This window comes from Nicotiana sylvestris, chromosome 6 (assembly GCF_000393655.2).
Source record: "Nicotiana sylvestris chromosome 6, ASM39365v2, whole genome shotgun sequence".
Taxonomy (NCBI): domain Eukaryota; kingdom Viridiplantae; phylum Streptophyta; class Magnoliopsida; order Solanales; family Solanaceae; genus Nicotiana; species Nicotiana sylvestris.
Window position 1 is genome coordinate 136,259,089 of NC_091062.1, and position 72,089 is coordinate 136,331,177.

The 72,089-nt window shown below is 37.0% G+C and overlaps 3 protein-coding genes, 1 long non-coding RNA gene and 1 other non-coding gene across 7 annotated transcripts; 3 read left to right on the top strand and 2 right to left on the bottom strand.

Annotated features, from left to right (window-relative positions):
* Positions 1-24,860: 24,860 nt before the first annotated feature.
* Positions 24,861-26,306, top strand: LOC138871342 (uncharacterized). Its single transcript, XM_070149215.1, has 3 exons — positions 24,861-25,045; positions 25,362-25,503; positions 25,668-26,306. Exons 1-3 carry the CDS (start codon positions 24,861-24,863, stop codon positions 26,304-26,306), a joined length of 966 nt encoding a protein of 321 aa, XP_070005316.1.
* A 4,883-nt stretch (positions 26,307-31,189) lies between these two features.
* On the bottom strand, positions 31,190-38,128 carry LOC138870044 (uncharacterized). Of its 3 annotated transcripts, none has more exons than XR_011400247.1 (4): positions 37,961-38,128; positions 37,664-37,788; positions 37,411-37,469; positions 31,190-31,480 (listed from the first exon to the last, which is right to left on the bottom strand). It is a non-coding gene; the product is annotated as an uncharacterized lncRNA (long non-coding RNA). The 3 variants fall into 3 exon arrangements; XR_011400245.1 differs by lacking the exon at positions 31,190-31,480 and adding an exon at positions 32,770-34,408; XR_011400246.1 differs by lacking the exon at positions 31,190-31,480 and having other exon boundaries at positions 37,166-37,469.
* On the top strand, positions 34,398-36,793 carry LOC104244991 (F-box protein CPR1-like). Its single transcript, XM_009800524.2, has 2 exons — positions 34,398-35,638; positions 36,503-36,793. The coding sequence occupies exon 1, from the start codon at positions 34,420-34,422 to the stop codon at positions 35,581-35,583; it is 1,164 nt and encodes a 387-aa protein (XP_009798826.1). The 5' UTR covers positions 34,398-34,419; the 3' UTR covers positions 35,584-35,638; positions 36,503-36,793.
* Positions 38,129-49,527: 11,399 nt separating the features above from the next.
* On the top strand, positions 49,528-52,587 carry LOC104244993 (ETHYLENE INSENSITIVE 3-like 1 protein). Its single transcript, XM_009800525.2, has 2 exons — positions 49,528-49,693; positions 50,318-52,587. The coding sequence occupies exon 2, from the start codon at positions 50,400-50,402 to the stop codon at positions 52,245-52,247; it is 1,848 nt and encodes a 615-aa protein (XP_009798827.1). The 5' UTR covers positions 49,528-49,693; positions 50,318-50,399; the 3' UTR covers positions 52,248-52,587.
* Positions 52,588-55,028: 2,441 nt separating this feature from the next.
* On the bottom strand, positions 55,029-55,100 carry TRNAC-GCA (transfer RNA cysteine (anticodon GCA)). Its single transcript has one exon. It is a non-coding gene; the product is annotated as a tRNA-Cys (tRNA).
* Positions 55,101-72,089: the final 16,989 nt, after the last annotated feature.

Consider the following 72,089-nt stretch of genomic DNA (forward strand, 5'->3'; position numbering starts at 1 on the left):
TCCCCATGTAACACAATTTCTTGTCTGTCCCACTCGAATTTGATCATTTGGTGCAGTGTGGAGGGCACGGCTTTTGCCGCATGAATCCACGGTCGACCCAACAAAAGATTATAGGATACTGCAGCATCCAACACCTGAAATTCCATCGTGAACTCGACTGGGCCAATAGTCAATTCGAGTACAATATCCCCTACTGTGTTTGTTCCCCCTCCATCGAACCCTCGAACACAAATGCTATTTTTGCGGATTCTATCCTCATCAATCTTTAACTTGTTCAATGTGGATAACGTGCAAATATTAGCGCTCGACCCGTTATCGATTAGTGCCCGAGTAACCATTGAACCTTCACATTTGACCGTCAAATAGAGAGCCTTGTTGTGTTCTGTGCCTTCCATAGGCAATTCATCATCAGAAAATGCTATCCTGTTCACTTCAAAGATCTTGTTGGCAATTGTCTCTAAATGGTTTACTGAGATTTTGTCAGGCACATGAGCCTCATTCAATATCTTCATTAAAGCTCGGCAATGCTCATCAGAGTGAATTAATAATGACAACAACGAGATTTGGGCCGGTGTTTTTCTCAGTTGCTCAACAATGGAATAATCTTGTCCTTTCATCTTTTTCAGAAACTCTTCTGCTTCCTCTTCCGTTACAGCTTTTTTAACTGGCACTGGATTGTCTTTTGCACCCTTAGCTTTTCTCAACTCTTCAGGGGCGAAACAACGTCCTGACCGGGTCAGTCCCTGTGCTTCACAACTTTCTTCCTCAATTGCATTTCCTTTGTATGTCACCACTACTTTGTTATATTTCCAGGGTACGGCTTTGCTATCAACCATGGGTAACTGGACTACCGGTTTTATGACAACCGGCTCTACATAGACTCCCTTCACAACCACCACGGGCGTGGATACTGACCTTGGTACCACTATCTTGACTGGCTCCTGCTTTTTCTCGGCCACAAACGGTCCCTTTCCCATTACTAGCACTGGCTTGTCTTCTACTGCTTTTAACTGAACCACTGGCCTTGCACTCACTGTCTTTTCTTTGGTTTCCGTAGAACGAATCACCATAACCACCTGCGAAGGTTTCTTAGGCTCTGCCCCCTTATGTATCAGTTCGATCATGTTGGCCTCATAATGCGCTGGTAACGGATTTTGATTGATGTTCGGGGCCTCTGGAGCCTGTACCTCAATACGACGATTATCAATGAGCTCTTGGATTGAGTTTTTCAACTTCCAACATTTTTCAGTATCGTGCCCCGGCATCCCTGAGCAATACTCGCAGCTAACAGAGTGGTCCAGGTTTCTGGGAAGAGGATTTGGTGCTTTGGATTCAACTGGGGTCAGCATCCCCAACTGTTTCAATCTGTGGAAAAGAGAAGTGTAAGATTCTCCCAGCGGAGTAAATGTTTTTTTGTTTGGGGCCTTCTCATTTCTAAAAGCTTGGTTTGGGCGGAAGCTGGTTCCTGGTCTGTTAGCCCTGGGAGGTGGATAGGTGTTTTGTGGGTGTGGCTGTGTATTTTGGGGACTTGGTGTACGCCATTGCGAGTGCACTGGGGGTTGAGTGTAGGTCTGGGCGTGGTGAATAGAAAATTGTGGTTCTGGTGGTGGATAATAGTGTTGCGGTGGACCATATGAGGTATATTGATAGTTTGGGTGATGGGGTCTGGGTTGGTTGTAGTAGAGTGGACGGTTATTGTGCCTGGACCAAACATTAGCTTCAACTGCAGCAACTTCTTCTTTCTTCTTCTTTCCCAGCACACCACCAGTACCGCTTTGGATGGCCTGGGTGGTTGCTTTCAAAGCCGAGTAGCTCAAGATCTTGTTAGATTTCAATCCTTCTTCAATCATGGCTCCCATCTTTACCACTTCATTAAACGACTTCCCGACAGATGTCACTAGATGACCAAAATAGGTAGGTTCCAATGTTTGCAAGAAGTAATCTACCATCTCACTTTCCCGCATGGGAGGATCAACCCTTGCAGCTTGTTCCCTCCAGCGGAAACCAAACTCTCTAAAACTTTCCCCAGGCTTCTTTTCTAGTTTCAACAATGACAGACGATCAGGGACTATTTCGAGGTTATATTGAAAATGGCCGATGAATGCCTGGGCCAAATCATCCCATGTATACCATCGGCCGGGGTCTTGCCTCGTGTACCATTCTAGCGCTGACCCGCTCAGGCTTTGCCCGAAATATGCTATCAACAACTCATCTTTTCCCCCAGCCCCTCTCATTTTGCTACAAAAACCACGCAGATGGGCTACTGGGTCACCGTGCCCCTCATATAAGTCAAACTTCGGCATTTTAAACCCCGCAGGCAACTGTACATCAGGAAAAGGGCACAAATCTTTGTATGCGACACTAACTTGGTTTCCTAAACCATGCATGTTCCTGAAGGATTGCTCCAGGCTTTTGACTTTACGAATCACCTCCTCTTGTTCTGCATTCTTAACCGGTTTATCAACTTCTCCCGGGATTTCAAAATGGGGAGAGGAGGTATATGGCTCAGGCGCTTTGAAAGTGGGTTCGGGAGGGTAATATTGGGTGTCGTGAGCTTGGAATAGCGGCTCACTGGATGATCTATGTAGTGGAGCTGGGGGAGGTGCCACAAAGACGGGAACATTTGGTGGAGGAGGGTTTTGAGTGGGAGGTGGAGCTTGGGAATCATAAGCCTCTCTTCCCTGATAATAGTGATGGCTTGGGAAACTTGTTGAAGGACCGGGAGAGGGGTATTCCGGCGTGTGTACTGGTTGGAGGGTAGGAGTAACGGGTAGTTCTTGCCCCTTCTGGGCTCTAGCTAAGGCTATCTGCATTTCATTCATTTCTAGCCTCATTTTTTCCATTTTCTCCAGGGCTTCCTTCAGCATCTGATTGGCCGTTTTTTCTGACTCAACGTTGTTGTCTGACCCAGTCATGCTTTCTGGTATAGGACCTTTTGATCTTGTTTGATAATGGTACGGTGCCAGTACGCTCTAACAACTAACTGATATTAGAAAAACAACAAACTTGTCAGTGTTAGAGTCTTAACAGATATTGTAATTGCACGTTAGGGGGATGCAATGCTCCTAGGCATTAAATCATTTCTAACATGCTTTTGCTCTGACCTCATGCATCATCCCAGCTTATTTTTTGCTCTGACAAATATATATTTTTCTTTTTTTTTTAATTACGGTCGAATCCTATAGAGATTGCCTACGTATCGTGACCCCGCACGAATCAGACCAAGCGTAGTTCGTGCAGATAAATGTAAAAATATGGGTGGAAATAAAATGCTCAACTTTCATTAATAAACAGACTCTTACAAACTCGACATCTTTTGTTTTGGAAAGAAACTAACAAACGCAATCTGAAAGCAAACAAAAACTCTAAGCTGCAAACATACTCAATCCGGACGTACAAAAGACTGACTCGACATGGTAGACACTCAAAGACACGGACTATGCATATTCTAGTGCTTCAAACTTAGGTATCCGCGGGGCGTCGTTCGGCCTCGCCGCGGGTCTAGGATCCAAATCCCTTTCAAGCTGCTCTAACTCATTCATGGTTCGCTTCACATAGATCATCACTGCTGAGATAAAAGTAGTACGGGTCATGTCTTCACAAACCCGGCATCTCCTGACAATAGCATGAGCAATGGCTCTAATCCTGTCTTTTGTTTGCTTCTTTTCTATGAGCAAGCGTCTTATCTGATCGCTGCACGTCTTTAAAGCTCGGGAGTCTTGCAAGTGCTGGTCTTGCAGCTGTTGCACTTCTGCCTCCATTTGGGCTAACAAGTTGTAACAATGTCCGCTCTCAGTTTCGAAGTCTCTAGCCTGCCTAACCGCTCTACCTTCAAGGGCAACTACTTTTCTCTTTAAATTGGCAACAATTTTCTCATGGTCCCTTTTCAACTGATTCAAGTATTGGCGACGCTCTTCGGTTCTTGTCGCCCATTGTGCTTTGAGTTCTGCCATGACATTTTCAGCTTTTCCTAGCTCATCCCGCCATTCTCTGACTTCGCTTTCCAATCTTTTTACCAATTGTTCATCGGATCGGCTCCTCGGTTGCTTATCGATGGTTATCTTCAACTGTCGGACTTGGGCTTTAAGAGCGTCATTTTCTCTGGCTAGTCTATTCTTTTCACCTTGATCCTCGGCAACCTGTACACTGCTCTCGAATTTCAGACTCTCGACTTGTTGCTTTAATTTACCAATCTCAACCCGATAGCTTTCTTCCTTTGCTAACCAATCCCACTGCTCTTGGGACGACTTGGCGAAATCTTCGAGATGAGGTCTTTTAGCCGGTCTTCCATATGCCACGTCACCTCTGAACCATTCGTGATACCCTGGAGCAATTTCCCCTCTGACCCTATCAGACACACAAGTGTTTGCCATCAGATATTGACACTCACTCCAAATTTGACGAACCTCTTCCTCGGGGAATCGACCGTCAGGACTAATTTCGATCACTTGGGTACTTAAATCTTCATCTCTCGGTATTACTTGATATCTACCGAGTTGCCTCAGAACCCGATATGGTGCATAAGGTTGTATGCTTTTGAGTCCCATTAACAAAAAATGCGGTCGGGCTGCTGGCATATATATGACTTCCTCGACAGACAACCATCCAAGCACCCACTGTATCTGGCTAGCCTCGAGGTTCCGAAATAATAATGCCCAAGCTGTGACTCCTTCAGGTAGACCAACCCCTTTGATTCTCGTACAAAATTCCCCTATACAAGTTTTCTCAGCCGAGCCATAACTCAATAACTGAGAGCGCGGGCACAAATGCTCAATCATCCACATTTGTAACAATAAGTTACATCCCTCAAAAAATTTGCCCCCAGCTTTGCACGCAGTGAGAGCTCTGAAGATATCAGCCACAATCATAGGTGCTAAAGTGCTTTTCCCCATGGTTTGCAAAGTACTGACGACGCCTGCTATTTTCAAATCAATATTACCATCTTTCCTTGGGAATATTACGAGACCCAAAAAAGCTACCATAAATGCCACTCGCCTGTGTTTCTCCCATTTTTGTCGGCTATTTCTGCTGCAAAGCTTAAAGTCTGGATTATTGAACCCGCCCACATGTCCATATCTATCATACACGAAGCGGAAACTGCAGAAACCCTTTGCAAAATCTGGGTGATGAACTGTCCGGGGTACTTTCAAGGAATCCAGGAATCGATGTATGGTAATGGCTCTAGGAGCAATCAAGTATTTGAATCTCAATGGAGCTTGGTCACTTCCAATGTACCCCGCTATTTCTTCTATTGTTGGGGTGAGTTCAAAGTCTGAAAAATGAAACACATTATGTGCCGAATCCCAATGGGCGACCAATGCCCTGATGATATCCCCCCGAGGCTGAATGTCTAATAAATCCGGAAGGTCTTTCAAATATTTTCTCACTTCGTCTTGCCCTTCTTTGCCCAAATCATTCCACCACAATTGCAGCTCAAAAGGGATTTTGGTCATTATTGAAAAAGGCTCATTTATTGTTGTGCTCATCCTGCACATTTATTAAAGCGTTTAAGCAAAAGAAAACTTTTATTTAACTCCAAAAACTACTATCTATATTATCGACTCAAAATTAACCCTATATTTTAAATGAAGAACTCAATTCTTAATTCTAATATTTTTAGATAAAAGACCCGATATTGCGACACGGCCTTCCTGCGCCTCAGGGGCAAAAATTTTAAGGCTGTGAAGGTCAAAAATCAAAATACGACCAAAGGTGGTTGTTTATGCAAAGTCAGCCCTTCGGTGCCCCGTTTGGGAATATTTGGCTATTTATGACATAACAACATCACCTTACTTATTTATGACTCTTTTTTTTTATCGTTTTTCAAATTAGGAAACTCACTATTGCAAACACGGCCTTTCAACGTCTCGGGGACGAAGATTTTTAAGGCTGTGTGGGTCAACTGGACCAAATCTTAAATATGACCCAAATGTGGCTGTTTATGCAAAGTCAGCCTTCCGCCGTCCCCTTCGGGAACATTCGGCTATGTCTTCATAAAACAGCGTCACCCGACTTCTTAGAAATTTGACATATGTATTTTGCTATTATTATTATATATTTTTTTAAAAAAAAAAAAAGAAATTTGGACATCACCCGACTTATTTAAGACAAAATTAAAAATCTTGACATTTTTTTTATTTGTTTTTTGGATTTTTTAGCAAAAGGGGGGTTGGACCCGATGAGGGTTGCCTACGTATCTCACATCCGGTGAGAATCAAACCCGCGTAGTTCGGGCAAATTAACCGAACTATTTTAAAACATGACTCTTTTTCATTTTTATTTTTTTCCTGGCAAGACAATCTATTTTCCTTTTCTATTTTTTGAAAAAGACAAAATAACGATTTTTTTTTTCATTTTCAACAAACAATAAAACAATCTATTTTTCCGGAAAAAAAATAATAATAAAAGACTCTTTTTTTCTATATTTTTTAGTAAAACAAAATAAAATATTTTCCTCTTTTTTTTTTCAAAATTTCGGCAGAGCTTCGCCAATAATTGGTCATTGATTTTTTTTTCTAAAATAATCAATTAACTCCTTAACTGATATATTCTTTTTCCCTTTTTTTTTTTCAATTTTCCAACATTCCCGAGATTCAGAAACCGGTCAACATGCAAGTTCGAAACAAATATATGTACAGAGCAAGTAGGATGCATCAGAATGGTCTTTTCATTTCAGGTTGCTAGTCCTAGACGGACCCAACCCCTGTGTTGAGTCCCCTAAGTCAAATGCAACGTGATGCAAATAAGCGTTCCTACTAGGGATCCGGCATGAAGTCACGTTATTCTATATTCAAAACCTGGGTCAGTGTACTAGACTGTGTACCCGAGCGGACAACTCGAGTCGAGGAGGGGGCAACTTACCGGGAACCAAAAGGCCATCCGGCTTCGTAACTTGTCCGACCTCTTTCTTATTTCAGGGTATAACACTAACAGAATAGGGAGTCTCAACCAGTAAGCACATCCCCGGAGGTGAAGAGAGAAGGGTTCGGCACAGTTTATATATACAGTCAAATAATATCAAAGCGGTAAAAGCAGCATTTAACACATTAGGCTCAAACATGTAAAAATCAGATAAAGCCAAATATAACAATTTATCTAAGCTCGAATTTCTAACCCTGAACCAGTGGTTCTGGGTTTAAAGCAGTATGTCCCCAGCAGAGTCGCCAGAGCTGTCACACCTCCTTTTTCCGCCCTCGCGGGGGTACAGGAGTTTTTTCCAATTAAAGGACAGTCGAAACGGGATTTATTTCTTTATTTCAGAGTCGCCACTTGGGAGATTTAGGGTGTCCCAAGTCACCTATTTTAATCCCGAATCGAGGAAAAGAATGACTCTGTATTACAGTCTGCGCACCAGAAATCCGGATAAGGAATTCTGTTAACCCGGGAGAAGGTGTTAGGCATTCCCGAGTTCCGTGGTTCTAGCACGGTCGCTTAACTGTTATATTCGGCTTGATTATCTAATATAATACGTATTATAAACTTATGTGCAAATTTTATCCCTTAGCCGCTTTTATTATTCTTTTTATTTATTGTTATTATTTTACGAAAAATTGCAACATTGTGAAAACGTATTTCAAATCACGTCGCAATCAATTGCACCCGTGGTTATCGACACATTTCGACTCCGTTGAGATTTAGATTTGGGTTACATAAATGCACACCCGTATTTAAGGAAATAACATTATTAAATACGCGCCTAGAGCGACTAGCGTGTCATTATTTTGGGTAGGGCCGTGAAATTTGCTAAAACGGCTCCTCCCTAATTCTAAGCAATTAACTGTACATTTATTGAGGGCCCCGAAATCTATACATTTCATTAAGCGAGGCTCATCTCATTTATTTTAAATGGACAAATCTTAAAGCGACTACATTTTTTCTATAAAAATTAGTCTCTAAAATAAAGAAAGAAAAATCCTAATTAATTACTAGCTTTTATAATTTTAAGAAAACATGACATGCTAATTGCTTGGTTAATACAAATATTGATGAAAAAAAAGGAATTTTACTCTTAATTTCGAAATTTTAAATAAAATAAAAATTCAACAACTAATATTCAAAATAAAAAAATATAGCTAGATTAAAACTCAGCATTGTTATTATTTTTTTTTATTTTTTTTTAAAAAAAATATTATTAAGATTAATTATTCACAATCATTTGAAACTAGATTTAACCATAATTACTAAAGCTTATTAGAAAGATTATTAGACTTAAACGTTCTTCTAATCTTGCTTAAACTCAAGTCATGCCTTAATGCCTAATTTACGATGTTTAATTTAAATTCATGTTTTAACTAAATTTAGCTACTTGTTCATGATCAACCTACAATCTTGAAGCCTTCATAGCTAGTGAATTAACCTGTTTTGCCGAACTGATTTATTACAGACTAACTTATGATATTATTTTCTTATTCCAGCTATTATTTAGTAATTCATGAAATAGCTTAAATACAATCAACAAAAGAAACAAAGAAAAAAAAACGAAATTAAAACTTCAAATTTTCATTCTTCATATGTATTCATGCTTCATATTTCGGATTACAATAACCAGCTTTTCAGTTGTGTACCTGATATTGGAAGCAAAAGAAAATGAATATGAGAATCAGCAGCAGCAGTAAAATCAGTACAACACAGCAACAATAGCCCAGCAACAGTAACAAACCAGTGGAGTAGTAATCCAAAAAAAACAAAATCTTCCAGCTTTGATGAAACAACAATTAATTCTGATTTCAAACAACAAAAGAAAGCAGAATATTTTTTTAGTTTTTTTTTTATTTGAAAGCTTAAATATTTTTCGGAATTTTCTATCTCTTAAATGTTCAGCCTTTTTCTCTCTCTTATTTTCAGATTTGTTTCTCTCTCTCGTATCTGTGTATTTTTTTTCTCTATCTCTCTCTATATCTTTCTTTTGATTTCAAGACTTCACATATATAACTCATCCCATAAACCTTTCAATTAATTAAAATCCATACTTTTCTCTACCCAACCCATTATCTTTCCACTCATCCCCATTACATTAAATAAACATATCACACCACCCCATTTCATTTTGTCCCCCATGCTTCATTTAAAATAATGCAAGATTCCCCTTTAAATTAAATCTTGTCCCCCCTTTATATTAAATAATCATATCACAACCCACCCCATTTCATTTTGTCCCCCATGCTTCAAATAAACAATTACAAAATGTACAATTCCTAAACTACCCCTTCCGACCTTACTGAAATTACCAAACTACCCCTGAACGTATTACAAATTTACCAAACTACCCATCAGCTATAACACATCAATTAATCAAACTTAACCAAAATATAGACAATATGATCAATTTCTAACAATGTTCAAACAACAATATGAACACGGATGAACATCATAACAACAATATCACATGAACATGATTTTAACAATATTTCAACAACAAATCACATGAACACAAATTGAACAACCAAGAACAACTAAAATTTGATTGAACAATATTTTTAGCAACAACAAACCTATTTTTCGGATTTAAACAACAACAACAATCAAACAAGTATATTTAGATTCCTAAATTCAATAATATTGAACTTAAAATCAACTCTAACAACATTACAACAAACAATTCTTATATTAAACTTTAAACAAGATTATGAGAACAATTCAAGAAATAATCATAAATGATAAACAAGAAATCAAACTATACAAAATTCGGATTCAAGATCATCCAAACAAAGTATGAACATGAATGAATCTATTTTAACACAACAAACATGACGGATTAAACGATTAAATCAATATATTCCTTTAACACAACTAAATTCTTTAAACAAATAACAAGATCGACGAAGAAACAATTATGAACTTAAACTTGAACTTAACAATACTAACAATTTCTAACAATACATAAACACATGAAACAAATTGAAGAAATAGTTAATTAAATTTCAATTTGAATCTAACAAACATCAAACTAACAAATATTCACTTAAACAATAATACAAACATGAAATGAATATGAAAACAACTAATTAAACTTCTATTTTGAAATCTGAAAATTAATTTAACAAAACATATGAACAAACTAGAAAATTATTTCAACGAAGAACAAACCAAACAAGAATTGAATCATTTATCGGTTTTGGATCCGAAAAACAACGAACAAAATTACGGACAATAAATGAGATTCAAAAACCAACTAACCGGAAATGAAACGACGAACAACGATTGTAAACAAATCTGTCCGGGCCTCGACTCAACGAAAAAAAACCTTCGAACTTTTGACGATTCGAAGAAGATGAAGCAACAGCAAAAGCAGGAACACGAAGCAGACGAGAAAGCTGAAGCGGAAGCATGAGCAGCTGGCCATGGCAGCAACAGTGGCGCAGAACTGAGGAAGAAGACAGCAGTCGCGCAGCGGCGCATCAGCGACAACTGAAATAGCTCGACGCAGCTGGAAGGAAGCAGCAGCGATATGGCTGAAGAAGAAGCAACGTGAAGCAGCAGCACGAAGAGAAAAGACGCAGCAACAGCTGCTCGGCAACGCCGTAATGCCGCAGCAAACGCAGCCATGGGTGGTCGGAGAAGATGGAGTTCGTTGGAGCTTCTGGTCGTCGACTTTAGAGCTGGATGTCGACGAAAACTGGTGGTCGTCTGGCTGTGTTGACGACAAGGAATGCAGCAGCAGTGGTGGAGCGACGTTTGGTCGGGGAATATAAAGCAAAAGCAACGTCCGCCATGGATGAGCTTGATGAAGAAGATGAGACAGCATCCATGGCTGCTCGGAGGCGACGACGAGGTGTGCATGTGTGTGCGTGGTGAAGGCATGAGAGAGGGGCAGCCATGGTTGGAAGGTTTGAAGCTTTGGGGAAGATGAAGAGAAAGGAGGGGGGCGGATTGGTTAGTATAGTTTTAGGGTTTTCTCCTTCTTCTTTTTTTTGTTTTGTTTTTGTTTTGTAAAATGTAAGATAATAGGATGTTGGGTTATGGACTGGGTCGACCCAGTTCGAAATGGACTGGGTCGTTTGGGAAGATTGGGTATTTTTTGGGCCTATGGCTTGAAATCGAAGAAGAGGCCAAATTCCGACTTTCTTTACATTTTCGCTCTTTTTTTTTTCTTCTTTTATTTTTCTAAAACTAAATTATAATAATACTTAAACTATTATTAAGAACTAAATTAAGTTATAAAAGCGCAAATTAACTCCCAATAACAATTAACGCACAATTAAGTATTAATTAAGCATAAAATCGTATATTTGGACATTAAATGCTAGAAATGCAAACGATGCCTATTTTGTAATTTTTAATTTTTGTAAAACAAATTTAATTACTAACAATTGTAGAATTAAATCCTACATGCAAAATGCGACATATTTTTGTATTTTTTGTTAATTTAACAAATAAACACGCACAGACAAATGCCAATAATTATTCAAAATATAACAAAATATCACAAAATTGCACACCAAAGAAAAATCATTTTATTTTTGAATTTTTTGGGAGTAATTCTCATATAGGGCAAAAATCACGTGCTTACAGAAGATACTCAAGCTCCAAAAGAAAATAGGTGTATAAAAAAATAGAGTCTTGAGAAAATTAGAGAGGTACTTTAAGGTGGTTCTATATTGGTAAAATAGATGTCAATAAGGATTACGTGGTTTAAAAAGAAGCAAAGTGCAAAAATAAAAACAAATGTGAGTAGTGTTCAAGAAGGGTATAGTCACTTGTATCCCAAATGCCTATCCTACCCTTCCTTAAGCCTAAATTACAAGCTTAAAAAGTCCTTATGGAATCTCCAACCGGATGTTCTTGAATAGGCGGCAAATTAAAATAAGGGCAAGCTTATAGCATGATATTTTGTAACATTTAAAATTCTTTGTTGAGAGTGAGCGTCTTTGCGCATTTGTCCAGTGTGTTGTTATTGTAAATATGGTGATTTTGGGACTTTCTTTTTTGTGAGGGCACATGGATTATGATAGATTGGTGACATTGATAGATTCTGAATTGTGAAAATTGAGCATATGTAGTAGACTAGTGCTTTTGAGTCACTTCTTGAGGCTTGGTTGTTGTCACTTGATTATTTCAAAACTCCATTGCATTCTTGAAGTTGTTTTTAAATGAGGGAGTTATTTGGTTGATATTCACATGATTGAGCCTAATAATTAGTACCAACCAAATTCATAAGTGTTATGCTTAAGTGGAGAATGTGATTTGAAAATGATAGCGACGCAAATTGAGCTTTAAATGGCAAAACCTCATTGAATATTTAGTTTCGATTTGCTTGAGGACAAGCAAAAGCTTTAAGTTGGGGGGGTTGATGAGTGGTTTCTTTACCATTTATTTTAGTCTCTTTTATTTAAATTTTGTGTTCTTTAATTATGATCTGAGGTTGTTTATGATGTGATTGCTAGATTTTCAGGGAAATGAAGTCTTGAACAGAATTGAAATCAAATGAAGCGGAATTAAGAAAAAGAGAGTTGAAATAGTGCAAAATCCCCCAGTATTTTCGCATCTTCGAAACATTGTTCGCTTATGCAATATCGCATCTGCGAGAGAAGGCACGCATCTGCGGAAGAAGACATGGAAGGCAGAAACCGCATCTGCGGTCGCGCTTGATGTCTGCATCTGCGGTCGCGCTTGATGTCTGCATCTGCGATCGCATTTCTACGTGTGAAAGTCTGCTTCTGCGGAGCAAATATTTTCCACCAACTATCACTTCTGCAAGCAGGCATCCATATCTGCAGAACCGCACCTGTAAGGATTGTCTGCAAGTGTGATCAATGGGCTTCAGCTATGGACAGTTTTGGCATTTTCCATTTTCTCGATTCCAAACCCACAAAACAACTTAGCTTTTTGGAAACACATATTTGACATCTTTGGTTTAATTTTTGAGTCTCTTTAGTAGAGAACACAAGTTTTTTGGAATTAGGATTCTTGCACACATACTTGTGTCTTGAAGATCTGAAGCTCTTGGTTGAGAATTTCTTACACATTTATGGTCATTTCTTCATTTTCTTCCTTTGTGTTGTATATCTAAGTGTGTAGTATTTTTTTCAACACTTTAGTCTTGTTTATGAAAATATTCATATTTAGAGTGTGGATTAAATGTCTTGTTGTACTTATGTATTGAATGATTTTTAGTTATTATGAAGTGAGTTATTATTTTTTAAATTATTCTTGTTCTTTAATGTTTGCAAAGGGATTAGCTTACCCTAGGACTCGTCCATTTACTGCAAATTAATTTTTGGAAAGATAATTTGGTGTTGAAAAAGATTAATTGACAAGAACTTGAGGCTTTAACCCTCACTTTATAGATTCTACCTAGGGATAAGATTGAATTATTTGTAGCGATATTGGGGTGTGCTTAATCTCGTAAATGTTTTAGGGATAATTCAATTAGGAATTCTTGTTAGTCTTCGGAAGAAGCTAACATAGAATTATTACCCGAGGCAAATTAACATAAACTCGCTCATATTTGTAAAATCGTGAAATACATTGGATCGTTACTTGAGTATAGTTCCCGTTGCATTCGTGCTTGTCGCCATTGATCATTTTACTTGCTTTCTAGGTTAATTTGTATTTTCGCATTTAGACATAAATATTTTCTCAAAACTTTTTTAAGTGTTTGGCTAAGCATAATAAGTGATAATTTTGTTACACGCCTAATTGACTACATATTGTTGTCTGTGGGATTCGACCCCGATTCATAGTTGGGTAAATTATATTGCATGCGACTATGTCCATTTACTTTTTAGTAGTGGATTTGAATGACATAAATGACCCTAGAAGTGTGTTTCTATGTCTTCGATAGCTTCAAATTGTGATTTCGGACTTAGGCGTATGCCCAGAATTAATTTTGGAGGTTTGTAGGATGATTTATGTTGATTGCCGAAATTTGGCAATTTGAAGTTAAAAGGTTTCACCATAGGTTGACTTTTAGCTATCAAGCTCGGAATTTAATTTTGGAACTTGGAATATATCTGTTATAGTATTTAGAACTTGTCTGCAAAATTTGATGTCGTTTGGAGTTGATTTGATAGGATTCAGACATTTAGTTATAACTTTAGAAATTCTTGAACTTTACTTTGAAATTCATGCGTTTTAGATATTATTTATGTGCTTTGATCGCATGAGTGAGTTCATATGATGCTTTTAGACTTGTGTAGAAGTTTGGTTTGGAGCCCCCGAGGGCTCGGATAAGATTCGGACATGTTCCGGAGTGGTTTGCACTGAAATTGCAAAAAATTGGTGTCTGGTGCGCAATTGTGAACACCAGGGTCGCATTTGTGAAGGTGACAGAAGGGTGACAGTTGTCGCAAATGCGACCTCCTCTTCGCATTTGCGAAGGCATCAGGCTTATAACATAGTTTGGTTTTGCAAACAATTGTTCGCTTCTGCAATGACCCTCCAGTTTGTAGTTGCGAAGCCTTTATCGCAATTGCAATAAATGTTGAGGCTCTCAGGGTTTGCGAATGCGAGCCTTGGCCCGCAATTGCGAGGGTTCGCATTTGTGTCGCAAATCTGACATCAACAGCTGGTTAAGGGGCTGGGAGACATGATTTTTGAACTCATTCTCTCATTTTTGAACCCTAGACTTGGTAGGAGGCGATTTGGAGAGGGGATTTTCACCTACAAAACTTGGGTAAGTGATTCTAATCTATTTCTGATCATATTTCATCAACATATATTAGATTTTTGAACATCAAAATTATGTGAATCAAAGTAGAAAAATTGTGAAACTTTGTCAAGTTTTTGAAAAATAAGAAATTGAGTTTTGAGAGTCGATTTGGACTCGGATTTTTAAACTAATCACATATATGAACTCGTGGGGTCATGGGTAGTCGAAATCTACCATTGGACCTGGCTATTGATAGGGCGAGCACCGATTGACCTTTGTTGACTTTTTGGAAAAGGTGTAAAGATCTTAGCTTTATCTATTGCAATTGAATTCTCTAGCATCATTTATTTATATTAAGTCGATTTTGGTTATATTTGGGCTGTGTGGAGGCGTATTTTAAGGGAAAAGCTATTTTCGAGTTTTGAATTGGCCTAGTTAAGGTAAGTGTCTTGCCTAACTTTGTGTGGGAGAACTACCCCTTAGGATTGGTATTGTTTGATTCAATTGTACTAAGTGAAATCCGCGTACGCAAGGTGACGAGTGTGTACACGAGTTGTACGTAGTATTTGACCGGTTTAGGCTACTTAGACTATTTCCATGCTTGAATTAAAATGTCATATCATGTTCTAAATTCTCCTAGTTAATCTATTCTTACTTGTGTTAGTCTATCCTTACATGTCTTAAATGATTTCGTTAACACTTGTTCTACCTCCTAATTGATAAATTGTTCTCATGCTTAAGTTGAACTTGTTGCCTCTTTTATTGTTACATGCTATTTCTTCATTGTTGATTATCATTATTTGAAGTCATTATACATGTTATCTCTTTTATTATTGATTATCAATAATTGAAGTTATTGTTCATGTTACCTCTTTCATTGTTGATTACCATTATTTGAAGTTATTGTTCATGTTATCTCTTTCATTGTTGATTTTCATTATTTAAAGTCATTGCTACATGTTATCTATTCCATTGTGAGTTATTCTTATTTAACATCATGTTTATACATGTTTATACAATGAGAGATCATTGTTGAGTTATCGATATTGATGTTGTGAAAGACGTTATCATATTGACGCGAAATTGTTATTGTTGAAACATCTTTCTTTTTGAGCATTTTACATTCATTGTTGTTGTCGACATTCTTGTACCCATTGTGGTAGAGCCGTGGGCTATTGTTGTTGAAATATTGATAATGTGGATAGTTGGAAAATTATGATATATTAGCAATTGTGGTGCGAGTTATTATTGTAATATGATATTGACGCACATGCGACGGTATAAGGCTTGGGGTTGATGTGCATGCGGCAGTATAATGTGGGACTTATATGTGAGGTTCTTGTAGGGGAACTACTTGAAGCCACGCGGTATCATAAAGTGGGCTAAAATTCATGTAGCTATTTCGGGAAACTGTTTTTCAAAACTAATTTTAAATGTAAGGCTCAGGCGGCGGTATAAGGAAAGATTGTGGTTGAGATTATGTATTTTGAATGTGAGGCGGTACCTCGATTGTGATTCTTGATTTATATGAGGCGGTACCTCGGTGGTGATTCTTATTGTACATGAGGCGGTACTTCGTTGTGTTATTTTATTGTTTATCTCATGTTGCAAAGAGCTTTTGGCAAAAATATTCTTGTTGTTTTGTTCTTCTTTGTTCTAGCAGTTGTTATCTACATATGATCAAGTTGGTTCTCTTTAGATGATTCTTTTATGTTACTTCCATATTTAATTTCCGGTATCAGTTCATGCTATTATCTTGTTTCGTATCAGTTACTTCTCCGCTTTCTGTTAATATTCATTCATATGGTTCCATTCTGTTTATTTACATCCTCGTCACTGCTCTATCGAGGTTAAGCTTAATACTCACTGGGTACCGTTGTGGGGTACTTATACTACACTTCTGCATATTTTTATGCAGATCTAGGTACATCTGCTCGTGCTGGTCATTAGAGATCATTTATAGCTGCCTTACAGAGACTTCAAAATATGCTTGATCCAGGCATTTATGAATTTGATGAACCGGGTGTTCAAGCCCTATTTGGATTCCTTTGTGATTGTGTTTATTAATGATATCTTGATCTACTCCCACAATCGAGAGGATCATGAGCAGCATCTTCGGATCGTACTTCAGACTTTGAGAGACAACCAGATATATGCTAAGTTTTCAAAATGTGAGTTTTGGTTGGACTTAGTCACTTTCTTGGGGCACGTTGTATCAGCAGAGAGTATTCAGGTGGATCCTAAGAAGATTTGAGGTAGTTCAAAACTGGCCTAGGCCTATTTTAGCTACAAAGATCCAGAGTTTCTTGGGATTGGTGGGTTATTATGATTGGTTAGTGGAGGGGTTCTCATATATAGCAGCCCCGCTGACCAGGTTGACCCAGAAGGGTGCCCCGTTTAGATGGTCAGACGAGTGTGAGGCGAGCTTTCAGAAGCTCAAAACTGCTTTGTCTACAATGCCAATATTGGTGTGGTATTGATGCAGGATGGCAGGGTGATTGCACATGTGTCGCAGTAATTGAAAGTTCATGAGAAGAATTACCTGTTCATGATTTAGAGTTGGCAGCCATCGTTCATGCGCTGAAAATTTGGAGGCACTATCCTTACGGCATGTCGTGTGAGGTATTCACGGAGCATCGGAGCTTGCAATACTTGTTCAAACAAAATGAGCTCAATTTGAGACAGAGGAGGTGGTTGGAGCTATTGAAACACTATGATATCACCATCATGTATCATCCCGAGAAGGCCAATGTGGTGGTCGATGTCTTGAGTAGAAAGACAATGAGTATGGGCAGCCTTGTGTACATTCCATTCGGTGAGAGACCGTTTGCATTAGATGTTTAGGCCTTGTCCAATCAGTTCGTGAGGTTGGATGTTTTAGAGCTCAGTCATGTTCTAGCTTGTACAGTCGCTCGGTCTTCCTTGTTTGAGCGCATTAGGGAGTGACAGTATGATGACCCTCATTTGCTTGTCCTTAGGGACACAGTGCGGCATGGTGATACCAAGCAAGTTACTGTTGGAGATGATGGAGTTTTGAGGATTCAAGGTCATGTTTGTGTGCCTAATGTGGATGGACTTCATGAGTTGATTCTTCAGGAGGTACACAGTTCCCGGTATTCTATTCATCTGGGTGCCGCCAAGATGTATCAGGACTTACGGCATCATTATTGGTAGAGGAGGATGAAGAAGGATATAGTTGTATATGTAGCTTAGTGTCTAAATTGTTAGCAAGTGAAGTATGAGAATAAGAGACTTGGTGGTTTGCTTCGGAAGTTAGAGATTCCAGAGTAGAAGTGGGAGCGTATCACTATGATTTTGTTGTTGGACTCTCACAGACTTAGAGGAAGTTCGATGCAGTTTGGGTTATTATGGACAGGCTGACCAAGTCAGCGCATTTCATTCACGTGGCAGTTACCTATTCTTTAGAGCGGTTGGCTGAGATCTACATGCGCGAGATCATCCGTCTTCACGGTGTGCCCGTGTCTATCATTTCTAATCAAGGTACGCAGTTCACCTCGCATTTCTGGAGAGTACAGTGTGAGTTGGGCACGTAAGTTGAGTTGAGCACAATATTTCATCCTCAGACGGACGGACAGTCCGAGCACACTATTCAGATATTGGAGGATATGCTTTGTGTTATAGACTTTAGAGGTTCTTGGGATCAGTTCTTGCCACTTGCGGAGTTTGCCTACAACAATAGCTATCAGTTGAGCATTCAGATGGCTCCCTATGAGGCAGTATACGAGAGGCGGTTCCATTCGCCAGTTGGATGGTTTGATCTGGGGGAGGCTCGGTTGTTGGGTACAGATTTGGTACAGGATGCCTTGGATAAGGTCAAGATTATCCAGGATCGACTTCGCACAGCTCAGTCAAGGTAGAAGAGTTATGCCGACCATAGAGTTTGTGATGTTGCATTCATGGTCGGGCAGAGGGTATTGCTCCGGGTTTCACCCATGAAGGGTGTGATGAGGTTCGGAAAGAAGGGCAAGTTGAGCCCTAGGTACATCGAACCTTTTGAGATTCTTCAAAGAGTGGGCGAGGTGGCTTACAAGATCATATTGCCACCTACTTTATCAGTAGTCCATCTGGTTTTCCATGTGTCTATGCTCCGAAAGTATCACGGTGATCCGTCCCACGCGTTAGATTTCAACCTGTCCATTTGGAAAAGGATTTGACTTATGAGGAGAAACCGGTGGCTATTCTAGCCCGGCAGGTTCGTCAGTTGAGGTCAAAGAGTTATCCTTCAGTTCGAGAGCAATAGAGAGGTCGGTCCATAGAGGTAGCTACTTGGGAGTCCGAGTCGGACATACAGAGTAGATATCCACACCTTTTCATCAGTCCAAGTACTTTTCTATGTCCGTTCGAAGACGAATAGTTGTCTTAGAGGTGGAGAATGTGATGACCCGAAAAGTCATCTAGTGTTCCAAAACCTGATTCTATGTTTCTAAGCATTAAATATCTTAGTTTATTCTTCCTCGTTTGTGTACACAATCCGGGTATTTTTCCGGAAAGCCTTTATGTTAAAAACTGATAAAATATAAAAGTTTTGCCTTAAAAAATTCATTTGAGTTGACTTCAGTCAACATTTTGAGTAAACGGACTTGGATCTGTGTTATGACCGTCCCGGTGGGTCCGTATCATGATTTGGGATGCCCGAAATCGAATTCGGAGGTCTCTAGCTCGAGTTATCGTTTTTTGTTGAAATTGAAAAGTTTAAAGGTTTAATGACTTTGAAAGTTTGACCAATATTTGACTTTATTGATATCGCATTTGTATTTTGATTTCGAAACCCGGTGTAGGTCTATTATTATATTTATGACCTGACTGTCAAATTTGGTGAGAAACGGAGTTGGTTTGACGTGATTCGGATGTCCGGTTGTTAAAATAGAAGTTTATGAGTTTTCTTGAAAATTTTCTTTGATTTGTTGCTCAATTCATAGTTCTAGGTGTTCTTTTGGCGATTTTATCGTGCGAGCAAGTTCGTATGATATTTTTAGACTTATGTGCATGTTTGGTTTGGATAGGCCACGGAGTGAATTTTGGACTTAGGAAAGTGCTGGTGTGTTTCAGTTCTTGTGCAGGCCTCAGACTTCGCAATTGCGAGGCCAGACTTTGCATTTGCGACCTCTGTTAGGTTCGTATTTGTGAGTAACTCCTCGCATTTGCGAAGAGTAGCCAGGGCACCTCAGGTTCGCATTTGCAAACAAGACTTCGCTTTTGAAAAGTGGGACTGGGGCAGGCTTGGTCGCAATTGCGACATCTACAACTGATCAAATAGCTGAAGGACGGGTTTTTGTTCATTCTTCAAATTTTCAAAACTAGAAAAACCTAGAGGCAATTTTTCAAAGAACTCTTCTTCCCCAATCCATTGGTAAGTGATTCTAACCTATTTTCTTTCAATCTTTCATTATATTTCATAAGTTTTCAGCCTAAAATCTAGTGTTTTCATGGTGGAAATTGGGGGTTTGGGTAGAATTAAGAATTTTTGTAAAATTGGGATTTAGACCTCAAATTGAGGTCGGATTTCAGAACAAATTACATAATCGGGCTCGGGGGTGAATGGGTAATCGGGTTTTGATTCGAATTTTGGGTTTGGACCAAGCGGGCCCGGGAGTTGACTTTAATTGACCTTTTCAATAATGACCTAAATTGAATCTTTTACAATCGTGGGTAGTTCTTAAGACTTAATTTGAATCGTTTGGTTGCTAATTTGCTAGACTCTATTGGTTCGGAGTTTTGTATGAAAGGCAAAGTTATGGTTGAGCTTTGAGTTGATCTTTGGAGCGAGGTAAGTGTCATGGTTAACCTTGACTTGAAGGATTAGGAATTGTTTGTCAATTTGCTACATGTTTATATGTTGGGTACAACGTATATGTGAGGTGACGAGTACTTATGCGTTGTTGTTGGGTTAAAGCATGCTGGTAGGACTTGTTCTTTATAAATTATTGCGTACTTCGATCATGTTATCCATGCTTAGACTAGTTACTTATTACATTGATCGTTCTTACTGCGTTTACGGGCTTTCATGATAATTGAGTATTGTTTCTAAGGTTGAGGCTGGTATTGTGGAACCATTATTGACGCAAGGCTTGTTCTGTTTATTCTATAACCCTGTTGTTATTTGTTCATTGGTAAGGGAGAGTGTTAATGCACGAAGGGTGATGTCGTGCCGTATTGTGAGAGTTAATGCACGAAGGGTGACATCGTGCCATATTGTGAGAGTTTATGCACGAAGGATGATGTCGCGCCATATTTTGAGAGTTAATGCACGAAGAGTGATGCCGCACCATATCTATTGATTTATACTGAAAGTGAGAGTAGAAGTACGAAGGGTAATGCCATGCAGTATTATTGTTTCATTGTGAGGTTGAAAGTAAAAGCACGAAGGGTGATGTCGTGCAATTTTCTTCATTTTGCTTATTCGTTTTTACTGGTTAAAGGCTTATTGACTGTCCTGGTTATCATTTCCTGCTGTATTTCTTGTATCTTGTACCCCCTTCAGTATGTCCCCTTCCCAATAGTAGATGTTAGCCTTTATTTGTTGTTATCTTGCATGTATATTGTTATCTGCACAGGTTTATTACGTGGGTGTCTTGTCATAGCCTCGTCACTACCTCGTTGAGGTTAAGCTCGACACTTACAGAGTACATGGGGTCGGTTGTACTCATAATATACTCTGCACTTCTTGTGCATACTCTAATACTGGCCCCAGCTATTCATGAGGTGTAGCAGCTTGGATTTGCTCATTGGAGACTCGAGGTAGATCTGCTGGCATCCGTAGACCTTGAAGTCCCCTTCTATTTCCTCTATTTTACTGTTTCTTTCGTTCAAGACACTTGCATTTCTTTCAAACTCTGTTTGTAGAAAATTCTAGAAGCTCGTGAATTGTGAATCCAGATCCGGATTGTAATATTATGGGTTTATATGTTATTCCGCACTCAATTTTAGTTTTATTTCAGCTTAAGTGATCTTGCTATTGAAATTGATTAAAATTAGCTTAAAGATCCTCTAATATTGGCTTGCCTAGCAAGTGAATGTTAGGCGCCATCACGATCTCGAAAGTGGAAATTTCGGGTCGTGACAGTAGCTGCTTTATGGAGACTTCAAGATATGGTTGATCCAGGTACGTCTGCTCGTGATGGTCGTTAGAGATCATTTGTAGCTGCCTTACGGAGACTTCAAAGTATGCTTGTTCGGCGTCCGCAGGTCTCGGAGTCACCTTTCTTTTGTTTTTTACTATTGTTGTGCTCCTTTTCTTTCAGACAGTGATGTATTAGATATTCTAGTTTTATTCTATAGAGCTTATTACTTAGTTCAATCGATTTTGAGAAAGTATTTGTTAAGATTCTATTTCGGGAGTTTATATTAGTTATTCGCCCTCGTTTCAGTATTTTGGTTGATTATTTCGGTCAAGTTATTATTAACTGTTAGGCTTATCTAGTGGTAGAGTAATTGTGCCATCACGATATCCTACATAGGAAAATTGGGATCGTGACAACGAGAAACTTACTCCATTTAAAGTCATGTTCTGTTCTCTTCTTTGGATTATTATTTTTTCAAAGTATTTTCTTAATTGTTGGCTTCAAAATTTTCTGAATCGTTTTCTCAAAATAAAAAAATCAAGCTTTTAAATTAAAGAGTTGGATGAGTTGTAAAGTGCTGATGTTTATTAAAGATAAATATTGAAACTTGAAACTTCATATTAGTTCTAATAATTACGTATGAAAATCTGGTTTTAATGATTGAGACAAGATATCATTTGATAGTGGTATTATGGTAAAATAGATATGTCAATCATTATTTTTTAAGGAATGTAAAAAATATTTAGTGGACAGTTAAAAGTAAAGGGAGGGAGTAATGGTGTTCTATAAATTTTCTTTGGACGAATTAGATTTTGACTTAAATCCACGAGGAAATCAAGTAAAGAATTTTGGTGAATAGATACTAATGGGGTATTTTCACATATACTCACTTTTAGGGCGGCCATTAAATTTATACTTGCTTTGCACAAAATTTTGAAAAGTGTATTCGCTCGGATCTGAAATAGTTAAATCTCTTTAATGCAATTTCATAAATCAATGAAGTTCTTCTATCTTTTAAATGCAACTTCAATAAATCGAATCTCAAGTAGTTCAATCTCTTCAATGCAACTTTAGAAATCAAATCTGAAGTTCTTCTATCTTTGAAATGCAACTTCAAAAATTCGAATCTTAAGTAGTTCAATCTATTGAATGCAACTTTAGATTTCAGATCTTGAATTCTGAAATATAAACTTGTTTTTCGAATTCCAACAATCCAATACATGATTCAATATCCAAATCTACTCCAAATGAGCTCAAATTTAAAATATAACTTTCAATTATCATAAGAGCACATCTCAATCATCAAAATAACAACAAATTTAACAAACCCATTTTGCAACTAAGAAGAGAAAGAAACTCTAAGCACAAAGAAAAAGAAAATAACAGTAAAGATAAAGAGAAAAGTGTATGTACTTGAAGTTATCCAAAAATTTGGTATCAAATATTTTTTTTTTTAAAAAAGTAGGTACAAATTTAATGAGTGGCACAAAACTGGGCACAACATGAAAATTTTACGATATTAACGCACAACCACAATAATTAGGTTCAATTGAAGCTAATAATTTTGACACAACATACAGATTTATATTTGAGAAATTATTAAAATTTCAGCAAATATTTAATTATGAACTTATAATTTCAAAAGTATAATGTGTTTAAGTGATAAAAATCCTATATGTTGATGAACACAAAGCATCAGAAGTTAAACAGAACAAATTTAAGCAAGATTTTCGTGCATATTATTTTTTGGTGATCCATAACAATATAATATTATTTTGTAAGTTACACCCCCAACTGTGTAGGAAGCATTCTCTAACTATATATCCTGGTTTATATCCATCATGAAGAATTTGAATGTGTGAATGTATCTTAGAATATCTTTTTCCCTCAAAATCAAGTAGGTTTTATTTGTTTTTTTGTTCTCTTTTGGTAAATATATTCAAGTAGGAAACATTAAGATAGTCATTACATTGTGCATGCAAGTCGTTATGATTATAGGGATTTAGAATAGGAAAGATATCGTGCACAATCTCTGGACCAAAAATCTCTCTCCCCTACTTCTTCATCCCAACATATGTGAGATTTGCTCGGGAAAAAGTCAAAAAATACTTTTTGAAATCGACGATAATAGCTTTATGTTTTATAGGCTTATTATATTCAGCCGAAAAAGTTTAGTTAATACTTAAAAATAATCCTCTATCTCTTACCCACAAGATGAAAAATATGGGCAACTGACAAAGAATAATTATATATCTACTAGTTAGGTGCAAGAGGAAGGCCATTAGCTCTTAGAAAGATTATTAATGAGTCCGCATGTGTGAACTCAACATTCATCTCACTAAAGGCATGACAAGGAATAAACAGTTACAACAATATATTCATTTTTTTTATAGTTTTAGATTGTGGTCAAGGACGATAAGGTTTTATTGAGTATGGTTATTAGTTATTAGTAGTTATTAGTCTTCACTTGTATTTGCACATTCTTTATTATTGTGTATACTTCTTATCTAGCAGTTTAGTTGTTTAGTTAGAAGCTGATAATAAGTTTAGTCAATGTATATATATTTTGTACAGTTGAAGGAATGAGGTGTGGGTTCACATTTACACAAAACATTTCCCGGTTTATCTCTTCTCTACTTCTTCTCTCTTCTTAGAACCTTCCAGAAGACTCCATGGGAGCTCTGCAAATCTGAGCTTGCTTGCTTAGTTTGTTATGGTATCAGAGCAACGGGTGTCAATTCAAGCTCTTCTCAGTGTTTCAAAATCTAATTCTGAAGTTTAGTTAAGCTTCGTCGGTCTCCAAAATTTCGATCGCTGTATTTCAACCTAATTCTGAAATTTGTCTCAAAAGTGACGATCTCTGGTTCGATTAAGGATTTTACATCTCACGATTTCATCAAATTGAAACCTCACACATGGCTATCGATCAAGGTGAAGAAACGAGCCCTAGCACGAGCAGAAACGACCAATCCATCATCGATACTGGTAATCCTCTTTACATTCATCCTTCTTACAGTCCAGGAATAACTCTAGTACCAATTCCGTTTGACGGAATTGGATATCGCTCATGGAGAAGGAGCGTGTTGTGAGCCTTGTCAGTTAAAAATAAATTAGGTTTTATAAACGGGGAATCTACAAGACCTAGACCCGATTCACCTCAATTCCGCCAGTGGAAGAGGTGTGATGATATGGTAACCTCGTGGATCCTCAATTCCCTCGCTAAGGAGATTTCTGACAGTGTGGAATATGTAAGTGACTCAGCTGAGTTGTGGAGGGAGTTAGAAGATCGTTATGATCAAACGAATGGAGCGAAATTGTATCAGATTCAGAAAGAAATCAATGACCTTACACAGGGTTCGTTAGATATTACTGCGTACTATACACGAATGAAGAGACTATGGGAAGAACTGAACACCTTGAGCGCTAAGTCTTAGTGTAGCTGCAACTGCACATGCGGAGCAAATGAGACCATGCACAAGGCAGAACAAGATTGAAGACTTATTCAATTTCTGATGGGACTAAACGAAGTCTACACAATAGTGCGATGGAGTATCCTCATGATGAAGCCCTTGTCTTCTATGGCTCAAGCCTTTTCTCTCTTGGTACAAGAAGAAAAACAAAGGGAATTCAAGCCCAATAGTCAGCTGAATCTAGACTCTACTTTATTGCATGTGAATGCAAATCCACAGCATCAGAGTCCTTTTGGAGCCAGAAACTTCAAGACACACTACACAGCTAACAATGGTAGCAAAGGTCATTCATTCTGTGATTACTGTAAGAAGCCAGGACATACAAAAGAAAAGTGATATAAGTTACATGGATACCCTCAAGGTAACTCTTACAACAATCAGAACTTCAGTCGTGCCAATGCACAGTCATACAACCAGGGGAACAACCAGACTTACAGATTCAATAAGGGAAAATGATCTGTGGCAAATGTGCATGGGACTCCAACTGATATAGTTCATGAGAGTGGAGGTAATCAAGATCTGCAGGATGAGAATCAGAATGTCAACCTGACTAAGGAGCAATATGGACAAATAATGACCCTGCTGCAGCATTTTCAAGTAGGGAATGTGGGAGGATCCCCCAGCAACAACAACATCACTACTAGCAGTGCAAACTTTGTAGGTATTGTTGTCTACACCTCTTCTATTGATTTTGACAAGCCCTCATGCAAATGTTTTGAATCAAAGACTGATCTTTGGATCATAGACTCAGGAGCATCTAACCACATGACCTTTAACAAACATGCACTCACTAATATTACCAGATTGCCTTATCATTTACTAATAAGTCTGCCAAATGGTTATAGGGTGAAAGTTCTTGAATTTGGAGATGTGATATTGTCCTCAGATATTGTCCTGTATATGGTTCTTTATGTTCCATCTTTCAAGTATAACTTGATTTCAGTTCACTCACTTGGAGTACATCTTAAAAGCCTAGTATTGTTCCGTGATACTCTTTGTCTGTTGCAGGCCCCTTCAGTGAAGAGGCCTCAGGTGATTGGTAACAGCAAAGAGGGTTTGTATTATCTCTGTTCCAGGTTCTTGAAGGGTAAAAGGAACACCTTACCTTTTATTGTTTCAGTTTCTCATTGCAATTGCATTCCTTCTTCCAATGTAAATAGTTAGGAGTCTATTATTCATGCTCGTTCATATAACACTCCTCAGTCTGTAAATACCTCCATTTCAAATTATAAGAATGAGTCTTCATGTATGCTTGATAAACATGATGTGAATTTTCTCTGGCACAATAGGCTTGGTCATGTTTCTTTTGTTAAGATGAAGGGTATATCATCAATCCCTACTGAGTTTGCACCAAGACAACATTTCATCTGTCCCATATGCCCTATGGCAAGACAGACCAGACTCTCATTTCCTCAAAGAATCACCACTACATCAAAACCGTTTGAGCTGGTCCACATAGATATATGGGGACCTTACCATGTAACCACTCATGATAACTACAGATATTTTCTTACTCTTGTGGATGACTTTAGTAGGTCCACTTGGACACATTTGTTGAGCTGTAAAAGTAATGCTCTTCAAGCTATAAAAGCTTTTGTAGCCATGATTGAAAATCAATTTGATACATCTGTAAAGACCATCAGATCTGACAATGGCCTGGAGCTTACAGGTCATGAAGCCTCTTCCTTTTACCAGTATAAGGGAATCATACATCAAAAGACATGTCCCTACACACCACAACAGAATGGTGTAGTTGAGAGAAAATATAAATACCTTCTTGAAACTGCCAGAGCTCTCTTATTTCAGTCCAAACTTCCAACTAGATATTGGGGAGAGTGTATTCTGACAGCCACTTACTTGATTAACAGACTCCCAACAACTTATCTTAATAACAAATGTCCTTTTGAGATATTGTACCAAAAGAAGCCCAATTATACTCATTTGAGAAGTTTTGGTTGCCTTTGCTACCCCACTGTACCCAAAATATATAGGGATAAGTTTGAACCTAGAACCAGCCCTCATATCTTTGTTGGATACCCATTTGGAACAAAAGGATACAAAGTGCTAAGCCTAACTACCAATAGAATTCACATTTCTAGAGATGTAGTTTTCCATGAGAATATTTTTCCTTTCTCATTAAGTTCTGCTGATCTTTCATTCCCTGTTGTTCTCAGAACAGTCTCTTTCCCTAACTATTCTGAAGACAGTCCAGTTTCTTCTACTGATATTGTGCAAGGTCCTGAAAATATCACATCTCTAGGAATATAACACCACGCTGAATCATCTACCAATGATACATCTTCTCCTAATAATAACAATTCACAATGTTCACTTCCACATGAACAATTAGAAGCACCAACTCTAAGAAAATCCAACAGAACTCATCAAACTCCTACCTACTTAAAGGACTATGTTTATCAATTGCCTAAAAGTGTCACTCAGTTGTCTAATGTATCTGACTGCACCCCTTCACTAAATGCCCTATTTTCTAATCACCTTCATATCACTCCTGATGCTCTATTTTCTGAAAGTCATCACTGGATGCTGAGTGTCTGTTATGATGGTGAGACATCCTCATATAAAGAGGCAACCCTCAATCTTGCTTGGCAACAAGCCATGACACAGGAGTTTGAAGCTCTCCATGCCAATCACATTTGGGACTTAGTCCTTTTACCACCTAGGAAGCAAGCAATAGGCTGCAGGTGGGTATATAAGGTTAAACATAAAGCAGATGGAAGTATTGAAAGGTTTAAAGCTAGGTTAGTAGTAAAGAGCTACACTCAACAGGCTGGGATTGACTATACTGAAACTTTCTCCCCTGTTGTGAAAATGACAACTGTCAGAGTCCTAATCACAGTGGCTGTTAAGAAAGGCTGGGACATATTCCAATTGGATGTGAATAATGCCTTCCTCCATGGAAACCTACATGAGGAGGTATACATGGAAGCTCCACCTGGACTTGTAGTTGATCAGTCTAGTTCAAGTAAATTAGTATGCAGGTTAAACAAGTCATTGTATGGACTGAAGCAGGCCAGTAGGCAATAGTATGCAAAGTTGACTGAAGCATTATCTTCAAAAGGGTATCAACATTCTGAAAATGACCACTCCCTTTTCTGCAAGAAGAGTTCCACTTCAATCATCTTTTTGGATGTGTAAGTTGATGATGTTATCATCACTGGAACTGACTTAGAAGAGATTGCAAGCTTGAAGTTTTTCCTTGATCAAAGGTTCAGAATAAAGGATCTGGGCAGGCTGCATTATTTCCTGGGCTTGGAGGTCCTCTACAAACCTGGTGGAATCCTTGTATCTCAAAGAAAGTTTACAATGGATCTGCTGAAAGAGTATCAGTGTTTTGATTATAGCAATGTCTCCTCACCTCTTGATCCCACTGTCAAGCTGAAGGCACAGGATGGCAACCTTCTACCAGATCCCACATATTATAGAAAGCTAGTAGGCAAACTCAATTTCCTCACTAATACCAGACTGGACATAGCTTATAGTGTGCAGCTCTTGAGTCAGTTTATGCAAGCTCCAAGGGACACTCACCTGACTGCAGCATTCCACCTCCTTAGGTATCTCAAAGCTGACCCTAGCCTGGGTATATTCTTCTCCAACAGTCCTAATTGTTCAATCAAGGCTTATTGTGATTCAGACTGGGCTGCTGGCCAGATTCTAGGAGATTTATCACTGGGTACATTGTTTTAGTAGAAGACAGTCCAATTAGCTGGAAATCTAAGAAGCAAGAAATTGTCTCATTGTCCTCAGCTGAAGCAGAGTACAGATCCCTCAGGAAAGTAGTTGGGGAGTTGGTGTGGTTGAGCAGGCTGTTTACAGAGCTTACTCTTGCCCAATCAGAACCAATTCAGATATTTTGTGACAGTCAGTCTGCTATACACATTGCCCACAATCCAGTATTCCACGAAAAAACAAAACACATTGAGGTCGACTGTCATTTTGTGAGGAACAAGCTGCAAGAATGCCTCATTTCTCTCCATCATGTAGGTACTCATAATCAACTAGCTGATATCCTCACCAAGGCCCTCACAGGAATCAAACACTCAGCTGTCCTAGGCAAGTTGGTTGTGAAGACCTCACCTCCAACTTGAGGGGGGTATTGAGTATGGTTATTAGTTATTAGTAGTTATTAGTCTTCACTTGTATTTGTACATTCTTTATTATTGTGTATACTTCTTAGCTAGCAGTTTAGTTGTTTAGTTAGAAGCTGATAATTAGTTTAGTCAATGTATATATATTTTGTACAGTTGAAGGAATGAGGTGTGGGTTCACATTTACACAAAATATTTCCCGCTCCTCTCTACTTCTTCTCTCTTCTTAGAACCTTCCAGAAGACTCCATGGGAGTTCTGCAAATTTGAGCTTGCTTGCTTAGTTTGTTAGGTTTTGTGCTCTCTATCACCTTTTGGCGGTCCTCATGAACCGTTTTTAATAAGTATTCACTTCTTTCTTTCTTCCTGTAATCTGCCATATGTTGGATTGGAGAGTAGTGTAATTATTGGCAACTGGATGCGTTTGAGACAATCAGTGGCGGATTCAGAATTTTAAAGTTATGGACGCTCACCAATAAAAACTTCAAAAGAAGAGGAAAAATGAATTACTTGTGGGTGCTCACTCAATATTTATCTAAATATTTATAATGTTGCCTATATAAATTAATTAATTAATATGGTCAAAGTTAACGGGTGATTAAACACCTACAGCTCTCTATGTGCATCCGCCATTACTTACACATATTATACGGAGCATGCAATATATGGTGGCTGACACGCTTGCCAAGTATGGCCGCACCATGAAGTGCTCGACAAATAGTAAAGCAGAGCGTGATGGCAAGAAAAGATCCAATGTTCCCCTTGGATTCGCGTGAAGACAGGTTGAAGGGTCGCTTCGCTCACCTCCTTTTGTTATCCCAACACCGGAAATTTCATAATTCAGGATCTTTTTGTTAGACCTGTAGCTATGCCATTGGCTTCGAAATGAACTTTTGTACTAGCATGCATGAGAATAGTATGTAACATCCCCTTGAATTTTCCTTTTATAATGACTCATATCCATGGGTTTCCCCTAGCTCATAAAACCTTACGAGTTTACACGTATTTGCAGTTTGCTATTTCTTGTATAATTACTCATTTAAGTCAATATAATGTGTGTTTTCTTGGGGATCGAAAAAGAAAATTTTCCCAAGAAACTCAAACAACAACAGTAACAACCCATAAGGATTGCACAAATAGGGTCTAGGGAGGCTAATGTGTGCACAGACCTTACCCCTACTCTGGAAAACAGAAAAGTTATTTTCGAAAGACCATCGGCTCGAGAGGAAAAATAGGAACAAGTAAATAACAACACAAGGCGAGGAAAATGATATCACCAATGTAAGGACTATAGAAAAAATAAATGGAAAGAAATAACAATAGTTATAACAACAAGCAGTAACACGATGGGGTACTAGAAAATTGAATCGGAAGATAGTACTAATATAACCCTAATACTAGCATTAAACACTTGGGAGTTGTTTGGTATAATAATCTAATACATCAAGATATTTCATGGGATAAGCTATTCTACCTTTTATATTTTATATAGGATAGCTGATCCTATCATCTTAGTATAAAATTCATTTCGAGGTTAGATAATACTTATAATCAAACATGAGATAAATACAATTCTAAATTCTATCATTTATACCAAATGACGCCTTATATAAGGAGCTCTAACTTCATATGCCCCATTATCATTTATTATCGTTAACCGTAATAGTGGCAAAATGGATAAAAGAAAACAGTTATCAACCCATATTATCCATTAAAAAATAAGTTGGATAATGAACTTTTTAAAAACTGGTTGAATATGGATAAAACCCAAAGTATCCATTCAGAAAATTGATAACCAATGGATAACTAATTTATTTAACTTTTATATTTGTAAAACCTCAAATTGGGGTTTCTCAAGTTTGAAAGATTAGGAATTCTCCCAAAAGTGATCATATTCAATAAGCCATGGACACATCATATACCCATATTATCCGCCTTGTTAAATCATTTTTTATTCGTATAAAATAGAAAGAATTACAACAAAATACACATGACTTCACACCATAACAAAAAATGGCCCATGTTTTTAAGTTTTACCCCACCTAGCCCATATTGTACATATTTTGAAAGCACTAGCAAATTCAAAATCTGTGTTCTTACAACCATTGCTTCTAAAAGCTATGGAGTTAAATATGTATTCTCACAACCATTGCTTTCACTCTCTCTTCTTCTGACATCTTCTACGTATGCGTCAAGGGGTCGTCCGCCATTACTGCTTCTCTCCCTGTGTCACCTGGTTGCAGTGTAAGAAAATTGAAGAGTAGAAGTTCACCATTGAAGGCCATTCAAATATTTATTTTAGAAAATAGGATTTTTTGAGTTTGTTAGTTATTTGGATTGCGTGTTGTTCCAATTTTTGATTGAAAATATCAAAAGGAGTTCAAAATTTAAATTTGAAGTGATTTGGAGTAAATTTGAGCAAGATTTGGGTTAAATTTCAGAAAAGACGCAAGGAAGAAGACGAAGTTAGTTTTTTGTATAATTATGTATAATCTTGTATAATAGTGTATATGAGTGTATAAACACATTTTATACACTATTATACACTTTTATACACCTTTATACAAGCGTCTATAGACGAACTTCTTCCACGATTTTCAATTGCAATTCTTGTTCAAAACAAGTCTAAATCTCCATTAGATGACTTCAAATTTTATATACAACCTCATTATACTATTTATTACAAGTCTAAATAACACTCACTCCAAATTTCTCACAAAATCAAATTCGGAATGTAAACCCACATATTTAAGCTTGTTAAAAATCTAATTTTCACCACTCAAATAGATTTGGTTTGTTGAACTAATATTTGAGTCATAGTTACTAATTCGAAAATTAACTTAAAAGATTGAGCAATCTTTTTTAAAAATTAAATAGTAATTTTGAGAACTTATTGGAGTTGGATGTTGAATCTTAGACTATTATTTTTGGGCTAGTTGATTGTAAATTGAAATATGAGCTATAAAGTTGAAAAGTAGGAAGCCCAATTGTTCTTATGTGAAATAATTTTGAGAAAATTTCATAAAGCGCTATCTTTTAGTGGTAATTAGCTATCTATAAATATCATTTGCTACATTACGGATTGTAGATACGTTTTCTGTTGTTATAAGATGTATTTAAGCTACTGTATTCATGAATACAGTAGCAAAAATAGGCGTGAATCAGGAAAATCCAGCTAATCAGTTGTTGTATTCGGCTGTATTCATGGCGTGAAACATGGGATTACAGCTGGACAGATTATTATATTCGACTGCATTCACGGCGTGAAACAGGGGATTACACTGTTTTTAAACGGAAAGTGAATCAATTAACATAATAGAGTCCTAATATAACTCAACAAACTCAATTATAACACACAAATTTTTTATTTTCAGTTATAAAAAAGATTCTCAACCGAAAAATACCCCAAAAAACTTAGCAATCTTCAGAGAAATTATATAATACATCTGAATACATAAATTATATTAATTAAAAAAAATATGTGAATATATTCATGGCATATAGAGAGACAATGAATACAATAAAATATATAGAATACAGCGGGATACCTTGAAATACAATGAAAAAAAGATAGTGAATACAATGAAATACATGGAATATAGTGAGATACATTGAATTACAATGAAAAAAAGACAATGAATACAATGAAATACATGAAAATACAGCGTGATACATTGAAAATACATTGAAATATATTAACAGAAAATCAAGTTGCTCGGGTACCCAAACATTTGTTCAAGTGGATTTCAATGTAGCTGATTCTCAAGAAGAATATGAATTAGAGAAACTTTCAGAAACCACTATGTTTTAGTGGTTATTAGCTAGGTGTAGCTATCATTTACTATATTACTTCCTATAGCTATGTTTTCAGATTTTTTAGAGTGTATTCGATGTATTTAAGCTAATGTATCCATGAATACACTAGCATTTCTAAGCGTGAAACAGGGGATTACAGCTAGACAGATTTTTGTATTCGAGTGTATTCGACTGTATTCATGGCATGAAACATGGAATTACATCTGGACAGATTATTGTATTCGACAGTATTCACGGCGTGAAATAGGGAATTACACTGTTTTTAAATGGAAAGTGAATCAATTAACATAATAGACTCCTAATATAACTCAACAAACTCAATTATAACACACAAATTTTGTATTTCAAGTTATAAAAAAGATTCTCAACCGAAAAATACCCCAAAAATATAGCAATTTTCAAAGAAATTATATAATACATCTGAATACATAAATTATATTAATTAAAAAAATATATGAATGCATTCATGGAATATAGCGAGATAGTGAATACAATGAAATACATAGAATACATTGTGGGGAAAAAGATAATGAATACAATGAAATACATAGAATATAGTAAAAAAAAAAAAGACAATGAATACAATAAAATATAGCGAGATACATTAAAATATATTAACAGAAAATTGACTTTGTTGGGCTTGAGGATAAACTAGAGGACAAAGGCTACGACACCAACGATGACCAAAAGAGTGTAGAGTATCTGGAAGATGCAAGTGCAGATGTAGTTGAAGAGACAGCCGCAGCAGCAGCTGAATGGGTTGCAGCAGCACTCGCCGCCGTGGCCTGGGCGGTGGTAGGTTTTGGACGGCGGCGGAATTGATGGGTCGTAATATGCTCCGTTCAGATAGGGTTCGGCCATGGTTGACGTGAAATCAAGAAACGCAAAAAAGCAGTTGAGTTGTTGGATAGAGTTGGGCAAAATAGCGGAGTTCATCTTCAGCCTTGATCCGGCGGAGGAGAAGACATCGGAAAGTAGAGAGAGAGGGAGAATAGATATGGAGTAGGGGATAGGAGAAATTCCTCGGGATATGAGAGAGAAAATTAATATAAAACTTATTTTATGGCTTAAGGATAGGAGGTGACCATAAATAGATATATGGCTATAAAAAATCAAAAATTAGTTACGGAATATAATTTTTTAAAAGGATATTTATTTAAAATAAATAAGGTATCAACCTTTGCTACAGGAGGTAACTAATCCAATAATTTTCCTTATAAAATATAGATCGGCTCGTATAATTTTATCTATTTTTGCATTACCCGAGCCGTATCATATCCGCTTCTTTCTTTAATCGACCGGAGCCCTAACTTCATATGCACTTCCGAAATTCATTTGCCCTAACCTGCGAAAACAATGTCACCCATTTCGTTGGATTTAGTAGCTGAAATCCTCTGTCGACTACCCGTTGACTGTGTCTTATGTTGCAGGTGCGTCTCAAAATCTTGGTTTGCTCTTATTGATAGTCCTGAGTTTGCAAAATTGCATCTAAAACATTCACCCAAAACCAACTCTAATTTTTGGGTTCTCCTTAGAGAGACTGAGTATTTTGGATATAAAAAGCGTTGTTTCTACTCTCTAAATATTGATTCTCTCAACTCTCGAGTTGTTACCCCCAACGAATTGACCAACCCTTTGAGGTCTAGTGATTTTGATACAAAGATAATTGGTTGTTGCAATGGGTTGCTGTTGATATCAAATACTGTGTATGAAATTGGCTTATGGAACCCATCTACTGGAAAATACAAGAAATTACCAGTACTTAGTGTTGATAGAGAAGAAGATGGTCATATTAGATTTGGTTTTGGATATGATGTTGTCAATAATGACTATAAGGTTGTTAGAATTGTGCAGTTTGTTGGTACTGAAAAGGGTCCTCTTTGCTCTGATGTTAAGGTTTATAGTTTGAAATCAAATTCTTGGAAAGGGGTTGATAAGGAATTTCCTTATTATGTCCGAAATAAGGAGGAACCCGGTACATATTTAAATGGTGCATTGCATTGGGTTGTTAGTAGTGAGATAAAGATACCATTGCAACAACTGATTGTTGCGTTTGATCTTGAAACTGAAACATGTCGGATTGTACCGCATCCCCCATATACTAATGAAAGGTTGAGTGTGAAGTTGGAGGTGTTAGGAGGCTGCCTTTGCACATTTCACTCCTTTTGGGATGATTTTTTTTATGACGAATGGGGGAATTTGGATCGTGGTTTGGACCATATGGACATATGGGTAATGAAGGAATATGGAGTTAAGGACTCGTGGACTAAGATTATGTCAATTGAACGGCCAGATAAGGATATTGGACGTCTTTTTTCCCACTCGCATATTCTAACAGTGGAGAGGAAGTTCTGCTGGAACAAGATAATAAACGGTTTGTATGGACAAGTATTAAGAATGGAAACACAAAGATCGTTGATACTCAATTTGGCATATTACACGGCTTTCTACACTTCAATAGTTATGTCTATTTGGGAAGCCTGGTTCAGCTCGGTTCCAGTGATGACACAAGTTACTTGAAGAAAGAACAGTTCAGTCAAGATAAAGGAGGACAAAGGAAAACCTTAAGGAAGAGGTCAATTATTTGGTTGATTTGTTGTTATGTCGTGCCCTCTTCTTTTAGCAATTTGACTGTTATATGCATTAGTATATTGTGGATGTTTGTTTAGTTTTCTTTTCACTTCTCTTTTTCTTACACACACACACACATTCATGCAATTTAGGGAGATTTAATTATAAACTTTGTGCATTTCCTATACTCTTTTCTTTCATAGCTAAATGTCTGTTTTAACTTTTATTTATCAGAGGAGATGATTTCCTTTCAAAGGGATTCAAGCTGAAGCTTTGAGCTATATGTTTTATCTTCTGTTCTTTGCTATATAAAGAATCACTTTGGTACTAACGAACACAGAGGCTCTATGTAATGTAATTACTTCTCACTTCTCTTATGAAATTGTCTTGGTCAATTTCCGGTTAGTAGTCGTTGCTCTTGATGATGTAAGTTACTATGTTATGTGATTTTGTGTCACGCCTCAAACCTTGGAGGAGCGCGGGACACAGCACCTGGTGTCTTTAACTTGTGACCGAGTGAACCAATATTTCTTTCATTCTTAGATTTAGACCATGCATGCTTCATGACAAAAGAAAATTCTCAAAAGAATTTGGAACCATAAATTTTCGGCATAATAGCTCATAAATCTTTCGAAAACTTGGTACTTGATTAGTATTAGGCATCAACTAGTAAGCCGATGAAATGATGGGAATCAGTTATAACTTAGTACTTGATCGGTGCAGTACTCTAGTTGTTTACCAATTGTGCTTGTGGATTTGGATCATAACTATGTCATATGTGCTCATCCACTTCCCAAAAGGAAATCGATAACTGTATAATATGGGTCCGCATTTATAAGAGTACTTGAATGAGTTTCTGTTTTGACAGGATGTGGCGTTTTAAGCATCGAAAACAGATTTGTGATTGGTATTTTCATCAGGGAATTTTTTGTGATTGGTATTTTCATCTGGGAATTTGAAACAACACAGACGCAGGAAGATGGAGAGTAGTGCATTTCCTCTTTTACTCTAACCACCGCTCTCTCTGTCTCCTCTCTCTCTTTTCTCCGAGTCTTGTAAAGTGTAGAGACTCAACTTTTGTCATCTGCATATAGTTTATGTAAAACTAAACACTAATGTAAAGACTTTTATGGAGTTTATTGCTGTTCTTTTTTTTCTTTTGGGATATGCTTATATAAATTTCTAGCCTTTTAATGTGAATTTCTTGCCTTTTTTTGGTTAGCTAAAGTATTACAAGGGGACTGAAGCTTTTAAGATGATCTTATCGTATATTTTGTCAAAAGTGAGTGGCACATGATGTCATTATTGACAAATCTGCTAGTAGTTCTCATATGTGAAAATCAATTGGTTGAATTGCTCCTTACGGATTTTTAAGTAATTAAGCTTTCATTTCATGTAAGTAATATTTGATATTAATATGTGCTTTTAAGGGATTACATTGGCTTTGTTGTTGTTGTATGTGCTTATCAGGTTCTTCAGTTCGTATGCATTTGGAGTGATGGCATGAGCAACCCCCACTCTCACACACAAATTCACCAAAGCAAAGAGTGATATTCAATGTGAAAATCATTGTTTTAGTTTAAGAAACATCACCGCCTCAATTCCGAGCAAGTTAACATTGCCTATATAAATCCTCACAAATCATGTTACTCCATCAGAACTCCAAAAAAAAAATTTGGGGGGAGGAGGGGAGGTGACCCAATATTGCGTCCGTGCCATGAAGCAACCACTAATGTTTGTATTAGAGTAGATATTAGAGTAGATATTAGAGTATACCTTTTGGGGTGCGGTTCTTCCTAGACCTGTGTGAATACTGGATGCCTTATGCACCGAGGCTGTCGAAGTAATAGGAAAAGAGATTATTAGAAACAAACTCCTGAGCCAAATGCCTGCTAATATACATTACATCCTACCTCAAACTAACATATTATGAGCTCCCACTAATTGAAGTAGCCTACCTTCAATAATAACTATTTTTACATTTTATGTCAATTTCAAAACTTGAAAATGAGGTGAAACGAAAACTCACCAAAAAGAAGAAAGGAGAAAAACTGCGGCTTTAGTTTTCAGGCTAAATAAATAAGTTATTATGGTGCTAAACTATTCTCCTGTTTGTCGACAACACAACCTTGAGGAAGAACTGCCTCGCCAATTCTTGTTGGAGGCCAACAACAGAAACAACAAAGTCAAAAATCAGTTCATGCAATATGATTATAACCCAAATACCAAATGAAACAGCAAACATTGAAAGAGATCTAACCAATTGAACAAAAAATCAACAAAAGGAGACCCATAAAATAAGAAAACAAATGGAGCATAAACTGACCTAAGTATATTTATCCTCGAAGTCAAATTTCACACTTTCCAAGTTGCCATCAATAGAGAATAATGGAGAGTGCTTGGGTGTTTTTTTTTTTTGTTGAGAGTGAGAGAGTGGATGGTTGCTTTTTGTAGCTTTTGGTGGAAAGTGAAGACGACTGCAAAATCTATTATATACAAAATAAAAACTCTTAGAAGAAAGAAAATGATTTACCAAAATAGGCTCAAATCGTCCCTTGATTTATTGAAACTTTAAGGGGCAACTATAGTAATATACGACAGAGCCATGAGCAAATAATAAAGAAGTGGCTGATATTTTTGGTATAGCAAAATGATGTAAACTATTTCAAGGCGTGAAGTACAGCCTTTTAAAGCTAGAAATATTGCGTAATTACTGGTTCACCCTTGGTCGTCCAAGGGACTTTTACTTATTAAAGAGTTAGAAAAGTATCTTTTGTGAAGACCGAGCACGTGCACGTGTGGGGGAGGGGGAGGGGGAGGGGGAGGGGGTGGCTATTCACTTTAGACTAAGGCGCCGGGGTCATTTGGTTTGAAGACAAGTTATGCTGGATTAGTTATAATGGGAGTTGAAGATTAGTTATCAAGTATTATTTTTATTGACTATTTGGTATGTCATATTAATCTTGTGATTGTCAATTTTACTGCTTTATCTTGGGATTATTAGTAACCAAACAAGGGATAAAGTAGTATTAAATTTTTATCTCAGGATTATTTTTGCTTATTTGTCATACCAAACGACCCCTTATACCGTAAGGTAAAACATCTAAATATCTTTTTTTTTAAAATAAAAAATATGTTACATCGGAAGATCATGGTATGACAAGAAGTAGAAATGAAAATAAGAATTGAACTCACATTTGTATGGAAAACTTTCACCAGCACCATTACTATTCAAAATATTTTATAAAAATGGACTTTGGACCTAACCTTTAGCTTATGAGGTTAGAATTACTTAAAATCATATAAGAAAACAATAATACATTTTTTCGATCAATAACAAAGGTCGGAATGCTTTATATTTATTAATGTAAGTACTAAATGCAACAAAAAAAAAAAAACAAAAAAAAAATAGTCGGCATCTTTTTTACAAGGATTGGAGGTAAGCCTTGTAAATCAAGAATAGATTGTTCGTTTATTTTTTTTCAAAATTTCCAGCTTTTTAGAACAGATAAAGAAGATTAGAAGATAGTGAAAAAGTTATTGTGGTCCGAGATGCTGCGTTTAATTCTAGAGTTACACTTTCTTACTACCCACTCTAGAGTGTAGAGGGAAGAATCTTAATCGAAGTCTTTTCCCTTAACTTTCTAGGACAATTGGTGAGTTATGAGTATCCTTAGGAGTGGTGCCACAGTTTAAACTTTATATTTAAATTCTAAAATAACGATTAGTAATTGAGTTTTGAATGAATTTTTTAATATAAATAAAGATTTAGGACTAAAGCTAACTATTAAGTTCAGTCGAACCAGCATATAACTTTCTACTCCGCCCCGAAGTTTCCTAATAGGATGTTAGTCTGATGAGTCTGATGTTCAATGTAGCCCATGGCAGAGTTACTTCAACTAAGCAACAAAAGCTATGGGTTATGAACTTGTAGTTTATTTGGTCGTACTTCTAAAATCAGCTTATTGTTTTTTTTTAAAGTATTTTTCAAAGATTACTTTTGATGAGAAGCAGTATATGCGTGACTAATCAATTTAAAATCCACTTTTGAACTTTGTTTGACTAAACTTTTAAAAATTGTTTCTAATTGTATTTTTTTCAAAAGTGCTTTTAAAAAAAATATTTTTGGGATACTTTTCAAAAACTGCTTTTGATTACACTCCAAAAAACTTTTTTCTTCTAAAACTTTGGCCAAACATTAACTATGAAAAAAATACTTTTGGAAAAAGAAAAAAGAGAGAGAGAGAGAAGAAGACACTTTTGTCCAAAAAAAACACACAGCCAAACAGGCTAGAAGTTTGAAGCAGCATTATTGTCTCTGCTGCAGCCATAATTCTTGAAAATGTAAAGGGTCTTCAGTTCAAGACAGCATTCTTTCAGCTCATTGAGGCTGAAATATTGTATCCTAACAATCTGCTATTTTTCTTTCTCAGGGGCAAAAGATGGCTATTACATTTGTACAGTTCTAGTGTCTAATTGTCAATTTTGGCCATTTGTATTGTGCAGAGGAAAGATAACCAAATGATGAGAGAGTACAAGATAAAGGTGGAACCAAAATTTAAAATGTTCTAAATTTACCACTGAACTCATAACTCCTTTAGTCAATAGATTCGCAATTAAAAATCTACACATATTTAATGTAGTTCTTTTCAAGACAAAATAGAATTTAAGCAAAAGCTATTAGATTCGTCCGAACTGTACTTATACTCTACCTTCGCCCATGATACAAGATGCCCGACTTCGATACGAAAATTATCGCGTTTCACTGAGGTAATGATAAAACTTTTACAAAAATTTATTCGCACTAAAGGTGTCAAACAGGTTGGGCTGGCCCGCTTCCGGACCGGTCTTAACAGGTTTTAGACTGGACCGAACCGAACCGATAGTAAGGGGGGCCGCGCAGGGCTGGGTTGGGACGGGAACCGGCACGTGCCGGGTAGAATTTTTGTACCGGTTAACCGGATCGGTACGACCCGTTAAGGTCAAGTCATTTGGGAACCGGTTAACCGGACAGGTTCAACAACTAGTTTAATTTTTTTTTAATAAAGTTGACCGTTGGAACGGTTAGCTGCCATTTTGACTGTTGTCCAATGGCTAATTTGCAAGAAGTTCGCAAAGTAAAGTGCAAGAACTGTGGTCGAGTCTTAAATGTTTGTCGAAAGTGGGAGGGCACAGGATGTTTAAGGAAGCATATGAAGAGTTGTCTTGAGCGTCCTCTAGAAATTCGTATTTAAGTTGATTCGAGACAATTTGTATTATTTTAAAATTATTAGACTTATTTAAGCTTAATATTTTAAATTGTTAGATTAATTTGAAATATTATTATGCAATGAAAATTTGAAATGAAAGCCTTTAAAGTTTGATTCTTACATATCAAGTTATCAACACTCCAGTATAAGATTTATATTATGAGTTATATTTTTTTCAAGTTCATTGTACAACAACAACAACAACAACAAACTCAGTTTGATCCCAACAGGTGGGATCGTAGCACCGAGTAAGCCCAGAACCGGTAAACCCGGTAAAAAATAACAGAAAACCGACCCGGTACCGTAACCGGCCTGTTCCCATTTTCCTCTACCCGACCGGCCGGTCCGGCCCTTGACACCTTTAATTTGCACCCAATGTCTATATCAATCAAACAATTCAATGTCATAATTCATTTTTCTTCCCGTGAACTATGATTTGCCATTTAACATGACTTTCATTATTGCCGTGTCTTTGAAACTATAATTATTGGCCACTTCCACTCATGCCCCTTCATCCATTTGATGTCTCTATCAAACATTTCTCTTGTCATAAACTTGATCATAACCCCCCTTTTTCACTTCTAACTTTCTTTTACCCTTCTTTCTTCCACGTTTTTTCTACCACTTCTTTTCCGTGTTCAACATTATAATATATAGTCGTTACCATTTTAATACTAACAAATTAAAAATATTGGGAGGCAGAGGCGGAACGAGCTGCGGGTTCAACTGAACCCATAATTTCAATATATATAACTTAGATATATATAAAAACATCATCAAAATCTTAATAAATATTATATTCTGAACTCATAAATTTTAATGTGCAATAGACTCAGTGATAAAAATATAAAAATTAAACCCGTCAAATTAAAATTCAGAATTTGTCTCTAGATAGAGAAGGCACATAGTTAATTTAACATAACGTTTCAGAAGACACAAATGACAGTTTAGACATAAAACTCTTATAAGAAGCTATAAACTTCTTTCCTAAGAGATCTGCAAAAAATTTAAAAGACAAAAAACATAGATTGATATAGTAAAAAATTTCATATTTCGAGATAATAACCATTAAATCGCACGTGTGCAAGTACAAATTTAGTTAAAGCCAAAGAAAAATAAAATGGTATTCAAGAATTTTTATATTCCTATGCCATATAGGAAACTATATTACCCTCAATATTTAAGGTTTGATATAATTACATTTAGTATATCTAATCTATCTATATCTATATTATTATAAAAGTGGGAAGCCCTTAGTTAAAAAGTTAAATTACTTAAATTCCCTTTTAAATATCCTAAATATTCTTACTTATAATTTTTTTTTAAAACCCCTCATCCGAAAAGGTGCCTTTTCCTTCCAAAACAGGCGTCATTTAAGAAATGACTGTGGCTTTTTAAAAATGAAACAAAGGAAAAAAATGGAAAAGGCTGAAAATTTGAGAAAAGGATAACTGTGGTATATGGCCGAAGAGAGGACGTGCCAAAGACCTTCTTAATTTCCAGATTTTATATTTTTCGAAGTTTTTGAAACGGTACAAACATGCGGCTAAAAACCAATGATGAAGGCTAAATTCATTTGCAAGTCTTAGTATTATTCTAACCAAACAAATAATGGTCCTATGAGATTGTGGTATTCTTTGAGGCTTAGAAGTTTTGAAAATCATATTGCTTCCATACAATATGACAAATGACATAGAGATCCAAAATTAGGATGAATAATTTTTTTGAAGAAAGCTAAGTCAACAAGCATGTGTGCGCAGTAATATCTTTAATTCAGATTTTCCTTTTCTTCTTTTTCACTCCTTATCTTTTGACTCCTTCTCTTAAAATATGGAGATAAAAAAGCAAATAAATGGAGGAGTCCATCACGCATCAAATATTTTTCTTGGATCGGTAAGTTAATGCCCTCCGTATAAAACTCTTATTTTCTTGTACCTTACATATTGGTTTTGTTTAGTATCTATTACCATAATATTAAGTTTTTGGTTTAGTTTATTTCCTTGATTTATTTTGGAGATTAAAAAAGAGAAACTATAATAATTTATGTGGGGTATTTTTTCATGCATTTGTTAAAGATCAAAATTATTGTTTTGTATTAAATATATTTACGAATGAAAATTTACAAACTACAAAAAGGCAATATGAAAAAGTTACAAACTTTAGAAAGATATGCTCAACTTGCATTGTTTATTAAGGGTAAAGGCATGATAAAACACCTTAATAAATAGTATGTAGAATATCTTTATTAGGCAATTCTTACTGCAAGAGAGTTTATGTAACTATATTTGTTTATTATTCTACAAACAAAATGTAATTTATTAAAAGATAAAGTTAAATTATTACGAAGAAAGGAACTGAATGTATAGTTTTACGAAGGTGCTTATAAGTGACTGAAATTTAAAATATATGAGTGATCCTCAAGTAAAGAAACCGTAATAAAAATTTAAAAATAATTTAAAAGTGAATTGATTAGCAAGCTATTATATTATATTTTAATGCATAAATCTAAATAATATTAAAGCACTTGCTATTTTAAGTGAAAATAAAATAGTAAAAGAAATATAATATGAAAGAAAAAAATAGAAAAGAGATAGGCAGAGTATTTTTGTAATATATTTCTCTATAAAATATCTATAGAAAATATAAACACTTAAATATTTTTTTGCATCGAACTAAGCTTATTTTTAAAAAGTCCAAATTTAAATAATAATTAATTGTATATAGACACGCACGAAAACTTAAAGATTTATATTGTAATATGACATTAACATGTTTTTCATATTTTCACTGTTTCTCGGATAATATTAACAATCATAGACTATTGCTTCCATAAAAAACAATATTCAGATGCATGGTTATGTGTATCGACAGAGAAAGAATTCTCTCCTCAAAATGTAAAAAGAGTAGACTAATCAAGATGTAACAGTTAGACTTTATTTTGCAATAATGCTTTATTCTTCAATATATTGGAAATAACTTTTTATAGATTAAAAAAAAAGACAATTTGTATTTTATATATTTTGCTTGTGAGAAAGAAAAAAAGACATCTTTCAGTTAGCTGACCATTTGTGTATTTATGAATAAATACTTTTTCAAGAAAATTCATACAGAAAACTTGAACAATTTTAAGTTGAATATATCAATTTAGATTTAAGATGATAGAGGACATATCCGGTAAAGTTTCTTCCTTTATTAGGCTGGATAAATAAGAAGCAACAACAACAACAATATAATCCCACAAGTGGGGTATGGGGAGGGTAATATGTACGCAGACCTTACCCCTACCCCGAGGGGCAGAGAGGCTGTTTCGAGGAGACCCTCGGCTCAAGAAAACAACAAGAGACGATATATTAGTACTATCAATAGACTCATAATAAAATAACATAAAATGACATAAAATAACAAAATAACGGCAATATAAGAAATATAGAAAATACGAAAAAGATGGAAGGTATAATAATATCCAGCAGATAAAGCCCTGCATCAGTAACAACAATTATCATTTTCTTGTACTTACATACTTTTGTTTTTAACTTTTACTTTATTACTCAAACAAATTTTTTAATATCAACATTTATGTGATTGTTTAAAAACATAATACTTATTACAGCGTTGCGCTGAGAAACTAGTTACCAATTTTGTACCATTAGTGGTTTTTAAGGGTATTAATTACACTCCTAATTTAATAGTACCGTATATTCCTTCTAATACCACTGCCCCCGCGTTTCTCTCTCCAATTCCCACACCTTCACCCACGTTCCCCTCCCACACCCACGATTTCTGTATCAAAACCCCATTATTTCTTCCATAGCCAAGGCTTTGAATTCGAATTTGGGTTTTCAAAAGACATTGTTTGTTTGGATTGGATGTTGTTGCAAAGAATTGAGAATTCTCTCTACGTCTCTCTCTATCTCGCAATCCCAAATTTCAGTAATATAGGAAGAAAGGAAAAGAGAGCAGCAATTCCAGCATTGACTAGGGGTGGGCATCGGTCGGTTCGGTTCGATTTTGAACATTATCGGTTTTGCCTATCGGTTATCGGTTTATAAATATCATAATCCGATAACCAAACCGATAAGATATTGGTTATCGGTTATCGGTTAATCGGTTATATATCGTTATCGGTTCGGTTATCGGTTTACCCGATAACATAAAACAACTAAAAAAATTTGCAATATATAAAACAAAGAAATCAAACTGCCAGAACGTGTAAACTGCCAACTTTTGTTGTTTCTTAACAAAAGCACGCTCCCACTTCTGTGTAGTATCTACTGATGTCTGGCGGAGAACTGGTGGTGAGTCTTGCGTCTTGACTTTTGGGGGTTGCGATGGAAACAAGAATGAGAACTGAGAGACAAACGACTGAAGAGTGAAGAGGGAATTAGGAAAATAAATAACCCTAGTATATACTTAAGGGTAAATTGGTAAATTACATCATTCTTATTGGGTTATCGGTTTTTACCCAATAACAAAAATGCAAACCGAGCCCGAACCGATAACCCAATAAAAAAAATTTAACCCGTTACCGAACCGTTAACCCAATAACCCAATACCGATAACCCAATAAAAAATTAACAGTTCGAGTTATCGGTTTTACCCGATATATGCTCACCCCTAGCATTGACAGCCATTAAAAAGCTTTGAAGCTTTGAATTCTAATTTGGGTTTTCAAAAATCATTATTTGTTTGGATTGAGTGTTGTTGTAAATAATTGGGAATATGGTTTGGAGTTTATATCTCAATTTTGAGGGGTTTTGGTGAAGATTAGACTTGGTTTTGGCTGAATTTCAGATTGAAACTCGAAGAAGAAGAAGAAGAAGAAGAAGAAGAAGAAGAAGAAGAAGAAGAAGAAGAAAAAGAAGAAGAAGAAGACATGACATACATTATATTGCAGAAATTATAGATAAATTGTAGACTGTTGTTTATTTATTTTTGAGCTTTGTATTTTTGTGGTAAAAGTTTTGATGGGAGCTTGTTATTCCACTTCGTCTGTTTTGGAGCTAACTTGTGCAAAGAAGAAGATGTTTTTTAAGTTATATATATTGATATACCTTTAAATTCAAGAAAGTATGGTTGTATTGTATTTAAAAAGGCGTGGATTTGTAGAATAGGTTGAATGTGAGGAATGAGTCAAATAAGACTCACAATGACTTGTTTTCTACATTTAATCTACAACAAAACTACATATCATTTGAAAAATTAATATGAAAATACAGAATTTCAATGTTTCTGGAAATTATCTAAAAAAATTCTTAGGAAGATCTATCCCTTCATCATGTTTTTTTGGATTTCATATTTAGCATAGCAGTTTCGTAAGGAGTAACAAGAGCATATAGGAGAATTACATAAATTGTAGCATAATCGGGATTTTTGACATAATACAAATAATCTACAATTTATCGACAAAATAAATACAAACTGAGTACATTGAATTTCAATATCCCAATTCTCATTCAATTGTAGCATAATTGGGATTTTCGACATAATTGCGTTTTTTGCAGAAGATTTGTAGAAGTTTAGTCATTTTTGATTTGTGAAAACAGAAAACAAAGCATCTACAATCAGAATACAAAGCATCTACAATTTATTTACAAACTGGGTACATTGAATTTTAATATCCCAATTCCCATTCAATTGTAGCATAATTGAGATTTTTGACATAATTGTGTTTTTTCAGAAGATTTGTAGAAGTTTTAGTCGTTTTTTATTTGTGAAAAAAGAAAATAAAGCATCTACAATCAGAATACAAATAATCTACAATTTATCTACAAACTGGGTACATATTTGGACTTGACATGATTCCCCTGAAATGTATGTTTCACATTTTTTATACATATTTTTGTCCAAAACAGTACTAAATCATCCACTTAAATACAATTTTTATAAAATATTGTTCAACTTTCATACAATAGGTAAATGAATAAAAGAAAAATAAATAAATAATAGTCTACAATTTTCTACAATTTATCTACAAATTTTCTACAATTTCTGCAATATAATGTATGTCATGCCTTCTTCTTCTTCTTCTTCTTCGAGTTTCAATCTGAAATCCAGTCAAAACCAAGTCTAATTTTCACCAAAACCCCTCAAAATTGAGATATAAACTCTAAACCATAATCTCAATTATTTCAACAACACCTAATACAAACAAATAATAATTTTTGAAAATCCAAATTTGAATTCAAAGCTTCAAAGCTTTTTAATGGCTGTCAATAGTGGAATTGTTGTTCTTTTCTGCAAAAAATTGCAATTATGAATGTGCTTGATTATGTCGAAATACGCAAATCTTCTGCAAATTCGCATAAAACAGAGTGTATACAAACCTTCTGTGTTATTCGACATGATTGCGTTATTCGACAAATTCGCATAAAACAAAGTGTATCACACAGATTCACATACAAAGTGTATCGCAAAAATAGAGTATGAAAAATTTGAAACGAAGCCGACGATAATTATGAATGTGCGTGATTTGCGTTGTGGAAGATCTGATACGTTCGAGAAAACTCTACTTGAATCCATTTAATTTTTTTTACCGACAAACCTGTGCTCGAAAATCACAATATTTTGAGCACAGGTTTTTATGGTCCCTCCTTCCCAACCTCTCCTACAACATCCATTTCGTCAAAGTAGGACGGAGAAGAATATTTAATTCCCGAATTTTAGCGCGCCTAAATAAGAAATGCTACAGCTACAATGATTCCTTATTTAATGCAATTGTCTATATTTTGTAAAAATACTATTAACATAAAAGGTAATATGCAAACTATGAACATATTTGATAATATAGTTTCCTGATACCATAATTCGTCAAATATAACAATTTCTACAAAGACCAAATATATATACCAAGAGAACTCAAAAGATAACAACAAATTAAAGTGACTCATCTCTTTCCCAATGCCCTTCATCACTTAAATTCATTGCATCCCCACTTGAAAGGAAAGGTCAACTTGACCCATGGGCTTCCTGAAAGTGACTTCCACCTAATCTAAATACACAAATTTCATAAAATTACCCACTATTTCACGCACACAAAGTTACTCCCTATCTTTTTCCATTTATTTATCACGTTTCACTTTTTTGATAATAAACTATAGTATTAATTTTTAAAAGAAAAACTGAATTAGATTATTTTAATATTTAAATTTAAATATTTAGAAATTATACAAAAAAATAGTACTTATAATTTATAATTTTTAAATATCAATATATAATAAAATACATATTAAGATATTTATTAAACTTAATGTAGTTTGACTCTCGAGAAGTGAAACGTAATAATTAGGGGTGTTCATGGTTCGGTTTGGATTGGTATTTCCCTAAAAAAAAACCAAACTAAGTAAGTCGGTTTTTCAAATATTAGAACCAAACCAAACCAATTAAGTCAGTTTTTTCTCGATTCAGTTTATGTCGGTTTTTTGTTTTTTTCAGTTATTTGTCGGTTTTTTCTTAAATATAAGACATACACTGCCAAACACACATTTCTGCGACCACATTTTCAACCTAACACTAATAAATCAATTGCCCTTTGAGAAATCTATTATTTACCAAGATATATTGATGATAATTGAATCAAACAATGATGAATAATTTAAGGAATCAATTAAAAGTATATTATTTTTAACATGAAATAGATTCTTACACTTAACAAAAGAAAACTACCAATTAAACTAGAATGTAAAGGTAAAGAATTGTACTAAAAGTACAAACGATTAATATTTGCTATAAAAATTTTAAAACTTTGTATAAAAGTATATCTATATATATATATATATATATATATATTTATATGTGTTATAATAAATTTAAAATAGCTACTCCTATATTCGATTTGGTTCGATTTTTTTTTAATTAAAACCAAAACCAAACCAAATTTGATCGGTTTTTAAATTTCAAAACCAAAACAAACCAAAAAGTATCGATTTTTTTGATCGATTTAATTTGGTTTTCGGTTTGGTTTGGATTTTCGGATTCTTATGAACACCCCTAGTGACAAATAAGGGAACGGAGTGAGTATTTCAGACACAAAATCCCTGATACACATCTATAGTGATACTTTTATTCATGCATCAAGGAAAGGTGCTGTATATTGGACAATGAATTAACTTGTCCTTTCACATTCCAAGCCAAATGCACCCTCAAATCTCTAAACTCCAAATTTTTTATTCACACCCAATATTTACTTCAAATCACGTTAACTTGCTTACTTAAATGATAAATAAGGGTATTATATATATATATATAAAATCAAATAATTAAAATTATGAAAGTGTATTTAAAAACGCATATCATTATTAGTTTGATATATATACCTTGTTGAATTACTTTTTACATCCTCGTAGTCATCCACATTGAAAAATATCAAAACACAATAAAAAACCTCTGTAACCTTCCAAAGAAGGAAAAAAAGGGGCGAGCATAAACTTTTTCCACCGTAACAATATCCATCGTTTTTATTTTTATATATGACGGGCATAAATTGTAAGATATTAATATAAGTTTATAAACATTAATAACTAAAATTTGAGAATTGAATAGCATAACATATTTTACTGAAAGTTTTGACAAAAAAAATTAAAAATAAGATAGTGCCAAATATTTTAGGATTCCAAAATAAAATAGTGCAATCTAAAGTAAAATGGAGGGAAGTAGTATTATATTCTTCACAATTAAAGTTGTAGTAGTATACTATAACACCATCTTCCCTCTCTCTTCCGTCTACTGTTTAAAGGGTCAATTAATCGTTGAAATTAGAAAGTAGAGGCAGAGTTGCACAGACTTTTGGAAGGAAAAAAGAAATATCATTTCGGGTATTCTTCTTCCTCATAGAACAATATAGGAGTACTAATATTTTCCCTCCTCTGTCTCCTGCTGACATATTTGTTTTTCTTACTTCATTTGTTTAAGTGATAGAAAAGATTTGTGCTTTTGCTTCAAGTTTGGATTTTTCTGTTTTTCTGATTCTGAATTTTTTGTACATAGTGGTTTTAAATGTTTTATAATCAACTGATAAATATGAAAATTAGACTCATGGTAGTATTCAGTCCTTTACCACTAGATAGTTTGGTGAGTTACAAGATTCTTTGTACCAACAAAACCTACATGTTTTTGTTATTTTCAGATTTCTGTTAAGGGGTTACATGAAAATTACTGATTTAGATCTGGGAAAGTATGTTAATTTTTCTTGGATTTTCGCGGGAAATAATTTGTACTATTTTTTCTGCTAAACTTTTCTGGAGATAATCTTGGCTTTAAGTGTCATATATGTGCACAAATTTATGTTTCCTTTTGATGACTGGTTTCCTATCACAGATAATCTTAGTTGAACTGCAGCTGTGTTGTGATATTCACATGTCTACAATTTTCTGTGTCATTCAATTCTGGAACCTCTTTTAACGAGATTTTCTTATTTTCCCTTATAAATATATTTGCAGGAGGGAATTAGCTGCTAATTCTGTCATCTTGAAAGTTAGTACCTGGTTTACTTTTTTGGAGGGAGTGCTGTTCTTGTTCAAGATGATGATGTTTGAGGAAATGGGGTTTTGTGGAGATCTTGATTTCTTCCCTGCTCCGCTAAAGGAAGTGGAAGTGGCTGCTCCACACACTGAGCTGGACGGGGAGCCGGCGATGGATGATGATTATAGTGATGAGGATATTGATGTGGATGAGCTAGAGAAGAGAGTGTGGAGGGACAAAATGAAGCTGAAAAGGATGAAAGAAATGAATCAGGGGAAGGAAGATATCGATTCTGCAAAACGACGCCAGTCGCAGGAGCAGGCGAGGAGGAAGAAGATGTCAAGGGCACAGGACGGGATCTTGAAGTACATGTTGAAAATGATGGAAGTTTGTAAAGCTCAGGGTTTTGTTTATGGTATCATCCCGGAAAAAGGCAAGCCGGTCGGAGGGGCATCTGATAATCTTAGGGAATGGTGGAAAGATAAAGTGAGGTTCGATCGAAATGGCCCTGCGGCCATAGCCAAATACCAAGCTGATCATGCCACCCCAGGGATGAACGAGGGATCTAATCCAGTTGGTCCTACGCCTCACACCTTGCAAGAGCTTCAAGATACCACCCTTGGTTCGTTATTGTCAGCTCTGATGCAGCACTGTGATCCTCCTCAGAGAAGATTCCCATTGGAGAAAGGTGTTTCGCCCCCGTGGTGGCCTACAGGGGAGGAGGATTGGTGGCCTCAGTTGGGTTTGCAGAAGGAACAAGGTCCTCCGCCTTATAAGAAGCCTCATGATCTGAAGAAAGCGTGGAAGGTTGGTGTCCTCACAGCAGTAATCAAGCACATGTTCCCCGATATTGCTAAAATCCGTAAGCTTGTAAGGCAGTCAAAGTGCTTGCAGGATAAGATGACAGCCAAAGAAAGTGCAACTTGGCTTGCCATCATCAGTCAGGAGGAAGCTTTGGCTCGAGAACTCTATCCTGATCGCTGTCCGCCCTTGTCCTCCGCTGGTGCTAGTGGAACATTCATGTCGAATGACAGCAGTGAGTATGATGTTGAAGGTGTTCAAGAGGAACCCAACTTTGATGTTCATGAGCAAAAACCAAACCATCTCAGCTTGTTGAATGTTAGTCTCGAGAGATTAAAGGAGACGCTGCCTCTGCAGCAACAATCTCATCCAAACAAGGATGAAATGATCACAGGCTTAGACTTCACCCGGAAGAGGAAGCAATCCGGTGAACAGACTGTTACAATGGACCAAAAGATCTATACGTGCGAGTTTCTTCAATGTCCTTACAGTGAACTTTGCCATGGTTTTCAGGACAGATCTGCCAGAGACAATCATCAATTAGCTTGTCCTTTCAGAAAAACTTCCCAATTGGGAATCTCAAACTTTCACGTGAACGAGGTCAAGCCAACTGTCTTCCCTCAACAATATGTCCAATCAAAGTCAGCTGCTCTGTCTGTCAATCCTGGACCAGGTCCACCTTCCTTTGATCTATTTGGAGTAGGAGTTCCTGAAGATGGGCAAAGGATGATTGATGAGCTAATGTCATTCTATGACAGTAAAATACATGGAAACAAAAGCCAAAATACGGGAAATGTTGCACTGACCAAAGAGCAGCCTCATCAACAACCTCGTCTCAACCAGGACAATTACCTACACAGCCAAGGGATGATGGAAAGGAATATCTTCAAAGACACAAATATTTCTGCAAGCCACCCTATACTCCCACAAGGCAATCTAGCTGATCAGTGTAAGGTTCTAAATTCATCATTCGATACAGGTTCTAGTGACAACTTCAATTTCATGTTTGGATCTCCGTTCAACTTACAATCCACCAATTATACTGGAAGTCTACCTGGCATTGGATGTGATAACACACCGAAGCAAGATATTCCCATTTGGTACTAGCCAAGAGATTTGTGAGACGTATATAATCAGTTGGAACTTCATAGTTATAGCTTGTTCCCTGAGAGGCAAGATCCCGATATAATTTGTATGCATTATAAAGGTAGATTTATTCGCTTAATAGATCTTTTAGTTATGGTATTTCTAGATACCATGTTGAAAGCTAGGCATGGTGTAATGAAGGAGGAGGAAGGGATACCCTCAATTACTAGCTATGCTGCTTATAGAATGTTTAGATATAATAAAAAATAAGTTAGTCTATTTTCTTATCTGTGTACAATTTCGGTTGAACTCACGCTGCAGTAATTTTGATATATTTATTTAAGTCTCTTTGTTGGCTGCATTTTGATGTTGATCAAAAGCTTGTCGTGTCTTTCAGCATAGGCGGTATCAGTATAAACTGTTGAATTTTTAAGCAGGTGAAGGTCGATCTCCTCGTTCAGTGCAGTTCTCGAGGTCGTTTGAGATTTCTTCTACCTTGTGAAGTCGAAATAGCATAATTGTTGATGTTGCCAAAGTTGTGTAATGGGAAGTTCCTTTCTATGATCTTTAGCTTCATAGTGAAGTGGTGCCTCATATTTTTTTCTGCTGTATCTGCTGCTTCCAAGTCTGTTTTAACTGTTTGATTTTCTATGCTATAGCAACATAACTTTTTTAGTTTATGGTTTGCTTTGGTCAAGTGTCTCCAGGCTTGTGGATATGCTTGTTTTAAGTTCATTTCTATGGGGCTTAGTTATCTTGCTCATATTTGAACATACTTGAATTAACAGATACCCGGTACCCAGTGGTGTAGGCTAGCGGTCAATAAATTAGCTGAAAATGATGGCAAATCGAAGTTCAAATCACAGTAGAGACAAATAAAGCCAAGTAACTTTTTCCTATTTGCCCAATAGCAGGTGCCTAGTGGAATAGTCGAGATGCGCGTAAGCTAGTCTGGCTATGATCATTATGGAAGAAAAATAAGTATTAACAGATACCCCACCTTTAGGGAAAGTACACAATTAGCCTATTTTCCCCTTCTCTACCTTCCTCTCCCAAGAAAAATGGAACAAGAAAGTAAATTGAAGGAATGAAAAAGTAATAAGGCAGGGATCATGTGAATGAGCAGATCACAATTATGTTTATTAGTACTACTTATTTTCTAATTTAAGAAGCTATGTAGTGTTGGCTGGTTCTTTCACATTCAATTTTCTTTTGATTGATTCTACTTTACTGAACTCTGTTTGCCTTGTAAGAAAATCGAATGATATGAAACTTAAACAGCAAATATAGCATGCCAAAAACAATTAGGAGAGTAGTTTTAATATTTATGAGTAATTCCTAATCTTTTTTCCCCCTCAAAGTTATTAGGTTTGCTTGAAGGGGAGCCTTGGAGCACGGTAAAGTTCTCTTCGTGTGGCCTTTAGGTCACGGGTTCGAGCCGTGAAAGCAGTTACTGATGCTTGCATGAGGGTAGGCTGTCTGCATTACAACTCTAACGGTTCGGCCCTTCTATGGACCTTGCGTGAACGCGAGATACTTCGTGCACCGAGCTGTCTTTCGTAAATTATTAGGTTTGCTTAAGATATTTTCTTTTAGTGGTATTTGTTACTACACCATGTACATGCATTTGGACATTTTCTTTCCTATATCAACAGATCCAATACAAAAACTAGAAGATGCACTTCCATTTATACAGGTCAAACAGAGAAGACTAATAAATAAAGAAAAACTTATTAAACAGGTAATGCTCAAAGGCAAATGCAATGTACATACAACTATGCATTAAGAACTGTCCCAAAAACACTAGACAACTTTTGTTGATAGGCTAACAGGCTTATCCCATTTTCTTATTAGGAACAAAGAATTTTCAATTTGTTTATTCTCAAACAGTTTGATGAAATCGGAACAGTTGTAACATAATGACCTGACACAGAATTGTTTTTTAATCTTCTACGTGGCAAACAATGACAATCTAACACCTGTTTAACATAAACAAGTACTGTTTGTTTTGCTATTATATGCCGAATCTCGATTAACTACACAGTTCAGTTAACTAGTTTATCTTTCATTGTCCTAAAAAACCATGTTATTCTATTGGACAAGATTCAGCATATAATAGCAAAACAATTAGTGATTGTTTATGGTAGACAGGTGAGTTCGAGTCGTAGAAGCAGCCATACATTATACCCCTTGAGATACGATACTTCCCTAAACCCTCAAGATGCTTTGTACAACGGGCAACTCTTTCTATTGGACAAGAGAAACAACAAGTTAAAACGAAACATAAAGAGCCAAAGTATGAATTAATATAATTGTGAACGGTAACTCAAACCATCAACTAATGTTATGGGATGGATGAAATCCTTCCATCATTACTTTTCTCTTCAATGGCGTCATAGTAATTGGGTGTAGTGAATAAGATCTTCACCTTTAAACGAAAATCTGAGTTTGAGTCATAAAAATAAAGAAATTCTTGATAGAAATGCTTTTTTCTTTAACGGACCTTGCACAATAAGAACCTCAATTAATCGATCCAATAAGTATCATATACAAAAACAAAAAGCTCAAATACTTGGCAGAAATAATGTGCACACATGCAGGACAGGAAAGCTCAGAGAATGCCTATCTATTTTTTTATTTTCTTTTTGGTAAGCAAAATTTTTTATTTACAAACCAAAAAATAGGTACAGCACAAGTCGAAAACGACACAAGACTTTGGAAACATCTCCCATTGAGTTTAAAAACCGGCAGACTCTGAAGAAAATTAAGTTTAAAAAGATTATTATAATCTATAAAAGTAGAAGGGCCCAACCGGGTTCGAACCGGTGACCTCTTGATCTGCAGTCAAATGCTCTACCACTGAGCTATGAACCCTTTGATGCGAAATTCATCCTTTTATATTTTCATATTTTATTAGAGAGAAAAAGAAGCTGGAACACTGACTCTATAATTTATTTGGGGTTAAAAACTTTTTTCCTTATGATATAGTGAAATTTGCCTGTTAGCATGTACCACGTGCAATTTCACTATTGTGAAGTCTTTGGGACAATAATTGGCCAGCTACCGTTGCCACTTCTACTTACCCCAACTGTCCCTCCACCTCCATTGGTTGTCTCCATCAAACACTTGATAATAACCCCCTTTTGCGCTTTCTAACTTTTCCTTTTCTTATTCTTTGACCTTTTTTTTTTCCTACTAACAAAAACAGAAGATAAAAAAGGTTTATGAAATAAGGAGTTAAGCAAGGATCGAGAGATTGATTAAAGAATTTGTCCAAAGTTAATCTTGTCAGGAGATGAGATGAGTCTCTATCGGAAATAATTTCTCTACCCTTTAAAAGTAGGGGTAGGTAGGGCTGTTCAAAATCGAACCGTAACCGTTAATTGAACCACAAAAACATCTTACTGGCTTATTGGTATCGAGTTATCGGGGTAATGGTTGATAAACGGATTGAAATTTTATGATTAACGGCTTAACCATTTGGGGGCGGATTACTCAATTTCCTTATCGGATAAACCATTCACCAATTAAGAATTTTTATATTTACACTTTTACCTCTCTATGTGTAAAGTAATATTTGATGTATGATTAGATTTGATGGTAAGTAATATATGTAGACATTTATGTATAATTGAATTTGTTTGATTTTCCTATGAAAATGGCATTTAAAATCATGCTGGAGAGTAAACCTTGGATATCACAAAAGCAGATGATTATTCTTCTTAATCAGGGTATCGATATCATCAATTTGTGACAACAGAGTGGTGGTGATTTAGCCTAAGCCTCCATAGAACAAGATCTGTATATTGTGTTGCAACTGTACGTCATCATTTTGTTTGCTATCATGATCTGGCAAATAATAGATATAGAATGTATATGCTTAAGCCACAATCTTGAACTATATGATCAACAAAAAATGTTGATCATACTGAAAAAAACCTCCTCTAGGGAAGTGGCCCTGATGCGTGTAATAGAGAATAGGCATGCTTACCTTACTTGAATCTACATTAGGGATGGGATTGCCTTCGTATACGCCATGAGTCCACTGATGAGAAAGGGCTAGGGAAATCTTGAACCCAATTCCTACAATAATGAATATGAGCATAATTGAAATTTCTGGGGAATTATACATTTGTGTATTGATAAGATTGGTCGTGTTAGATCTAATTTTAATGATGCAAATAATATATCTGTGCAGGAAATAAATTACAAAAGATTAAGGAATCAAGGAGCTACTACAAGATTGCTGAAGTCAATCTGGATACTTAAGGAAAGAAATCAATCAGCAAAGATCATGGACAGCTGCGATGGAAAGAATCAAGCAAGCCTAAATTTAAGGCATCAATCAAGGCCAGCACATTCAATCCGGAAGATTGAAGCAGTCAAAAAGCATCGAAGATTCTGTAAGAAGATTTGCTGAGTGGCTAATTTAGGAAGGACCAACAATCAAGGAGTAAACTCTCGTCGTTAACTTCTGTAGAAGGAAAACGGTCAATTTCCTCTCATCAAGGAAGAGCAACGGCAAGCAATCTTATTCTTGGAAAGAATCAATCTCTTTCCAAGGATTTAATCTCTTGGGTTGCCAAGTCTCGTCAGCAAACGGTCTTCACTAAAGTATTTATACTCAGCATCAAGCCTTAGACAAACATACTTTGATCGAACCAAAAATCCTCTCTTTATTCTGCTACAAACAAACATTGTAGTTCTTTAAGATCTGTTGTGTAACTAGCCAGAGAAAAAAGGAGAGTACAACACTGGTGAGGTATTGTATCAAAAGAGATGAGTGTTATAGGAACTAAGCTATCACGTCATTTCCATTGTACTCGAAGAAACGCATTTACTAAAGCGAACTCCCTTGCAATCCAAGGGGGCTGGACTAGGATTCACATTGAATCCGAACCAGTATAAAATTCTGGTGTCTTTAATTCCTGCACTTACTTTCTGTGTTTTATATTCTGCTATTATAGCTGTTAGGTTTTTGTATCTAGTCGACTAATTGAGAAACTAGTCGACTAATTGAGAAACTAGTCAACTAATAGAGATTAAGTTTAAAAATATACAATTCACTCCCCCTCTTGTACTTTCAATTGGTATCAGAGCAAGACTCACATTCTACTTTTGCTTAACAGCTTGTGAGAAAAGATCATAGCAAATCAAGTTATCATAGGAGCTCTCTTCCAGGAAGGAACTTCACAAGTTAGACCACCATACTTCAACGGACAACACTTTTCTCACTAGAAAGTGCGTATGGAGATCTTTGCCAAGGCTTATGACGTTAAAGTCTGGAGAGTCATCAAAAAGGGGAACCATCCCTTGCCAGTTGCTTCTCCACCATTTGCTGATCCTGAAGATATAGACTCATATACAAAAGAGCAAATGGAAGTGGTATGAGTCAACAATAAAGCTAGAAATCTGCTTCACAATGCTATAAGTGGTGAAGAATATGAGAAAATCTCTAGCTGTGACATAGCCAAAGAAATGTGGGATAAGCCTGAGGTTACATACGAATGAACCAACAAAGTAAAGGAACCACATATCAACATGTTGGTTCATGATTACGAACTCTTCTCAATGAAAGAAGGAGAATTTATTGAAGAGATGTTTGCCAGGTTCAGCAAAATAATAAGTGATCTAAAGGCATTTGGCAAGCCATTATACTAGTGGTGATCAAGTTAGAAAAATTCTCAGAAGCCTGCCAACCACTTGGCAGACCAAAGTAATCACACTTGAATCTCAGGATCTAAACAAATTATCATATGATAAACTACGAGGAGAACTCATAGCCTTTGAAAAGACGCATCTCAAAAAGACTAGTCAAGAAGAAAAAAAGAAAATAGTCGCATTCAAGGCTTCAACTGAAATAGCTAAAAACGAAATTGTTGATGATCCTGAATCTCTACAAGAAGAGATTGCTATGCTATCGAGAAATATAGATGGCTTAATGAGAAGATTCAGAAATACAAAGAAAGGAAGAATTCCGCCAAGACGATCCAGGCAATACAACGAACAAGATACGAATGATGGAAAATGCTATGAGTGTGGAAGATTTGGACACATTCAAGCTGAATGCCCAGAACTAAAGAGAAAAATTTCTAGAGGCTTTAACAAGAACAAATCTTTTGGAAGCTAGAGTGATAAGGACAGTTCAGACCACAAAGAGATAGCAAATCTTTGCTTCATGATGATTCTGGAAAACAAAATGAACAAATCCTTAGGATGCTGGACAGATAAGGACACTTCAGATGATGAAAATGAAAACTGTTTCATGGCATGAGGTGAAACAAGTGAGGTAAGATCTTATGACTGTGAAAGATGTAATGAATTGCAGGATATTCTTGATTTAACTTTGAAAGAGTCTCAAAAAATGATGAATGAGCTTAAGAGACTAAATAAAGAGGTTAAAGATTGGAAACTCAAACATGAAGTATGTGAAATTGAAAAAGAAGTACTTCAAGAAGAGTTTGAGGAATTACAAATGCAACTCAATGGCATGCGCAAATCCACCAATTACAGTTCTGTCAGGTCAAACCAGATGACTTACAAGTCAACTGGAAAAGGACCAGCCAGAACAAAGTCCACTAGTACTAACACTAATGAAAGACCTAAAGGTGGGTCAGAAGTTACGTGTCACTACTGTAACAAAAGTGGGCACAAATATTCTTTTTGTCGTTTTTCGTAAAGCAAATGTTTCAGGATGGGTTTGGAAACCAAAAAATAATTCTGAATCTAGCAATACTAACCCTCTAGGACCCAAGCAAGCTTGGGTACCTAAAAGAAAGTAATCACTTTGTTTTGCAGGAACACCACAGAATAAGCCGCAAAGGAAAATGGTATTTAGACAGTGCGTGTTCCAGTCACATGACAAGCGACAAAAACCTGTTCAAAGAAGTTACAAAAATTGATGGAGGAAGCGTTAAGTTTGGGGATGACTCATGTTGATACCCAATTTTTTCCTATATATTTTAAATATGCATAAATAACTTCAAAATAACATATATATGCATATATAAGCATGCACAAGGTTTTTATAATTTTTTCCATAATTTTGAGGGTTTAAATTGATTTATTTCCTCCCCTTTTATTCATAAAAACCCCAATAATTATTTCCAAAATTATTGTTATGATAATTTATTTATTTTATTTCTATACTTATGCCAAAATATGTCTAATATAATTTTTATGCATTTTTATAATTACATTTAGTATTTTTTAAGCTAAATTGCATATAATTTCAATGTTAGCCCATTTTAAGGTATAATTATATTTTATATGCGTAAAATTGGTTCCTATATTTTTAAAATTATAATTATGTATTTTAAATCATTTTGGCACATTAAATCATTTTCCATAAATTACCTATTATTTATTATAAACTAAAGTAGGGAAAATTGGCTATTTAAGTTATAGCCAGATTTGGCTTTCGATTTTAGCCAAATTGAACCCAATACCCAACCTAATTTCCTATTAAATAACCCGACTCAGACCCTATAAACCCCTACCCAAACTCGGAACACGTCTACCTGGGCAAATCCTGACCGTTGATCTCCCAGATCAACGGTCCAAACAAGCCCCTTCCTTTTTAATCCTAAAGACCACTAACCCTATCTCATTTTTGATATTCCGCTGCCCTCAAACTCTCTCATCTCCTCTCTTCTCTCTCAACCTAACCCTAATCCCCTTCAATCGCCGCCTCCTTCTCCGGTCATCTCCAGCGACCGCCTTTCAACCCCAAGCCTCAATAGGTCCTCCACCGCCTTGCTCATCATCTCTGAGGCCTTCAAGGGTCTTGGGCCATGCCGATTTGGATCTAGGGTTTCTGTTTTTGTTGTTAATGGCTTCTCCGGTGTGATTTTGGGAAAAATCACACCATATATGTTACGATCTTTGAAGTTTACAACAAGTTCTTCCGTTTCTATTAGGGTTTCCTTTGAAACCCTAACTCTCGTTTGAACCTCTCAGATCTGTGCTATTTTTAACGCTTTAAGTCTGTTTCTTCCTATGTTTGCACTATTCTCGAACTTCTTCTGAAAGACCCTCAACTTTAAACTATTTTACTTTCTTTAAAATTAGGGTTTCTCGGAGTTTCTTCTACACTTGTTTAACCAATTTTTTTCTTTATGTTTAAACCTCTTTCCTCGTATATCTTGACTAATTTCATGTTCTCAATGCTTTTTCAACTCGACTCTATTAAAAGTCCTAATTTCTTAGATCTTCTTTGTTTCGTTTTGTGTGTTAGCATGACTACTTGATTTTGTTAAAGTTCCTATTGATTACTATGCCCCGAATGTGTTTTTCTGAGTCCCTAGACTATTTATGTCACTTCTGTATGATCATGTTCATCTGGTCTGTTCATCTCTTGCTTCTTTCTGTCGATATGGTTGACCTTGCCTGTTTGGTACGCCTGTTTGTTCTTCTCTATTTATATGTTGAAATATAGAATCATGACCTTCTCTTGATTTGATTCTGATTTACTTATTTGATGGTTCGATTGAAAGGTTTTTAAAACCCTAAAATTCTAGTCGTCTGTTTAAATTGACTGATTTCATTACATTATCTGCTATGGTACTTTATTTTTACTGAGTCATTCCTTAATTGGGTTTTTTCTGAACCTAGTCCTAATTGACTACCCTATGCTTACTGAACTTTGATTCTTTCCTTATTTATCCTGTACTGATTTTCCTTTTCTCGCCTTATATGCTGTTGTTTCTTTACCATTTAAATTAACTCCCTTAACTTAAGGGAGTACTTCCTTGATTTTCTAATTGATTGATTCTGAGTTCCTCAATTATTATGCTACTATGAGTCTTACCTTATTCTACTACCTATTTTCAACTATAAGTACTCCAGTCTTTCATTAACACAGACACGAACACTTGGGTTCAAAAACTACCTCTCTTACTAAAATCTCTGCTCTCTCTCTCTCTCTCTCTCTCTTGTGCTATTTGTTACTGTTAGCCGGCTGCAAGCCAAGGCTAATCATTTCTGCTCTTTTGTTCTCTCATATTGCTTGCTTTTCTCTTCACTGGTATGTCCTAGTTTTAATTCAAAGTTCCAACAACAACATGTTTCTCTTATTGTTTCAGTTTCTCTTATTTCTAGTTTGCTTCTACTTGTGGTTCTGTTGTGAAACTTGTAGTTAAGTTACATTATCAGCATGTTATTATCTTTCCCCTTCCTTTAGAGTAATACACTCCCCTTATGTGTGTTTCTGAGCATGCCTTACCATTTACCTCTTGTTGTGTATTTACCATTCTATATGAATCCCCAAGCCCCTATCACCCCTCTATATGTTTGTGTTCTTCCTGACTGATTTATGACTATGCTAGTGTCAACTGTTTCTGAGCATGTCTAAACCAGTCCTAAGACCCTTGCAGGGTTACGTGTTTGCAGCCAAATATCTATGTGTCCCAAACCACTTGACCCCTGTGTGACTACTGAATTCATTTGGATTCTGTAAACTAGTTGTATGTGATCCTATCTTAAGGTGTTTGAGCTTTGTTTACTACTCCAACCTCTTTTTCAAACAATCTCTGCTGCTTTACTAATTACTTTCAAAACAGGCTTTCTAATATAGTCTTTAATAAACCTTTTTCAACTTATTCCAGCACTTTCACTTTACTCTTAGTCAATAAGTTCTGCCCCCTCTAGTATGTGTACTGCCTTGGGATCCTATTGAAGCTCTCTGAACTCTGGTATACTGAGGTTGGCCTTTCCATACTGCACTGGTTCAATTCTTGGTTCCTAAGTCTAGGTGTAAGCATTTCCCGGGACCCTTGAGACCCTCAGGGAACTTTGATGCACCTAGACTCTGATTTATCTATGGAATTGAGGCTTATGAGACCATTGGAGGCTTTGGGAAACTTGGGCCTAACTGCAGGCTCCCTATAGAATAGCTTCTTGATTTTCTATTTTTTATGTAATTCATTCATTGGTCTGTAATAATTTGTAAACTGATATTTGGGGTATTTAGTAAAAGGGTGGGTAGATGAATACTTTATGGGGTAATACGGGTAGAGATCCTGCTCTTAGGACATTATTTTTTAAAGTTTGACTGCTTGCATAAATAGAAAACATGCTCATAGGTACTCTTTTGAATCTGATTGCTTTGCCTAAATAGATATCATGCCAATAGGATTTCACTTTTAAGTTTGTTTGCATCAAGTAGAAATCATGTTCACTTTTAAGTTTGTTTGCATCAAGTAGAAATCGGTCCAATAATAGATGTCATGCCTATAGGACTCAACTCCGATTCAGTTCTAATAAGCCTTTTTGTATGTTGCTGTAAATCGATTAAAATCAGTAATAAGCCTAGATATTATGCCTATAGGGATCTCTACTCGCAATTCTGTCTGATAATTTAATTTAGCCTAATAATCAACTTCATTACACCTAGTTCATTTTTAAAACTGGTCTTATCAAGTGTTAAACATTTCTTGAAACAAGTTCTTTCAAAATTGCCTCAATCTCATTAGATATCATGCCTATAGGTATTAAAGGAGTCTATTTCTAAAACCTGTTTATTTCTGCATTAGCATAGACACCAGTATTCTGCATATAGGCAAGCCTTGGGGCATTTTCAAAAACTGCATTTTCCTGAAGCTGTCTCTGTCGCTTAATGTTTCTAATTATAACAGGCTTTTAAAAGAGTCCCTAGGCAATCACTAGGGTATAACTTCTGAGTATAAAAGGTTTTGTTTGTTTCTACATAATCACTTAGATATCCTGCTTTAGGACATTGATTAATAAAACCTTAACTGTGTTTGAGTCGTGCTGCTTGTATGTTTGTTCAAGGAGGAAACTCTGAGCCTCTTAATTGCTCCCATTATGTGTGAAGTCCTAAATGTTTTTGACTATCGCCTTAGACTTTTCGCCTTTCTAAACCTTAGGGGTACGTCTATAACTACCTATAGGTAGAGGTCCTAACTCTCTCCAGGACCATTAAGAAGGGACGAGTAGTAGCACGCAATAGGAACCATTGACCAAACACTCGCTTTGCATGACCAATAAGGGGATGGGAAAGGTAGACATGGGATATGATGACTACGCGTTAATGTCACGTGTAGTCCCTCATTGAGGAGTGTTTACCGGACATTGCGTGGGGTGATCCTATAGGATAAACAACCTAGGACCCCTCTTTACCAAATCCTCTCTTTATTTAAACTTTTATCTTGTTACTCGAGTTATCTAACGTGCTTTACTTGCAATTTATTTGATTCAATTGTTTACGTGGACTAATTTGTGAATATAAGTTTGGTCGGGACCCACAATTGTGGACTTAGAGGGGTGCCTAACACCTTCCCCTCGAGGTTACTTCGAGCCCTTACCCTAATCTCTGGTAATACAAACCAACTCAAGAGTTAATCACTCTAGGTGCCCTAACGCACCATAATCCGTTAGGTGGCGACTCTTCAAATACCCAATTCCCAAAAGGAAATGAGTCATTACACCCCGTGAATGTTGAAATCCGGACCTCTTCCCCCGTCAAAAAGGGGAGGGAAAAAGGGGGCGCAACAGCATGGCAACTCTGCTGGGGATACCTTTAGGCTCTTACCATGACGAACTTGTCTTTTACAAATTAGTTCAAGCATGCTTATCCCGCACCTTTCTCCCTTATTTGAGTTTAACTGTCTATTTTTTTCAAGCATTTATGATTTCTTTATTACCTTGAAAAACTGACTTGTCTCTTTGTTTTCCTTTTTCTGTAATTGTCTTTTTAATTATTTAAATGCTGTATTTATTTTTCCTACGTGAAAATACGTGCCTACATATTATTAATTGCTGCCTAAATCATGCTCCACATCATATTCCACTCGTGCGTATCAAATTCTATAGCAACGCTTCAATGAGTGGTTGCGCTCTTCCTATTTATTACCCTTAAATCCGGAAAGGCTTATTTGCGGTAAAACCAGCCGATCAGCGGTGCATTCGACGGTTCTGTCCTTCCCCCTCAAGTTGTCCGCTTGAGGGTACTAGTCTAAAACCCCATGGAAACCTTACTCTGTTTAAATTGTGCATGCATCATGGTCAAACCTAGTCGGGTCAGTTATGCTGTCTACATAATGATCCTTTAAGATAAGCCTTATCTAAAGTCCATCGGGTTTTTCATAATCCCAACGGAGGCAACCACGTTCTGTGCATTAATTTGGAGGACTAAATGCCGATATGCTGATCATAAGTGTATAAATAGTCGAGTCCGGTAGGGGTAAAGCCAAACCCTTTTGTTTTGCAGAAAATGAGGGACGAGGTCCCCAACTTCAGTATGGTTAGCACACCCTCACTCTTGCTAGACTGGTGGAGGAATCTTCCGTCAAATGACCAAATCAACGAATGGAAAGAGAGGGCCGCCAAATCCAGAGAAAAGCTGGAATATCTAGAATACAGCCTGTTGGAATTGGAAAGAAAGGTGAGAAAGAGAATCATCAATTGCCAGAACGCTGAGGGAAATGAAGGAGAACATTTGGTAAAGGCATTTTTACTGGTGAACCTACGCGAACTGGAGGATTTAATCAACGAGAACATTCAACCTGGGGAAGGTCCTTCAGGGACCAAATAGATTAGATTTACTTGCTTTTCCTATAATTTAATAAGGCGAAGTGCCAGTAGTGACTTGTTTTATTATTATGTTAGTGTCGTTTTTGGATTCGTCTACTTTTATATTATGAAATGAAGCATTTATTGGAATTTGAAGTTATCCAAATTTATTTGTTGCTAGGCCTACCTCGGGCACAACGAGGCTCCCAAATTAGGATGCGATTTTATATTTCGCAATATGCGTTTAAATACTGCAAACATTTCAGGATCCCCACTAACTTGTTACCTTTTTGTTTTGTTTATTTTTACTATTATTATTCCCATCCCCATAGGTTGGTTCATCCATACTGGCCTCATCAACATATCATATCAGATCCAGAGGCCTTCCACCTCCTCCTCCTCCAAGCAACACAAAAAGCAAAGGAAAAGCAAAGATGGATGACTTAAGTGGAATACGAAAGGAAAATGGTGAGAACGCAGAGACCTCCAACGGCCATAGTACTCTGGTCCCAAATGACTTGGTTTTGAGACTTAAACAAAAGATACTAGAACTGCAAGGAGAACGCAAAGAACCCAATTCCTCAAAACCCACTTCCACAAAATCCTACCGCACCAAATCAATACGCAACTCTACCACAAAATATCAATCCATTGCCAGTACCAACTCCACCACAACAACATCATCAACTAATTCAGTACCCACCAACTACCACTTACGACACTCCCCAAAATACACCACCACTCATTCCCGATCCACAAAACTCCACCAATGACCATTACTATACCCAAGTTCCCGGTACCCATCAGAGCAATCCCATATACGTAGAAACTGTACCACATTCTACCCAGCCAATCTCCTATGCATCAAAACCCTTCGAAAAGGACCTGCTCATTAAGAACATAACCGAAGAACTCAAGAAGTTAACAAGCTGAGTTCAAGGTGTTGAAGGCAATAGGGGAATAAAAGGTTTGAACTATGAAGATCTGTGCATATAACCCGATGTGGAATTGCCAGAAGGATACAAACCTCCCAAGTTCGAAATGTTCGATGGTACAGGTGATCCTAGGGTTCACCTAAGGACTTAATGTGACAAGCTGGTCGGGGTTGGAAAAGATGAAAAGATTCGAATGAAGCTCTTTATGAGGAGCCTTACTGGGGCTGCTTTGTCTTGGTATATCAGCCAAAATCCCAAGAAATGGTCCAATTGGGTGAGCATGGCGTCAGATTTCATGGACCGGTTCAGTTTCAACACAGAGAATGCACCGAATATCTTTTACATTCAGAATCTCAAAAATAAACCTACTAAGACTTTCCGCAAGTATGCTACTCATTGGAGGTCGGAAACCGCCAAGGTCAGGCCCGCTTTGGACGAAGAACAGATGAATAAATTCTTCGTCAGAGCACAGGATCCACAATATAACGAGAGGCTAATGGTCATCGAAAATCACAAATTCTCGGATATAATCAAGCTCGGGGAAAGGATCGAGGAAGGAATCAAGAGCGGGATGGTAATAAATTTTGAGGCACTGCAAGCCACGAATAAGGCACTCCAATCAGGTGGCATATCGAAGAAGAGAGATGTTGGGGCATTAATGGTGGCCCAAGGCCCAAAAACTCCACTCACATACCAAACACCCCTACCCACATACCAAATACCTCCGCCCACCTATCAAACACCTCCACCTACATAACAAGAATCACCACCTACATATCAACCTTCATCTCCTAGATATTCCCAACCAACCACTGTCCATCATACCTACAATTCCTAACCATCCCACTTCCAATCGCCACCAACTCGCCAAAATTATCCAAGACCGAAACCCAACTTCGACCGCAAGCCACCCAGATAATACACCGCCATTGCTGAGCCCATCGACGAATTGTATGAAAGGTTTTAGGTTGCAGGTTATGTCACTCTTATTCCCGCTATGGCACTAGAAAATCTATCCCAGTGGGTCAATCCGAACAAAACTTGTGCATACCACTCCGGTATGAAAGGGCACACCACTGCCGAGTGCCGAACATTGAAGGATAATATCCAGACACTCATTGACAACAAGGTCATACAAGCGAAGGAAGTTGTGCCTAATGTCCGCAACAATACCCTCCCTGACTATAGAGGTGACGATGTACATGTTATAGAAACAAATGAGGAATGGGATCCTGAGGGGTTAATCAGGATTATCCGAGAAGGCGATGACTTTAACGTTGCACTTACACTCACTCCTATTGTGGTTCAGACTCAGGCACCTATTGACGTTGAGGTAACTACATCAGTTCCATTCGAGATGGAAGTAGCTCCGCTCGCAGCCACCTCTGCTCCATTTAAAGTAGAAGTGGTCACACCTTTTACTGTGACGGTGTCAACCACACCCCCATTCAACTCAAAAGCGATACCCTGGGATTATGTCACCGAGGCTCGACAAAAAGGGAAGACTAACATAGAGGAATCTGACGTCGCACAAGGGATGACTAGAACTGGAAGAGTCTACACACCTGAACACTTGGGAGGTTCAAGTAAGGATGCCACTGCTAGGTAGCCTGTCATTGAGACCGGGTCGGATGACCTGTGGAGGAAAGTACAGGCAAAAGAAATTCTATTGTTGATCACCTGAACAAAGTCCCTACTCAGATATCTATCCTGTCACTATTATAGAATTCAGAGGCACACAAGAACGCCTTGATGAAAGTGCTGAGCAATGCTTATGTACCCAATAATATCACTGACGGAGAAATGGCCAACATGGTCGGTCAGGTGCTGGAGAGACATAAGATTATCTTCTACGAAGACGAGCTGCCGCTCGAAGGTCTGAATCACAATCGAGCATTGCATATTACGGTACAATTTGAAGACAAGTTTATTGCCAGGGTCCTGGTTGATGGAGGTTCGAGTCTAAATATTTGTCCGTTGGACACCCTGAAAAGGTTGGACAAAAGTTTCCATGAAATACGGACCGGAATCATGAATGTGAAGGCTTTCGATGGGTCCTAGAGGGCCACGATCGGGGAAATCAACCTTTGCTTGCAGATGGGACCAACTTGGTTCGACGTTGAATTCCAAGTGTTTGACATACCAGCCTCATATAATCTTTTGTTGGGTCTCCCATGGATCCATGCTGCTGGGGCTAGCCCACTACACTACATCAAGTTGTAAAATTCGAATGGAACCATCAGGAGGTAATCATTCATGGAGATGGGAGTAACCCCATCTACACTAGTCAAACCATTCCGGCCATTGGACAGAGAAGTAGGCCAGGATGGAAAACCTATCATCACATTGAACGGGTCAATGCCGTCGAGAAGGATAAGTGGTGGAGTAACAAAATAGAAAGCATACTAGCATGGTCCGGATATGAACACGACAAGGGTTGGGAAAGAACCTTCAGGGTATCACCAAGCCAATACGGCTAAAAAACCATGGTACCACCTTTGGGCTTGGATAGCAGTATACATGGCAGGAGTACAGGGAGTGATTGCCTCCATAGCGTGGACCGTATTTCCCTCTTGAGCAACCAGTACCACGTTTGGAACAAGCTTTTCATCAGGCTAACACAATATGGGGAACTGCTGAAGAAGAAGCACTAGCTGAGCTGAAGGACCTGTTCTTGGAAGATGAGGATATGGACTGCAGTGCCATAATTGAGGAGGAAGAAGAAGAAGGCCTCTCCATCCAGACTGTGGCAAAGGGAGATGTTCTCAAAAACTGGACCGCCACACCATCCCGAGCCCACTGAGTCCCTAGGTAGCTTGGCAGAATTTATAGCTATTCTAGGCATTTAAATTTTTCCGCAATTTTGTTTTAAAATAAATGCTCGATCCATCGAGCCAAGCTTTGTTTGAACAATTTTCTCAGTTTTAATCAAATGCATTTATTCTTTATCATTTATTCATTACTATTTTTACACTTTTTCCTTGTACAGTGTTATTATTACTTTTCCTGATGAACCAGTGATTGTGACATGTAATGAGGCAACGCAACAGGAGAATATTGACTCGGAGGAAGAAGATGAGATACCCGAGGAAATTGTCAGGGAAGTTGAGAATTTTGAGAACACGCCTAAATCCAACTTGGACGAAACAGAAGTAATAAATTTGGGAGATGCCGAGACCGTCAAAGAGACCCGCATCAGCATTCACTTGTCGCCGACAGAGAAGGAAGAATACATTCGTTTTTTGAAGGAATATAAGGATATCTTTGCATGGTCATATGACGATATGACCGGTTTGAGCACATCTATAGTAGCTCACAAGTTGCCTACCAATCCCATGTGTTTGCCAGTTAAACAAAAACTCAGAAAGTTCAAACCAGATATGAGTTTGAAAATCAAGGAGGAAGTTACCAAGCAGATCAAAGCCAAAGTTCTTAGGGTTGTTGAATAACCAACCTGGTTAGCTAACATCGTGCCAGTTCCGAAGAAGGACCTGGGAAGGTCAGGGTATGTGTTGATTATCGGGATTTAAACAGAGCAAGTCCCAAAGACGACTTCTCACTGCCAAATATACACATCCTGATCGATAACTGCGCCAAGCATGAACTCCAATCCTTTGTAGATTGCTTCGTAGTTATCACCAGATCTGGATGGACGAAGAGGATGCCGAGAAGACAACTTTTATTATGCCTTGGGGTGTGTACTGTTACAAGATGATGTCATTCGATCTAAAGAATGCTGGGGCTACTTACATGAGGGCCATGACAACCATCTTCCATGATATGATACACAAGGAAATAGAGGTATATGTGGACGACGTCATTATCAAATCCAAAAGGGCCGCAGATCACATAGCAGATTTGAGAAAATTCTTCGACAGGATCAAGAGGTACAATTTGAAGTTAAACCCCGCAAAAGTGTGCGTTTGGGGTCCCCGCAAGAAAGTTATTGGGATTCATTGGCAGTCGCCGAGGGATCGAGCTAGATCTGACAAAAGTCAAAGCTATTCAGGAGTTACCGCCACCTAAAAGCAAAAAGGACGTGATGAGCTTCTTGGGACGGCTCAACTACATCAGCCGATTCATAGCACAGTCCACAGTGATATGTGAACCCATCTTCAAGATGCTAAGAAAGGATGCCGAGACAAGTTGGACCGAGGATTGTCAGAAAGCTTTTGACAAGATCAAGGAATACCTATCCACACTGCCAGTTCTGGTCCCACCAGAACCAGGATGACCTTGCTACTTTATCTATCCGTGTTAGACGGAGCCTTTGGATGTGTTTTAGGACAACATTATGAAACGGGAAGAAAGGATCAAGCCATATATTACCTGAGTAGGAAATTCATACCTTATAAAGCACGGTATTCTCTGCTTGAATGCACTTGCTGTGCTTTGACCTGGACGGCCCAGAAGTTGAGGCATTATTTCTGTGCCTACACTACATACCTCATATCCAGGATGGATCCTCTAATGTACATATTTCAGAAGCCCATGCCTATGGGGAAGTTGGCTAAATGGAAAATACTGTTGAGTGAGTTCGACATTGTCTATGTAACTCAAAAGGCAGTCAAGGGACAAGCATTGGCAGATCACCTCGCTGAAAATCTGGTGGGAGGAGAATACGAACCCTTGAAAACGTATTTTCCTGATGAAGAAGTATTATTTGTAGGAGAAGACATTACGGAAGCATATGACGGTTGGAGGATGTTCTTTGAAGGAGCCGCAAATTTCAAAGGAGTAGGCATTGGAGCAGTTTTGGTATCAAAAATGGGTCAGCATTATCCGGTATCTACTAAACTTAGATTTCCCTACACCAACAATATGGCAGAATATGAAGCCTACATACTAAGGCTCAACATGGCAGTCGACATGAACATTTAGGAGTTATTGGTGATCGGCGATTCAGATTTACTTGTGCACCAGGTGCAAGGAGAATGTGCTACCAAGAATTCCAAGATATTGCCATATCTGCACCATGTGCAGTAATTGAAAAGGAGGTTCATGAAGATAGAATTCCGACATGTGCCTAGAATTTAGAATGAGTTCGCCTACACATTAGCCACTTTGTCATCAATGATACAACATTCAGATAAGAACTATATTGATCCCATTCCGGTGAAAATCCATAATTAGCCGGCATATTGTGCTCATGTCGAGGAAGAAGCAGATGGAAAGCCTGGGTTCCATGACATCGAGGAGTACTTATCAAAAGGAGAATATCCGAAGCACGCAAATCATATTCAGAAACACACGCTCCGGAGGTTGTCAATCACTTCTTCCACAGCGGAGGGAACTTGTACAGAAGAACTCCGGATTTGGGTTTGCTAAGGTGTGTCGATGCAAAGGAAACTTCTAAGCTACTTGAGGATGTGCATGCTGGGACATGTGGCCCGCACATGAATGGTTTCATTCTGGCCAAGAAGATACTCAGGGCAGGTTACTTTTGGATGACCATGGAGACGGATTGTATTCTGTATGTCCGTAAATGCTTTCAGTTTCAAGTGCATGCCGACATGATAAAAGTGTCACCAAACGAGCTCAATGCAACAAGCTCACCTTGGCCATTCGCCACCTGGGGAATGGATGTTATTGGTCCGATTGAGCCCACGGCTTCAAACAGACACCGGTTTATTCTGGTAGCCATTGATTACTTCACAAAATGGGTAGAAGCTGCATCTTACAAAGCTGTAACCAAGAAAGTCATTGCAGATTTTGTCAAGGATCGTATTGTCTGCCGATTCGGAGTTCCGAGTCCATTATTACTGACAACACCGCCAACCTCAACAGTGATCTAATGAAAGCTATATGTGAAATTTTCAATATCAGGCACAAGAATTCCACCGCCTACAGACCTCAGATAAATGGAGCCGTAGAAGCCGCCAACAAGAACGTTAAGAAGATACTAAGGAAAATGGTAGAGAATCGCAAGCAGTGGCATGAAAAGTTACCCTTTGCTCTGTTAGGGTGCCGCACCACAGTTCGCACGCCAACCGGGGCAACCCCCTACATGCTGGTTTATGTTACCGAGGCTGTCATCCCAGCCGAGGTAGAGATTCCTTCTTTAAGAGTTATATAGGAAGCTGAACTCAGCGATGCGGAATGGATAAGAAGTCGCTATGAACAGTTGGCCCTTATCGATGGAAAGAGAATGAATGCAGTATGTCACGACCAACTATATTAGAACAGAATGTCCAGAGCTTTCAACAAAAGGGTCAAACGAAAATAGTTCGCACCAGGGCAGCTGGTATTGAAGAAGATCTTTCCACACCAAGATGAAGCCAAAGGGAAATTCTCTCCCAACTGGCAAGGTCCGTATATGGTTCACAGGGTACTAACCGGATGAGCACTTATACTTGCAGAGATGGATGGAGAAATCTGGCCAAAACCAATCAATTCA

Coding starts and splice junctions, on each gene's coding strand:
- LOC138871342 (XM_070149215.1), top strand. CDS start 24,861: ATGGTAACCTCGTGGATCCTCAATTCCCTCGCTAAGGAGATTTCTGAC. Junction 25,046..25,361: donor GGTTCGTTAGATATTACTGC/GTACTATACACG, acceptor GCAAATCCACAG/CATCAGAGTCCTTTTGGAGC. Junction 25,504..25,667: donor GTTACATGGATACCCTCAAG/GTAACTCTTACA, acceptor CAAGATCTGCAG/GATGAGAATCAGAATGTCAA.
- LOC104244993 (XM_009800525.2), top strand. CDS start 50,400: ATGATGATGTTTGAGGAAATGGGGTTTTGTGGAGATCTTGATTTCTTC.
- LOC104244991 (XM_009800524.2), top strand. CDS start 34,420: ATGTCACCCATTTCGTTGGATTTAGTAGCTGAAATCCTCTGTCGACTA.